This window comes from Zingiber officinale, chromosome 5B (genome assembly GCF_018446385.1).
Source record: "Zingiber officinale cultivar Zhangliang chromosome 5B, Zo_v1.1, whole genome shotgun sequence".
Lineage (NCBI taxonomy): Eukaryota > Viridiplantae > Streptophyta > Magnoliopsida > Zingiberales > Zingiberaceae > Zingiber > Zingiber officinale.
The window spans coordinates 78,450,096-78,522,184 of record NC_055995.1 but is presented as its reverse complement, the minus strand read 5'-3'; the positions used below and the strand labels follow the sequence as shown (position 1 = coordinate 78,522,184).

The 72,089-nt window shown below is 35.3% G+C and overlaps 2 protein-coding genes across 2 annotated transcripts; both read right to left on the bottom strand.

Annotated features, from left to right (window-relative positions):
- Positions 1 to 14,534: 14,534 nt before the first annotated feature.
- LOC121986760 (zinc transporter 9-like) lies at positions 14,535 to 30,141 on the bottom strand. Its single transcript, XM_042540701.1, has 5 exons — positions 29,931 to 30,141; positions 29,030 to 29,286; positions 15,709 to 15,789; positions 15,473 to 15,622; positions 14,535 to 14,840 (listed from the first exon to the last, which is right to left on the bottom strand). The coding sequence occupies exons 1-5, from the start codon at positions 30,139 to 30,141 to the stop codon at positions 14,535 to 14,537; spliced, it is 1,005 nt and encodes a 334-aa protein (XP_042396635.1).
- Positions 30,142 to 33,950: 3,809 nt separating this feature from the next.
- LOC121986759 (zinc transporter 8-like) lies at positions 33,951 to 38,816 on the bottom strand. The gene is made up of 4 exons (XM_042540699.1): positions 38,766 to 38,816; positions 35,111 to 35,187; positions 34,878 to 35,031; positions 33,951 to 34,256 (listed from the first exon to the last, which is right to left on the bottom strand). Exons 1-4 carry the CDS (start codon positions 38,814 to 38,816, stop codon positions 33,951 to 33,953), a joined length of 588 nt encoding a protein of 195 aa, XP_042396633.1.
- Between the last annotated feature and the right edge of the window lie 33,273 nt (positions 38,817 to 72,089).

The window sequence follows — 72,089 nt, the reverse complement described above, 5'->3', positions numbered from 1 at the left end:
CACTGAACTACCTGCCTCATGCTGGGGCTCAGCCGCTGATGCTTTCTTAGCTGGACGTCCTCGTACCATTTTCTAAATAGCAGAGAACACATATATATAACTAGGCTATCATGTTATAGTTAACTACTGGTAACATGTTAAATACTATCACTGTAAACATGAATTAATTAACTACCAACATGAGAGCAAACATGAAAGCACATATAACTGATATGAAAGCTGAAAACAAAACTAGGTGAGAGATGTTCTTACTTAGAAGCTGTAGGCACAATGCTGATGTGTGTGTAGGAAGTATGGAACACTGCTCTGATACCACTCTGTAACGACCCAACTCCTAGGTACTAAGCTGTGAGACGGATCACTACATTAACTACTGATGCTACTGTGCGGAAACTGGGTAAAATAAAATTTCACTAGTTGACTCTATTAAACTGACAACTGGTACACCCATGCTGTTATAAGGAAGGGTTCAAGACCTTTCCGGTTGGGGTATATGTACTAAGGAGGATACTTGACCTCCCATCTAAGCTAGAACTCGAATCTAACTTCCCAGCTAGCTGCTGTTCGATCCACGGATCGATCAAACTTGCCCTGCTTCTGTGCCCTGCTGGATCGGTCTGCGGACCGATCCAGCAGAGGCTGGATCAGTCGGCCAGACCGATCCAGGTGTGTCTGGATCGGTCTGCAGACTGATCCAGGCACCTGGAGACGCTGGGATACCTTCTATTCGATGCTGGATCGGTCGGCTGACCAATCCAGGGAGATACAGTAGGCTACTGTATCCATCTGGATCGGTCGGCTGACCGATCCAGGAGAAGGAATGACACTGGATCGGTCTGCTGACCGATCCAGGTTCTGATAGTCTGAAACGAAATCAGAATTTATGATTTCCAGCACTGATTCGTGCCAAAACCTCACACTACCACTATCTAATGCATAATAAACATTCTAGCAACATCTAGTAACAATTCTAAACTTAAGCTAAAGCAAGGTTTACTAGTTCATGGCATTTTAACAACTTAAAGTGCATGAAGGTATGAATTTCTAAAAGTTCTAATTGCTTAAAACATGAAACTAAACTAATAAACTGAAAAGTGCTAAAGTAAATGCTAAATCCCCATAGGGTCTTTTATTCCAGTTCCTTCCACACACATCCTCATCTGCATTGACCTCCAGCCTCCACTGCTAATCCATTTTCCTTTTTCCTGTATCTGCAGTATAAGGAAAATAGTATCTGTAAGCTTTAAGCTTAGTAAGAAACCATCTACCTCACAAAAACATGCAACGATGCATTTCATGACTTTTAAAACATGCTATTTGAAAACCGAGCTGAGCATGACAACATGGCATGGCATATAAAAGCATAAACTGGAACTGAAACATGGCATAGCATATAAATTAAACATGCTTTAAACTGAACATGGCATACTTATAAACTGAGCATGAAACTGAACTAGTCATGCATATATCTAAATCTGTACATGAACTCAAATCATGTAAACTGAACCTGAACTGAACTGAAAGCTAAATTAGTGTTCTCATCACTGGTTTCAAATTTGAAAACTATACATATAATAGATGAAAATACTAAACATGCTGTTGGGGCCCTGGCAACTGTACTTACTGTGCGCGCATCCCTACGAGACCCGGGATTGCAAGTTCCGAATCCAGCAGGGTTACTAGGTTATCTGAACCTAGGGACGACTGTGGGAGTCCAGCCCATGGATATCTGATCCAAATACATTGCCAACTGAATAAAAGTAAAATACTGAATACTGTTTTATTTTACTTCGCTGTTCTAGGTTATCTGAACCTAGAGGCTACTGTGGGAGCCCACCCAATGGATATCTGATCCATATAGCTGTAATAACTGATAATAAACTGAATAAAATGTTTCTAATACATTTTACATGCTGTTAGGACGCCTACTGGTGCATCCTTCTGAACTGGGCATTCTACCGAATGCTTGGTGTGCACTGAGAGCACACCTTATAACTGAAAACTGTAAAACTACTGAACTAATGCCGAAACTAACAAGCGAGAGCAATTATACTGCAAGTGAGGGGTTTCTTACCTCAATCGCAAGGTTTTCTTACGATTCTATCCGCTAGGTTTTCCGGAAAACTGCTCCGTTCGACGAATCGCTTACGTCCTCGCGTTCCTCTCGCGGAGAAGAACCTTTTTCGTGTTGGAGTCGTCGCTGGAAGATGTTCCCTTGACCCTTGCCTTGGTGTGCCGTGCGTGAGGAAGAGGAGAAGAAGAGAGGTGCGGCGGTTTTAGGTTTCGGGTGAGGAAAAACTACGGTGAGAAATAATCTAAAACTTCTCACTTAAATCCTTATTTATATTTACTAATTAATTCATCCAAAAATCAATTATAAATATAATTGATTCCCTCTTCTTTCAGCACGGCCCTGCTGGGTTCAACTGGTTACTAGCATTATCCCTTACACCATAGGTCTCGGGTTCGATTCCCGCCTAAGCTATTTTGCGGTTCTAATTATTTTTGCTACTTCCGCTACTCGGAAAAATTCCGGAAAAATATCTAAAAATTTCAAAAAAATCATAGAATAATTCTAATGCAAGTTTGAGAATTTTCGGGTGTTACATTTACTTATCTTGGATTAACAACCTCCCCAGTTGTAACCAAGTAACTCTTTTGACCTCATTTTTTTGTTGTTCATTTATTATGTTTTTTTACTAATTTGAGTTAAAAATTAAGGAAGGTTTTTCTTAGCAGCTAGTTCACCTCCCCTCCCTCCGACCTACCTTGGACCAACAAGTGGTATCAAAGCCAAGTTCACTTCAAGAGGACTAATCGTCGAACAAAACACATGAGATGGTCGGATCAAGCATCTATCCATTGAAGTTCAAGAGGGGTTTCCCCAACTAGAAGAAGAAGATGGAGGTATTTTTCAAAATTGATTTCGATTTGCTTTTAATAATGGAATTTGGTTTTGTAGCACCTGAAGGCAAAGAAAAGTACCACTGGACCAAAAAGGAGCAGGTTAATTTCATGGCAAACGAAAAAGCAGAGTTCCATTTGCTAAGCGTCTTGCCACCACAAGAAGTCAACCGAATCGGGGCCTACGAGTGTACAAAAGAGCTCTGGGCGAAATTCCTGGAATTACACGAAGGAACCTCAAAGGCGAAACTCGCGATCTCAGAAACTAGATTAGCAACATCAAACTAGAAGAAGATGAAACCATTGCACACCTTCACTCAAGGATCAAGGAGCTCATCATTGGACTCACGAATCTCGGAGAAAAGATAACTAACCGAGATTCACTAAGGTACGCTCTTAACGCATTCCCTAGAAATACTGAATGAGCATCATTAATAGATGCTTATTATATATCTAAGGATCTAGATTCATCTACTTTAGAAGAATTATTTTCAACTTTTGAGATCCATGAAACGAGATGTGCAAGTCCGAAGAAGGAGCATAACATTGCCTTAACAGTTAGAATTAAATATGTTTTTAATTAATTAAACTGGAAGAAGATGAAACCATTGCACACATTTTCAACTTTTTTTTATTCTTAGACTTTTAAAAGTATCCCATTTTTAATATGATCTAAAGGGGGAGCAATAAGATATTAAGTCTAGGGGAGAGTAGTACAATAAATTTTAAATTTTAAATTTTGTACTTGAAAAAATTTTATAACTATTTTTTTATTTATGGTTTACCCTAACTTAACTTGGGTTTCATCACATCAAAAAGGGGGAGATTGTTGGTACCTCGTGGTAGTTTTGATGTGATTAACCAAATCAGGTTAGGTTCGATTATTGTTTAACCCTTGTGTCTAAGTGTACAGGAGCTTAGAAAAATAAGAAGTCAAGTGGAAGATGCAGCTAGCGAGAAGGATGGCACGGGAAGGGAGCCGACGGGCTCGGTGCATCCGAGGGACGAGGTGCTGCGGAAGAGTACACCGATTGACGAGAAGGACGTGTGCGATATTCAAGGGATGGGAAGCTAGAGCGGAAGCTTGCTCGAGGAGAAGGCCAGAAATTAGGTTCAGGTAAGCCCGATTTCGATTGGCCGAAATCATCCAGGCGATCAGAGCAGCGGAAGAGATAAAATGGAGCTATGGAGTTGCTGGAGGCGCCTTCAACAGGAGTTGAAGGTGCCTCCGTGACCTTCAGGCAGAAGGCGCCTTCAGCTGGGTTGAAGGCACCTTCAACCAGCCATGGAAGGTGTCTTCCATCCCATGGAAGGTGCCTTCGACCAGGCAGATTTTGTCGTTGGCAGTGGATAAACTTGTATCCACTGAGGCTCACTGGAGGCGCCTTCCAGCTCTATAGAAGGCGCCTTCCAGCCACAAATAAGATTTTCCATGGGCTATAAAAAGACCCCTGGACCTAGGAAACAACTGTTGTATTCATTTCCTAGATACTTTCTGAGCTTCCAACGAGTGTAAGAGGCTTCTCCGCCTTCAAAGAAGGAGATCTTTAGTGCATTTACTTACCTTAGATTAACAACCTCCCCGATTATAACCATGTAACTCTTTTAGCCTTATTTTTTTTGTTGTTCATTTATTCCATTTTTTTTACTAATCTGAGTTAAAAGTAGAGGAAGGTTTTTCTTAGCAGCTAGTTCACCTCCCTTCCCTCCAGCCTACCTTGGATAAACACTTCGCACCACTCCCTGAGCCTCTGAATTGCCTCCCGTTATCTGAGACGAGCTGATGGGGGATGTCAAACAGATACAAGATATTTTTTTCAAATGAATTTGATGACCATTTGCTCACTTATCCTTGTTAGCGGCTCAACCTCCACCCACTTTGAGAAGTAGTCCACCACGACGAGCAGGAACCTCCACTGATCGATCGCTATGGGAAACGGTCCCACGATGTCCATACCCCATTGGTCGAATGGGCCAGACATCGTGGATGTCTTCATGTTCTCAGTTGGTCGATGCGGGATGTTGTGATATCTTTAGCAGGACGGGAAGATGGCTACTATCCGAGCGGCATCCTCTTGTAGAGTTGGCCAAAAATATCTGGCTAGGAGAATCTTTCGAGCTAACGGCCGCTCGGATGGCTTCCGCAAGAGCCTTGGTGCACTTCCTACAGGATGTATTTTGCGTCCTCTGGTCGAACACACTTGAGTAGGAGTCTGGAGAAGGCTCTCTTATATAGCTAATCTCCGACCAAGGTGAACCATCCGACCCTCTTCTTTAATAGTCGCGCTGCCTCTCGGTCGGCTGGTGTGCTACCCAATCGGAGGAATTCAATCAGTGGGGTTCTCCGTTCGCTCGAGAAGACCACTCCCTCCATTCGGTCGATGTGCGCCACCAACATAACCTGTTCTATTAGCTGGCTGATCACGACTGGTGATAATGAACTAACTAACTTGGCCAGCTCATCTGTTGCTTGATTGTCCAATTGGGAGATCTTCTGTATAGTGACCTCTTGAAAATTTATCTTTAGCTTCTCGAAGGCTTCTGCATATAACTTGAGTCAGGAGCTGATAATCTCGAACGTGCCTGATAGCTGCTGGGCGGCCAACTGAGAATCTGAGTGAATGAGGACTTTTGTCTATAAGGCTTCATACTCAGCTTCATTGTTGGTGGCCTGATAATCCAGCCGAACAGAAAGTTGCATCCGGTCTTCTTGTGGTGAAATGAGTGGAATGCCGACCCCGTTGCCTTGTTGAGTGGATGAACCATCAATATATATTCTCCAAATTACTGTCAGCTCAGCATTCTGGACTTCTATAATAAAATCAGCCAAGGTTTGAGCTTTGATTGTCGTTCGGGGTTGATATGGGATATCAAACTTGCTTAGTTCGGTTGTCCATTTGATTAGCTGCTCGGATGCATCTAGGTTGAGGAGGACTCTTCCCAGAGTATTATTGGTCATGACGATGATTGGATGAGCAAGGAAGTACAGGCAGAGTCTCCGAGTGGCAAGCACCAAAGCGTAAGCTATTTTTTCCAGACCAATGTAGCGGGATTCGGCGTCTTTCAATGAATGACTTAAAAAGTACACGAGTTGTTGTTCATGACCATTATGCTTGACTAATGCCGAGCCAACAGTATAGTCGATGGATGACAAATAGATCCAAAGCGGCTCCCCGACGCTAGGCATAGCCAACACAAGTAAGGAGTTAAGATACTCCTTGAGTTCTTCCAATGCCCGGTCGCACTCTGCGTCCTATTGGAATCTTGTCGCTCGGTGTAACACCTTGAAGAATGGTAGTCTCCGATTGGATGACCTGGATATGAATCTGAACAATGCTGTGATCCATCTAATCAGTTGTTGGGCCTCCTTCAAGCTACGGGGTGGGGCCATATTTTGCAATGTCTTTACCTTGCTCAGATTTACCTCGATACCTTGTTCGGTGACGACATATCTGAGGAAGTGTCCACTCTTAGTGCAAAACAGACATTTGCTTGGGTTCAGCTTCATCCCATATGTCCTCAAGTTTCGGCATGTTTCTTCGATATCTACACATAGATCAACGACTCGGACTGGCTTTATTAATATGTCACCGACGTAGACCTCCAAGTTGCGACCGATCTATTTCCGAAATACCTTATTTATGAGCCTCTGGTAAGTGGCGCCGACGTTATTCAGTCCGAACGGCATGACATTGTGCAGAATGTTCCATCAGTAGTTATAAACCTAACCTTTTTCTAATCTTCTTTGGCGAGCGACATTTAGTGGTAACCTTGATACGCGTTGAGCATGCAGATCAGCTCACAGCCCACCATAGAGTCCACCATCTGGTATATCCGGGGTAGCAGATAGAAATCCTTTGGGCATGCCTTATTTAACTCACGGAAGTCAATACATACTCATCATTTATTGCCCGGCTTCGAGACTACTACGACATTAGCGAGCTAGCTCGGGAATTGGACTTCCCGGATGTGGGCCGCCTCCAGTAATTTTTCTATTTCTGCCAGGATGATCAGGTTCTACTCCGCACTGAAGTCTCTTTTCTGCTGCTTCATGAGTCGGACATCTGGCCAGATATGAAGCTCATACTAGACAACACTCAAAGAGATTCCAGGGAGCTCCTAGGTTGACCAAGCGAACACGTCGTGATTCTACCTGAGGCAGGCAAACAACTCTACCTTTTTCTTACTCTTTAGATCGGCAGCAATGAAGGTGGTCGCATCCGATCGGTTCGGGTGAATCTGGACTTCTTCCTTTTCTTCATAAACCATCGTTGGGGGTTTCTCAATGATGGCGTTAACCTCCAAGCACGGGTTTTTCCAAGCGATTCTTGCTTTTGATCTGACCATCTCGATGTAGCATCGCCGAGCAGACAATTGGCAACCGTTGACTTCTCCCACCTTGTCTTTCACCAGAAACTTAATCTTCTGACAGTAGGTGGACACCCCCACTCGGAATTCATTTAGGGTCGGTTGGCCTAATATAACATTGTATGCTAATGGTGCGTTTACCATAATGAAGTTCATGGTCCTTGTCCTCTTCAGGGACTCCTCGCCAAGTGAAATGGCTAGCTTGGTCTGGTCGATCGACAACACTTCATTGCCCATGAAACTGTAGAGTGGGTTGTCATCAGTAGTAGCTCGCTCCAATAGAATTGCAACTGATCGAATGCCTTTTTGTATATGATGTTCACCGAGCTCCCTGTATCAACAAAAGTTCGATGGATTGTATAATTGACAATTACCGCTCAGATGATCAGTGCATCATCATGAGAGATCTCTATTCCCTCCAAGTCTTTAGGGTCGAAGCTGATTTTAGATCCTTTAGCTTTCTCCTTGTTGCAACCAACAACGTGGATCTCGAGCCACCGAGCATGCGACTTCCTTGCTCGGTTAGAATCTCCAACGGTCGGACCGCCTGCGATCATACCTATCTTCCCCCGAGCGGTATTACTCCGGTTCTCTTCCTCCCATGCATATTGGTTGCTACTCAAAATATCGTACCGGTTCCCCTGTACAAAAATTTTATACAATTCCTGAACCTTTCCTAACAACCTATTGTGTTCTTTAGAAATTAAATTTGGAATCGCAAACAGAACTTACCATTATTGATTCCAAATTCAACTTATCTGTTCTTAGAGGTTTAGACTTGGATGGCAAATGATACTTAACATTATTGATCTAAATTCACCCATGTTACAAATTTGATTAAATATTTATTTCAGATATTGGCTTCTAGGTTAAACATGGCGAGGCACTAGGCTTTCTTGGGTATGGGATCATCCACCACTTCCTAGATAAAGCCTTTCAATGAAATTTAATATTTAATCTCCTTATAGTACCCTAGGTTTAACCAATAAGAACAATCGAATCACAAGATCAAAAAATAAAAGAAACACAAAATCGAAACATAAATTCTATAGCCTAGAATCATTAGCCTCTTGTGTTTGGTATTTCAAGATCTAAATAAAAAGATGAACTAGTTACTATTGATCCAAGTCAGACCCATGTTACAAAGTTGATTAAATATTTATTTCTAAAATCGGCTTCCAAGACTGCATAGCGAGGCACTAGGCCTTCTTGGTTATGAGATCATCCACCACCGCCTAGACAAAGTCTTTTAAAGAAATTCAATATTTAATCTCCTTATAGTAACCCTAGGTTTAACCACTAAGAACAATCGAATCACAAGATCAAAAAAGAAAAGAAACACAAATCAAAACATAAATTCGAAACCTAGAATCACTTGCCTCTTGTGTTTGGTATTTCAAAAACTATACAAAGAAAAACTAGTATGATGCGGAATTGAATTACTAGTTATGCCTTTTTTTGTAAGCAACAACCTCTTGATCTTCTATCGTATTCCTCTTCTTATCTCAGACGTTGTGTGGGCAACGATCTACCGAGATGAGAACCACCAAGCCTCCTTCCTTGCAAGTTTCGGCCACCAACCTTCAAGCTCCAAGGGATACTAGAACAAAGCCTCCTTTCTCTCCTTCTCCAAGCTAGAACTGGGCACCAAAATCTCTTCTAGTGTTGATGCCGCCGACCACCAAAGAAGAAGAGAAAAAGAGAAGAGCAAGGGACAAGGGCCGGCCACCACCAAGGAAGAGAGGAGAGGAAAATAGAAGAGAGTTGTGTCTCATGAATGCACTCCTACCCTCTCTTTTATATCCTTGGTCATGGCAAATAAAGAAATTTAATTATAATTAAAATTTTCTTATCTTCCTTGCCATTGGTTAATAAGGAAAATTTAATTAAAAATTTCTTTTAACCCATGCTATGGCCGGCCACCTATAAGAGCTCCAAATAAGGAAAATTTTGAACACAAAATTAAAACTTCCTTATTTGCTTCCGAAAATTTTTAAAATAAAATTTTCTCTTTTTTAATTCCCTTCATGGTTGGTTATAAAAGGAAATTTTATAAATTAAAATCTCTCTTTTAAAACATGTGGATGATTACAAAAAAGGAAAGTTTTCTCCAAAATTAAAATCTTCCTTTTAACTACAAATAAGGAAAGATATCTAATCTTTCTCTTAATCTTTTGTAAAAAACTATAAAAGGAAATATTTAAATTTTAAACTCTCTTTTAAAATCATGATTTCCACATAAGGAAAGATTTTAAATAAAATCCCTTTTATTTTTATATGGCCGGCCACACCAAGCTTAGGCTCCAAGCTAGGCCCGACCACCTTTCCTTGGCTCAACCTTTGGCTTGGCTGACCCAAGCTTGGGCTCCAAGCTTGCTTGGCCGGCCACCTAAGGTTGGGTAAGAAGGTGGGTATAGGTGGGTATAACACTTTTATAAATAAGAGGCTACGATAGGGACCGAGAGGAGGAATTGGTTTTGGTCTCCCGATGAAATTAAGCTTCTCGTGTTCGCCCCGAACACTCAACTTAATTTCATCAATAATAATTCATTCTACTAAAAATTATTATTGAACTACCGCACAAATCCCAAATTACATTTTGGGCTCCTTCTTATCATGAGTGTGTTAGTCTCCCTGTATTTAAGATATCGAATATCTATTAATAAAATGAGTTACTGACAACTCACTTAATTAATATCTTGCTCCAAGAGTAGTACCACTCAACCTTATCATCATGTCGGACTAAGTCCACCTGCAAGGTTTACATGACAATCCTTATGAGCTCCTCTTGGGGACATTATCAACCTAGATCACTAGGACACAGTTTCCTTCTATAATCAACAACACACACTATATATAATATTATTTTCCAACTTATCGGGCCTTTTGATTTATCAAACTAAATCTCACCCATTGATAAGTCAAAGAAATATATACTAAATATATGTGCTTGTTATTATATTAGGATTAAGAGCACACACTTCCATAATAACCGAGGTCTTGTTCTTTTATTCAGTCAGTATAAAAACAACTACCTCATAATGGTCCTACTCAATATACTCAAAGTGTACTAGTGTAATTATATAGTTAAGATGAACTAATACCTAATTACACTACGACCATTCCGATGGTTTGTTCTCATCCATCTTAGTCGTGAGCCACTGTTTATAATTTATAAAGAACTGATAACATGATCTTCTGTGTGTGACACCACACACCATGTTATCTACAATATAAATTAATTGAACAACTACACTTAGCATATAAATGTAGACATTTTTGACCAATATGATTCTTTATTTCAAAATGTTTACAAAAAGCTAGGCTTTTAGTATACACTCTAACAAGTCCCCGGTTCGGATTGCTTGGGGTAGTAATAATAATGAAAGACCCGAGGGATGAGAGGGATGTCATGCAGCCGGAGCAAGACAACGACGCCGCACAACAAACAAAAAGAGTTTGGCACAAGTTGGTGAAGGAAAATGCAGAAGTATTTACAGACGGCAAGAATGAAGGGGTGAATGGAGAACCGCAGACCAGCGGTGAAATGGTCCCTGAACAGACAGATGCATCTGGTCGACGGGGTATTTGGCCAATCGGACGAGGAAGGCAGAATGATCTCATGGCCGGGCGGAATTTCAAAAGCGTTCCTAAGGCCCTTAGCGTCGCCCTCATCAAACCTGGACTCCATGGTGGTGTACCAGAGCCTAGGGATGGAGGTCGACGGCTGTGAGGAGCTGGCCATTACAAAAACAAGCAGAAAAGGGACTAGAAGGAAGAAAGGTGAATCGAACAAGGAAATGCGACCACCAGAAGGTCACTGGAACAGAGGAAAGTAGAAAGCTCGAAAGCAAAAGTGACGGGAAAGAGAGCTTACTGGAAAAAGATCGATGGGAAAGAAACGCGAGGAACCGCCGGAGCAAATCACACAGAAGCACAGAAGGGTCGCTGGAAACACTAAGCAACGGAAGCGCAGAGAAGGCAGCGACGCAGCGGGTTCATATACCCCTGACTCGGCCGACCAGAGCCGTCAAACTAGGTCGCTGAAACCTAGGTCAAGATCCGACCGTCAAATTTAAACCGTCAAACGTCACAATCAATATTTGTCACTTTAGGTGTGCAATTTCGGGGGGGGGGGGTGCGACACATGGCACATTCCCATGGGTAGGCATTTAATGACAATATGGAAGGGCATTCAGCCTTAATCTGCAACGATTTGCATGATTTCCAAGAGATCTGGGTGACGTCAGCCAGCCTAGCCCGCCTTAGACAACCCAAGGAAAATTCTACAAGTGCAAACCTTCGTTTGTCCGGTCAGATCGAGGGAGCACACTTATGCTCGAATGACAAGCTTCAGCAGGCCGATCGACGAGAAGTGCCACATCCCGTTCGGAGTCCATACAACGACGAAGGTTGATCGAGAGGAAATATGTTCACACAATGGTTCAGTCAGTCGGACTACAGCCTCCTTCGACTAGACTTGAAGGAAAGGCTTGTGATGCGGTGATTAGGCAGGGCCACATCCTGCTGTCATGGTGGAGGTCAAAGTTAAGATAGTCAACAGGTGGGTGTTGTTGGCCGGTCGGGCGAGTTATGCGTCGATCGGGGGTTGAGTACCGGCCCATCGTCTTGGGCACAGTGAGTAATCAAACCGACACTCAAGAGACGTGCAAAAGCCGAGCTGAGCGGCTCCCCGCTCAGCCTAACTGCAGACTCGACATCAGCTGGGCACGCAGACAGTGAGCTACTCGGCGAGCATGTGGACAGTGGGCTTCAGGCCGAGAGGCTATTCCGCTCGACCCGACAGCAGGCAACACTGGGACAGTAGACTTTCAGCCGAGCGGCTCTCCCGCTCGGCGCGACAGTGGACTTTCAGCCGAGCGGCTATCCCGCTCGGTGTGATAATAGACACCGCAGGGATAGCAGAATTCTGACCTAGCGGTCATTCCGCTCGGCCAAGCAACAGACACAGCGGGATATCCTTCGACAACCTTTTGGGAGCTAGTGTCGCTGACAAGCGACATGGTCAGACAGAAGATCGTATGACGAAATCTTCCACTGTCACTTCAGAGATATGCTCGGCCCGTTAAGGTACTGTGTCAGGGACACTTTACTGACACGTCCTTTCAGGGAAATCTTTGAGATGCGTGCTCGCCTTGGAAAGTGTGCACTCGCGCTCCGAGGCTCTATATAAAGGGGGTCCAGGCATCGGCAGAGGTATGCTTTTCTCGCGATTTCTACTATTGCGCTACAGTTATCTTTGCTTCTTCTTGCTTCGCCGGAGACTGATTTAAGCGTCGGAGGACCATCATTCAGGACCTCTTGTGTTGCAGGCAACACAAGCAGCATTAGTATCGAGCCAGGGAAGGAGTCCCCGGTGATGACCCTCCGATGCTCAAGTTAGTCTCCGGCGAAGCAAGAAGAAGCAAAGAGAACTGTAGCGCAATAGTCTCTTTTATCCTAATAAACTTAACGGCAGATCTTTGACGTTGAGTTTACTTATTAACTTGTTAAAACGTTGTCTGGAAAATGATTTAGTAAAAATATCAGCAATTTGATGTTCAGTAAAATATAAAAATGGATAACTGTTGAGTTGTTATACATTCATGAAAAAAATATAAATCAATTTTCATATATCTTGTATGAGTATGAAAGACAGGATTAGCTGTAAGATATATTGCTACAACAATAATGAAAATAAGGATATTTGAATATGATAAATACTATAAAGTATCATTTTTATATAAAAAAATAATCTTTTGACTACTATAATTAAAAACCAGAGATGGCAATAGGACGGAACGGGGGGCGGGAACAAGTTTACCATCCTCACCCTTGAATTTTATCCTTGTTTCCATCTCCGTCTCCATTTTATTTTTTTGGTTCAGAGAACAGTTGGATAATTAGAATTTAAGTAAAAATAGATAGATAAATAATAATAAAAATAATATAATAGAGAACAGTTGGGTAATTAGAATTATACATGAATTATTAATGAGGTTTAGTGCTCTTTTAATAAAAACTCAAAGTGATATGTACTGATTTCAAAAAAACATATAGGAGTATAGTGAAAGAACCGGGAGAGTTTACCTTAATAACAATAACATTAGCGAAATAAATTATTTTAGGGGAAGAGCATACAAAGGGCTTAATTTGGGGTTAACGACCAAGTAAATAACATGATGTTAGGGTTAAGACCAACTCGTTATCTAAAAAATAATTAATTAATTAACATTGAATCTGAGATGAATTTTATTTATAAAAATTTTTCACATAATATATAAATAAATAAATAAAAATATACAAAAAAATAATCATGACTGTCAGAATTATCAATAAACCAACTCGTTATCTAGAATTAACTGCAGTGACACATAAAGTGAAAACAATGTCGACATATTGATGCTATTCCTCTTTTATTAATATTTGACCCGTTCCCTAACTTTTATCAATTACCAAACAGGTATATTACTAAATGTAAAACCCTAAACTTTTTTTATAGAACCAGTCATATATAGATTTTGGTTTTTTTATAAATTAATTAGTTAAAATAATATATTAATCTTGTTCTATTAGGATAAAAAACAAAATTACACTTTTAATTTAAAAAGTATTCAAAAATATGCTCAAATTGAGGATCTTAACTCATCACAATGTTCACTTTATTCCAGCTTTATATAATAATTGTTTAAAAAAATATAAATCCAGTTAATTAGTCATAGATGACTAATTCATCAATTCTATAGAATTTTTTTGATGAAATATTCACAATAAACGATTAAAAAGTTCAACAGCTATTGATTATGCATCCTTTAAAAAAAAAATTGAGAGTCGCTTGTCCAAAGTATCCCTTAATTGGTATGATGGTCGACTAGTTATATCACAGAAGTAAAAATGGATCCTAATCACCCAACGTCACCATACTAGTTCAAACTTTGAAGGAAAAAATAATAATTTAATCGGTGAAATTTTTAATGGGTGCAATCAAGCTACGAGGATTTTCGCTATCACTGATCTCCATCGACGTTGGCAGTGATGCTTTTACCAATTCATGAATCAATTAATCGATAAAGGCAATTGAACTTAATAACAAATTAAAAGAGATAATGGATCGTAAAACTCTTTGTTAAAGGGCAAAGTATGCAACGCCATACATAATTCACGTCACAACATGTCCACTAACCAAACTGCTAAAATTAGGAAGAGTCTGATACTTTATAACCTAAATTGGCTTTATATGATTAAGTTTAACATATCTATTTCTAAGCCCACTTGGCAAGAAGTAACATCAATCCTGCTCCCAGTAGCAAGGCAAAATTGATCATGACCTGAAGTTTTACGTTACTCTGCACTTTAGGGTTCATAAAATCAGCAGCGAGGAGATCGACAAGCGCCATGTAGATCAAAATTCCAGCGGCTACAGAATCTAGTATTCCTTGAGTGATCAAGGACGAGGGACTATTCTCATTGTAAACGGACGATATTCCAATGCCTATCACAACCCCAACCGGCGTCGTGAGAGAAAAGAAGAGTCCCATTGTTAGCATTGATCTCACCTTGAACCTTGCCTGTGTATATATATGATGAAATACAGTGTGGATTAATGTTGTCACCTTAAAATTATAATAGAAAAAAATGAAACACAACAAAAGTAGTATACTTATTGCATGATTCAATCAAACATTGATACTTGTAAATAATTGCTCTCTTATAACATTTGATCGAACCAGCCAATTTACCACTTTATAACTCAAAAATTATAATGGGTTGAACTAGTTTGAGCCAATATAATCCCTTCTCGGTTCGAAAACATTAGAACTCAAAGCCAACAACTAGATGATAAATCATAATGGTAAGTAGGCATGCTATTATTAATTCATTACTATTTTTATACACTGTGAATTTTAATAGTAAACTTGCAAACAAACATAATGCATGAACAATTATTGCATCTACCAATCATAGAAATGAATAAAAGCATTCACTATGAGTTTAATTCTTTTCAACAAAAGTCAAGAACTAGATGTCAGGCCAGAATGTGCAAGGTAGGCTCATTATGTTTTTCATGGTACGATTGATTGGTCATCACATTTAAGCTATGGATTTTAATGGTAAATTCAACTTTTAAATGAATTATAAGGAAAATAAATAAATTGATTACACAGGTAACTAAACATTCATAGCTGAGAACAATGTGTACCTGAGAAATGCATCCTCCGAGTCCCATGCCCTCGAGGAACTGGTGAAAAATTAGGGCAACCAAGAGAGGTTTTAGGGTTGATGGAGAGTTAGATACACCCAATGAAATCCCTATGATCACGGAATGTACTAGAATTCCCAACTCCAGAACCTGTTCATTAGTTTTAAAAAAAAATAATCAAATTATTAAGAAAGATATGGAAATAATATAATTTTGAAAAATGAATGTAATTGCACCTGAGCGATAATTCGATGGGGAATTAGTTGAGTCTTTGATGATGAGTCATCATCCCGCCTCTCTTCGCCGTAGTCGCATCCCTACATATGTGAAGCATAGGTAATTAAAGAACAGTTAGGTAATTAAACTTAGTTGAAACTCTAGTACCGATGGAAAAATAAAGGGTAGAGAAAATCTTTTTAGGGCCGGCGGCAATGAATATCGGTGGAGAAATAAAAAGTGGAGGAAATCTTTTAAGGGCCGACGGCAATGAATATCGGTGGAGAAATAAAGGGTGGGAGAAATCTTTTTAGGACGGTGGCAATGAATATCGGTGGAGAAATAAAGGGTGGGGGAAATCTTTTTAGGGCCGGCGGCAATGAATATCCCACATTGAGTTTTTATATAAAGTGGAGGCATTAATTTTATCTAAATTCTATCAACTATGTCATATAAATCTTATTATATTTATATCAAGCCGTCAATTTGATATTGGATAAAATTTCTTATATATATCCATATCTATATCATATATATATATATATATATATATATATATATATATATATATATATATATATATATATATATATATATATATATATATATATATAATATTTAATTCACATATTAAAATTTATTATACATATGTTTTTTATATAATTTATATTACATACTACATATACATATTTATAAAATATATTTATGGTACTATAGTTTACACGTTTCCAACTATATGATTCCTATTATGTATTTTATATCATATAAAATATGGAGAGGCATGTAAGTTGGTGGAGAGGCATGTAAGTTGGTATATAAATTCATATATTTTTATTTACTTACTAATTACATTTTCTAAATGATAAGTCCTATATATAAGAATTTATTCTTATAGATCTTGATATAAACCTATATCATGGTTATATAATTCTATTTAATAAATCTATATATATATTAGCTATACATGGTAATATTTTTAATTCATATTTGAGTTTATTAATACTAAGTCATTAATTTAATATTGAATCAAATTATATGTTTCTATATCATGTATACATAATAATTAACATATTATAATTTTCTAAAAAATACACGTTCATTACATTTACTTTTTATATATAATATATTATTTATATTAGTTATTAATTTAATATTGAATCAAATCTCTTATACCTGTCCATATATATCATATACATAATATATATATATATATAAATTATATTCTCATATTAAATGTTTTAGTTATTATCTACACATTTCTTATATACATATTATATTACATACAATATTAAACATTTATAATTCCTATATACATATATTATAATTTCTTATATACACGTTTTATATCATATATTTTATATTATACATAATATATTATTTATATTTTATTTTTACTACACGTTACATACATTTTATATATATATATATATTCCTTATTCCCTATTATATATAATTGATTAATCCATAATTATATGTTAACTTAATTAATTTAAATCTAACTATATTAATAAATTATTAATTCAATTGAACGAACCCTCTTAATTAACCATTGGTTTGTGGATATTATAGTATGTATTTGAATATGGATTGTTTTGTTTGTAACTCATGATGACATCACATTGCTCAAGTTGATTAATTTGTGCAGAAATAGCTCCTAAAGGACATGAGTCTTGAATATGTGTTTGAATTTTCTGGATCTTTTCTGAATTATCCATTCTTTGAGTTAACACCTTTAATTCTTGCTTCATTTCGTTTTGACTTAAAATGAGCTCTTCAATCATTTACTCCAATCTAGAAATTTGATTGTTCTGAGAAGGTTGTTGTTGAAAATTTTGTTGCCCAGGCTGGAAACTTGGTCTAACCCCCATAGATGTCCTTGTTCTTGATTATTTCTATAAGAGAATTTTGGATGATTCTTCCACCCAGGATTGTATGTGTAACGTCCCTAGTTTTTTTTTTCTTTTTTTTATAATACATAAACTGTTGACGCCACATACTTATACTTTCATAGCGGTTCTTGGTTCAAATAATATTACATAAATGACTTGAAGAAAAATAAACATAACTAAATATGGAATTAATCTAGAAGACCTTCGGGTTGTACTACCCTTGTTCCGAGCTGACTCACTGGTCAATGCCTCCTATCTCATTTGTCTCATTGTCTGAAAAAAAAAAATATAAACTGTGCGTCGAGAGACTCAGCATGTTCAAAATAATGTTATGCATTAGTTAGCGTCTATAATCTAGTGTACTAAGGGAAAGCACATCAAAGGTAACTTAAGACCTCTCTACTTACATACTATGAACATAGGCATAGGCAATGACATAAGCATGACAACATAAAGGTAAGCATGGTAAATGAACTAAGCATAATGATAAACTAGATCATGAGCATGTCCATAGGCACATGCATAACATGAACATAATAATAAACATTATCATAAACGTAGACCAAAACATAAACATAAACATAACATAAACATAAACGTAAACATAAGCATACACATAAACATAAATATGACTTGAACATACTTGCATGCGTACTTATAAACATATTGTTGTGGTGGCCTAGTTGCACTTAGCAGTACTATGACATAAGTTGTTGATCAGACAACTACTCTAGCACTAGGTCGGTAGGGGTCCGAACTTAGGACCGGAGTCCATCTTTATTTTGGCGCCCTCACCGGGTTTAGGTCCCCGGATCATACCACTATCTTAGAACATATCTTGTTTGATTCTGGCGCGCTCACCGTGCTTAGGTCCCTGGATCATACCACCATCCCAGAACATATCTTGTTTGATTCTGGCGCGCTCACCGGGCTTAGGTCCCCGGATCATATCACCATCCCAGAATATAATTTAGCAAGCTCCCCTGTCTTTGGTCCCTGGTTCATGACTTAACCCATAACAAGATTTGGTACGATTTCCCGAGCTTATGTCCCCGAGTACAACTAACCACATTTATCTCATAAGCATAGACATAAGTGTAATTATAAACATAAGGATGATCACTCTATAGGCATGAATATAAACATGTGCATGCGCATAAACGTAAGAAGGTTCATTTCAAGAGCAATTAAAGTTATCATGATGAGAAGAGGAAACATTAGCCTAACTATACTAAATACAACCCTTTTTCTAAACTAGAATCCGAAAGTCACATGTAACATATAAAATTGATGACAAACAAGAAGAAACATAAGCTTTCCTATATTAGAAATCCAAAAATACATGTAATGTAAAATTATCATAATATCAAGTAAGAAGAAAACATAAGCTTTCCTAATTTAGTATTTCCAAAAATACATGTAGCATGAAAAATTACCATGATATCAAATAAGAAGAAAATATAAGCTTTCCTTTAGAATTTCTAAAAATACATGTAGCATGTAAAATTACCATGATATCAAGTAAGAAGAAAACATAAGTTTCCCTAATTTAGAATTTCCAAAAATACATGTAGCATGAAAAAATATTATAAGTGAGTTTATTCATCAACATTCAAGGTTATCATAATAAGAAACAAGAAGCAACATGAACTTACCTAATCTAGAGGTTGGAAACCTAACTCAAAAATGTAAAATGAGTAGGAATAAAAAAATAAATCTAGATACTGGACAAAATAATTGTGTAAATCCAAGCTGGGGAAAATATTACATGAAAGTAATTATTCCATTTAACAAAGCAAATCACAAGCGGGTTACTCACTTATTACTTTATTCAATTTGTTTTAAAGACATGCATGAAAACAAACCTGATTTACAAATTTTAAACTAATCTTTTCTTTATGGTGAGTGACACATCTCCTTGTTGGCTAAGCATTAAAATTTAATTTAAGACAAGGTTGATTTATAACAAATCATAATTACGAAAGTTATGATATATATTTTGAATTATAATTCTAAATATGAAATTGTGCACATTTATCTCTCGGTAATAGAGGTAAAGAAGAAACATTAAGATTTTTTTTAAAAAAATTACTTGTACATACTCTGCACTTTGACATCGTATTTACCTATTATAACCCCTCTTCAAAACCTTAAAGCCAACCCATACAAGCATATCTATTCTTTTATAGAGCACTATTAACACACTTAAGCATAAACACACATATGCATATAATTTCATAAAATATCATAAACAGCATAAAATCTAGAAGCCAAAACCATACATGCACTTACTCACCCTTAACATATTAAAGTATAGCAACAAATATGTATATTATCATTAAAACATGATTGAACCTATCCCTATAGTCCATGATTAAATTATACTATAATAGCTTAATCAAACATTTATCATATATATAAGAAAAATCCATAACATGCATGGTCATGAGACATTATTGTCCGTATGTATCATCAAGTAATTTTCCACACCTACTACAAGTCTATAAACGACGTACAAACCCTTAAAAAGAAACTCAAGAAGAGAACTTAAACTAGGACATCAAATATCAATCCTTAGTATCTAAAATTCATAAATCATAGAATTTAACTAGAGCATTGCAAGTTAAAGAACATGTCTTAAGTACTTAGCTATTACTTCTTGTCTTATCTTGAAACTCTAGTACAGGTGGAGAAACAAAGGGTGGGGAAAATTTTTTAGGGCCGGCCCAAAGATACTTTTATTCCAGCCAAATAATGTTAGTACGATATTAAAATAATAGCCTACGGATGTAGTCAAGTCGGTACTCAGGCAGGATTTATCAGCATGAGGCATAGTTCAATCCTGACATATCTAAATATCATTTTAGATTATCTTATATTTAGAAAAATCACTTGGCTAAAGTTGAAAGCCCTTATAATTTATCCCTATAAGATCATAAGAAATCGTTAAGATAATGATTTCACTTTTATACCACCAGTTATAATGTATAATAGTTAATTAATGATTCATATTTTGATTAAATTCAAATAATTTTAATTAAGTTGATAAAAAAAATTTTTATATAACAGTATTTTTTATATAATTTTTTAAACCAAATTAAATTAATTTATTTTTATACGTTAGAGTAGCTATTTAATAATTATTAGCTGATATATTAGATTGGATATCCTTTAATTTTGTTTTTTTATTGACTATTATGATAATTAGGTAAATTTTGCAAACTTATAATATGACAACTAAATTTAATATTAGGAAAAGAGAGGTGAAAAAAAAAATCATCTATTCTATTTTTCTCCCTCTTTTCCTTGGTGTGGTGGTCGGCCCTTCCCTTTCTCTTCTCTCCTCTTGTTGTGGCCGAAATCTATCATCTCTTGGAGCTTGGAGGATGTGGCCGGATCAAGGAAGGAGAAGAAGGAGAGAAAGCATGCATCCCTTGGAGCTTGGTTGGTGGAAAATTCTTCATCCTTTGGAAGTTCTTGTACTTGGCCGAAACTTGATGGAAGAAGGAAGAAGGTGCCTAGGTGGTTCTCATCTTGGAAGATCGTTGCCCACACAACGTCCGAGGTTAGAAGAGGAATACGGTAGAAGATCAAGAGGTCTTTCTAAAAGGTATAACTAGTAATTTTTCTTTCCGCATCATACTAGTTATTTTTGGAAATAATACTAAATACAAGAGGCATACGATTCTAGTGTTTCGAATTTGTTTTCGATATAGTGTTCTTTTGTTTTTCTTTTCCTTGTGATTTGATTGTTCTTTTCGATTGACCTAAAGTTATTTTAGGAAATTAAATATTAGCTTTCCTTAAAAGGTTTTGTCTAGTCGGTGGTGGTTGCTCTCATATCTAAGAAGGCTATGTGCCTCGCCACGTCAGTACTGGGAACCAATTTTGGAAATTAATATTTAATGGAATTAATAACTTAGGTGATTTGGATCAAACGTGTTAAGTTCCGCAGGAGATCCAAGTCAAAACCTAAAAGAATAAATAGATTAAGTTTTGGATCAAACGTGTTAAGTTCCGCAGGCGATCCAAAATTTAATTTAAAAGAACACATGGTAGCTATGAAAAGGTTCAGACCTTTGTACAAAATTTTTGTACAGTGGAACCTCTAGGTTTTCCGAGTAGCAACCAACAATTGGTATCAGAGCTAGGGTTTTGCCTCTGTGTATTTGGTATTAGTTTAATTATGCACATGTCATACATAATTTAGGCAGAATAATAGTAGGATGTGCTAACTTTGTGGATGCAGGATCCAACTATTATGACTTATAGTTATTATGTGTGTGATTGGACCCTTGGACATGTCAAGGGCATTTATTGTGTGTGCATGATTGTATTATAAAATACAGCAGGAGCTGTATTTAGTTTTATTAGGATTTTATTTTGATCTAGTTACATGTACATTCCTTTTATGGAATAAAGGATCGATGGATGTAAATTTTATTTTATGTTCGATCTAGTTTACATGTACATTCCTTCGAGGAATATAGGATCGAAAAATGTAAAATTCTATTTATGTCGCAGATCGAATCTTGCAAGGCGTGGAACCTTTTTGAGGACCAGAGGCGCAGCGGAACAAGGAGCAAGATGGATGCGACAACTAGACCCGGTGGCGGTGGCGAAAGATGGCAGCAGCTAGGGTTGGCGATACACGAAGGACAGCAATAGATAAAAAGCCATAATAGTTGAAAATTAGTTTTTCTATTTATTGCTTTTTATGTTGTGTTGTGTGTGCTTGTTAGTATGCATGCTAAGTAGGCTAGCATAGTCAAAATTCCTCACTTTAAATAACTAAGTGGGAGAGGGATTTATTTTTAAATAAATTCCACGGTCTCCATTACTAGTTTATAAGTGATGCAACAAGCTTGCGCGTTGGCTCTGAGTGCCTTCCTCCATATCGGATGAGCTTGTTTGCGGATCACTAGCTTAAACTTCCATTTTGGATGACTATAGGAAGTTAATTAAGAGCGTGTGATCTTCCCCATCGGAAGGGGCACAATCTTATTAATGGACTTAGTGTCAAGTAATGGTAAACACTTAGGCACGTCTAATAGTATCCTCCCCATCGGAGTCACTGCTATTATTTGTGTGACCGAAGAAAACCAACTATTAATTTGTCAAATAAATAGGTTGACAATATAATAAAATTAAAAACTCCTCTTACAAATATTTGATTTTGTATACGTTCACACTATCGTGGCATACAAAATTCACGGTGTTTGAGGTAATTTTATTTGTCATAAAGATTTATTGACAAGATAATTAATGGGTAAACCCCTCCTCTTACAAATGTTTAATTTTGTATACGTCCACACTATCGTGGCATGCAAAATTCACGGTGTTGGTGAATTTAAATAATATTGTTTGAGGAATCAATGTTATTTTAATTTCAAAAAGTTTTGACCAAATATTTGATCAAAGACAGATCAACTATTAATTTTATTCATCATAAAGAAAAGTTGATGAGATAATAAAATTAATGAATAAAATCTCCTCTTTGGTTTTGTATACGTCCACATTATCGTGGCATACAAAATTCATGGGATTTTTAAGGAGTTGATCTTGACCAAATATTTTTTGTGACTCTTAGGATTTAAAATGTTTGTCAATTCCCTAGTTGTTATACTATAGAAAAGACTTAGTAGTCCCAATTGTAATGATTGGAAATAGGACTTGGACATTAAGGTAGACTGTCTTCTTAGAACTAAGAACAATATAGGTGTATTTAATTCATTAGTTGAAACATGTCTAGTGGTGTTATCTACCAGAACCTGGAGTGTAGATACAGATGTCATTAATCATGTTTGCAATTCATTGTAGGGTTTCAGGAAACCCAACAACTAAATGAAAATTAAAACACCGTCTACATGGGCACTACTGCAAAAGTAGCAGCTGTTGCAGTGGGAGAAGTTTATTCTCTAATAGGAATAAAATTTGGATTATTAGATATTGTCTTTACATACTAAGTTTAGAAAGAACCTGATTTCAATTTCTAAACTATTATAGAATAGATATTGTGTCTATTTTGATAACAAAGTTGTTATCAAGAAAAATAGGGAAGTTATCTATTCTGGTATGTTGGTAGACAATTTATAATCCAATAACTCCCATGATACAACAAATGGAAATTAGTAACACATCTTCTAACTTTAAGAGAAAGCAACCTTTAGAAATGAACCAGTTATATCTTTGGCATCTAAGGCTAGATTATATTAACTTGAGTAGGATTCATTGGTAGCTGATGAACTTATGGGTTCATTGGTAGTGGAAATCTTTCCAACCTGTGAGTCTTACTTGGAAGAAAAAATAACCAAGAAGCTTTTAAGTCTAAGGGGTTTGGAGCCAAAGATATATAGGAATAGGTTCATTCTGATTTGTGAAGACTTTTGACTATCCAGGCAAGAGGTTGTTTCAAATATTTTGTCTATAGACAACTATTTGAGATATGGATACATTTACTTGATGTGCCGCAAGTCTAAGTGCTTTGATTAGTTCAAAGAGTACTAGGCTGATGTGGAGAAACGACAAAGTAAAAGTATCAAGACACTATGGTGAGATCGTAGTGGCAAGTACCTCTTGGGAGAATTTAGGAGTCACTTATCAGAAGTAGGGATTCAATCCCAACTAACTGCACCTGGTACACCCCTACAGAATGGTGTAGTAGAAAGAAGGTATAAAACTCTTATAGAAAAAAGTAGATTGATGATGAATTACCAAATTCGTTTTAAGGATATACACTAGAAACAGAAGTGTACATAATACCTTCCAAAGTCAGAACTCTCTACTCATATAGAATTGCTGAATAGACGTAAGCCTATTTTGAAGCATATTCAGATTCGGGTAGTCCAGCACATATGCTGAAGAGAGACAATGATAAGTTGGATAGGAATTCACTTGTTTGTGGGTTATCCTAGAGAAATGAAAGTAGGTTTATAGTTTTTAAAATCAGAAGGTCATTGTTAGCATCAATGATCGATTTTTAGAAAAGGACTATGTAATAAACCTCGTGCCCATAAGAAAATTTGTTCTTAAGGAAATAATAAAAGACATGTCTAATCTAGTACCAACTGTACAAGATGAGATACCACAAGGAAACTGCAACATGTATCACAAATGATACACAATTGCAGAAAGTGCCTCGTAGTAGTGGGAGGGTTGTTATGCAACCTAAAAGGATTCATGTTTTGGGAGAGTTTTTGGACTCGATCCCTGGAGGACATGAACCTGATCTCCGGACATATGACGAATCACTCCAAGATAATGATGCAGCATCTTAGCAAAGAGTAATGAATAAAAAGAATTAGAATATATGTATTCTAATAAAATCTGGAAGCTTGTAGAATCACCAAATGGTGTAAAAGCCTTTGGATGTAAAAAGGTCTATAATAGGAAAAGAGGGATAGACAGGAAGGTATAAACTTTCAAAGCAAGGCTTGATGAAAAAGGAAACTTTTTCACTGGCAGCCATGCTTAAGTCTATCAGGATTCTTTTATCTATTTGGCAAGTGGATGTCAAGACAGCATTCCTTAAAGGAAGTCTTAAAGAAAGCATCCATATAAAGCAACCAGAAGGGTTCATTACAAAGGGCTAAGAGCATCTTGTGTGTAAGCTCAATCAGTCTATGGACTGAGGCAAAGCTTCAAGGTCTTGGAACATCCGGTTTGTCAAAGTAATCCAGACCTATGGATTTATTTAGTAACCGGATAAGTCTTGTGTATACAAAAGATGTGATGGAAACGTGGTGGTATTTCTTGTACTATACGTAGATTACATTTTTGATAGTTGGAAACAATATCAAGGTGTTATCGGAAGTAAGGGTATGGTTGTCCAAGCAATTCGTTATAAAGGACTTAGGAAAATAAGCACATATTCTTGGGAACAAGGTTCGCAAGAAAAGAATGTTGTGCTTATCTCAAGCTTTATATAACAAGCTCGTTTTAGCATGCAAAACTCCAAGAAAGGTTTTCTACCTTTTAAGCATGGAGTGTCTTTATCTAAAGAGATGTCTCTGATGACATCAAAGGAGATTGAGGACATGTAGGCAGTTCTTTATGCTTCGAAAGTTAGACAGCCTAATGTATGCTATACACGAGATCAGAAATCTGTTTTGCCAAGGGCATAGTTAACAGATATCAAAGTAACCCTAGACAAGGGCATTGGACTGTAGTAAAGCATATATTAAAGTACCTTAGAGGCACTAGAGATTATATGCTAGCTTACAAGACAGTTAATTTGGTCCCTGTGGGTTACACGAATTTTGACTTCCAATCAGATAGGGACAATAATAAGTCAATCTCGGGGTTTTTGTGTTTACATTAGGAGGAAAAGTCATAACTATGGAAGAGTGATAAGCATAGGTGTTTTTCTGGACTCCACCATAGAAGCTGAGTATATGGCAAGCCTCTGAGGTAGCCATAAAAGCTAAATGACTCAATAACCTCAAGATGGACTTAGATATGATTTCTGGTTTGTCCAAAGATTATTACAATTCATTGTAATAATAGTGGTGCAGTAGCAAACTCGAAGAAACCATAAGTCTATAAGGCAAGTAAACGCAATAGAGCGCAAGTACCACCCAATACGAGAAATCGTATAAACGAGAAGAAGTTGTTGCTGCCTAGATTGCATCAAGTGATAACCTAGAAGATTCTTTCACTAAAGCCCTTAAGGCAAGAGCTTTTGATGGGAATGTTGAAGGTTTGGGAATCAGATGTATGGCAGCAGATATAGCAGCTTAGTCTTTTAGTATAAGTGGGAGATTGTTAGGATGTATACTAAAAGCCTAGCTTTTGGTATAAACATTTATCTAGAAATAAGAATCACATTGGTCAAATGACTACATTTATGATAAATGTAGTTGTTCAATTAATTTATATTGTAGATAACATGGTGTGTGGTGTCACACACAGAAGATCATGTTATCAGTACCTTATAAATTATAAATAGTAGCTCACGACCAAGATGGAAAGGAACAGACCATTAGAAGGTCGTAGTGTAATTAGGTATTAGTTTATCTTAACTATATAATTACACTAGTACACTTAGAGTGTATTGAGTAGGACCATTAGAGGTCGTTTCTTTTATACTGACTTTATAAAGGAACAAAGACCTCAGTTATTATGGAAGTGTGTGCTCTTAATCCTAATATAATAACAAGCATATATATTTGATATTTATTTCTTTAATTTATCAATGGGTGAGATTTAGTTCGATAAATCAATAAGCCCGATAAGTTGGGAAATGATATCACTTATAGTGTGTGTTGTTGATTATAGAAGGAAACTGTGTCCTAGTAATCTAGGTTGAGAATGTCCTCAAGAGGAGCTCATAAGGATTGTCATGTTAAACCCTGCAGGTGGACTTAGTCCGACATGACGATGAAGTTGAGTGGTACTACTCTTGGAGTTAGATATTAATTAAGTGAGTTGTCAGTAACTTACTTAATTAGTGGACATTTGTTATCTTAAACACAGGGAGACTGACACACTCATAATAAGAAGGAGCCCAAAATGTAATTTGGGATTGGTGCGGTAGTTCAATAATAGTTCTTTAGTGGAATGAATTATTATTGATGAAATTAAGTTGTGTGTTCGGGGCGAACACGGGATGCTTAATTTCATCGGGAGACCAAAACCAATTCCTCCTCTCGGTCCCTATCGTAGCCTCTAGTATATAGAGATTTATACTCACTGCATACCCACCTTCTTACCCATCCAATGGGGCCGGCCAAGCTAGCTTGGAACCCAAGCTAGGGTCGGCCAAGACCAAGTCGATGAGCCATGTAGGTGGCCGGCCAAAGCTTGGGTCCCAAGCTTAGGTGGTCGGCCACTAGAATATTAAAGAGGATTTTTATTAAAATTATTTCTTATGTGGATATCATAATTTTAAAAATTAAAAATTTCCTTTTATAGCTTTCTACAAAAGATTAAGAAAAGAGATTAATCTCTTTCCTTATTTGTAGTTTAAAAAGGATGGTTTTAATTTTTGGTAAAAACTTTCCTTATTTGTAAATCATCTACATGTTAAAAAAAGAGTTTAAAATTTGAAATCTTTCCTTATTTGTTGATTAAAGGAGGATTTTAAATTTTAAGAAAACTTTCCTTTTTAACCATGTTCATGATTTAAAAGAGAGTTTAAAATTAAATATTCTCTTTTATAAGTTTCTACAAAAGATTAAGAAAAGATTTGATATCTTTCCTTATTTGTAGATTAAAAGAAATTTTAATTTATAGAGATAACTTTCTTTTTATCCACATGTTTAAAAGAAAGATTTTAATTTATTAAATTTCCTTTTTATAAACCAATCATGAAGGGATAAAATTATTGGAGAAATTTTTATAAATTTCCGGAAGCAAATAAGTAATTTTTAATTGGTGTTTAAAATTTTATTTGCTTGGAGATTAATTTGGTCGGCCATTATTATGATGAAAAGAAAATTATTTTAATTAAATAAATTTTCCTTTTCAATGGCAAAAGAATTAAGGAAGTTTTTATTAAATTTTCCTTATTTGCCAAGACCAAGGATTATAAAAGAGGGGTAAAGGAGGCTTCAATAGATTGACTCTATTCTATTTTTCTCCCTCTTTTCCTTGGTGTGGTGGCCGGCCCTTCCCTTTCTCTTCTCGCCTCTTGTTGTGGCCGAAATCTATCATCTCTTGGAGCTTGGAGGATGTGGCCGGATCAAGGAAGGAGAAGAAGGAGAGAAAGCATGCATCCCTTGGAGCTTGGTTGGTGGAAAATTCTTCATCCTTTGGAAGTTCTTGTGCTTGGTCGAAACTTGAAGGAAGAAGGAAGAAGGTGCCTAGGTGGTTCTCATCTTGGAAGATCGTTGCCCACACAACGTCCGAGGTTAGAAGAGGAATACGGTAGAAGATCAAGAGGTCTTTCTAAAAGGTATAACTAGTAATTTTTCTTTCCGCATCATACTAGTTATTTTTGGAAATAATACTAAATACAAGAGGCATACGATTCTAGTGTTACGAATTTGTTTTCGATATAGTGTTCTTTTGTTTTTCTTTTCCTTGTGATTTGATTGTTCTTTTCGGTTGACCTAAAGTTATTTTAGGAAATTAAATATTAGCTTTCCTTAAAAGGTTTTGTCTAGTTGGTGGTGGTTGCTCCCATATCCAAGAAGGCTATATGCCTCGCCACGTCAGTACTGGGAACCAATTTTGGAAATTAATATTTAATGGAATTAATAACTTAGGTGATTTGGATCAAACGTGTTAAGTTCCGCAGGAGATCCAAGTCAAAACCTAAAAGAACAAATAGATTAAGTTTTGGATCAAACGTGTTAAGTTCCGCAGGCGATCCAAAATTTAATTTAAAAGAACACATGGTAGCTAGGAAAAGGTTCAGACCTTTGTACAAAATTTTTGTACAGTGGAACCTCTAGGTTTTCCGAGTAGCAACCAACACCGGTAACTTGATATTTTGGCAAAAAGTGGATACCACCGCTCGAAAATCATTCAGCGCTGGTCGGTCCAGAATGACGTTGTAGGCTGAAGGCACATCCACCACAATGAAATTGGTCATCCGTGTCATCTTCAGCGGTTCTTCCCTGAGCGAGACGGTCAAGCGCAGTTGGCTGATCGGCAATACTTCATTGTCGATGAACTCGTAGAGTGGAGTCGTCATGGGCAGTAAGTCGTTCCGGTCAATTTGCAGCTGGTCAAATGCTTTCTTAAAGATGATGCCCACTGAGATTCCTGTGTCAACAAAGGTATGGTGAATAACTTAATTAACTATTACTACTCGGATAATCAGGGCGTCGTCATGGGGGATCTCTACCCCCTCCAAATCTTTTGAACTGAAGCTGATCTCAAGTCCCTCGATCTTCTCCTTACTGCAGCCTACTGCATGAATTTGAAGTCGCCGAGCATGCAACTTTCTCGCCCTATTGAAATCACCGTCGGTCGGCCCTCCGGCGATCATTTCTATCTCTCTCTGAGTTGCGTTGCTCCTATTTTCTTCCTCCCGAGCCGAGGGTTGTCTTCGTTCGGCTTGCTCCCGAACTTGACTTTGATTGCTTCGTTGTTAAGCTGGATTGCGACATAGTTCGACCTCTGTCCTTTCACCTTCCCTCCGCCCAACTGATCAGCGCCTATATCTCCGATCGGGTGACGGTGTTTGATGATACCGCCTTCTCGGGCCAGTCTATTAGCTAGGTAACAGTCCCGAGTATTATGAGTCATCGACTGATGAAAGGAGCAAAACATTGGTGTCCATATTTTGCCCCTGGAGGTGCTTGGGCGTCCGAATCCAACATGTTGCACGACATGCGTCCTCCACTCATGTTGTTGAGTTCCTCCTGATCAGGGCCCTTTAGGAGGTTGATGGATGCTCGATTGACGCCGCTTGGACACCGTCGTTGGTTCAGCGTGTACCTCTTTATTCTTGATAGCCTGGACTTCTTCTACATTGATGTATTCATTGGCCCTTTTCTGTAGATGGTCAAAGTCCTTCGACGGCTTCCGGATGAGTGACCGGAAGAATTCTCCATCAGCAAGCCCCTGAGTGAAAGTGCTTACCAATACATCCAAGGAGATCATCGGAATGTCCATTGCCACCTGATTGAAGCACTGGATATATATCCTCAAGGCCTCTCGCGACCCTTGCTTCAGTGAGAATAAGTTCACGCTTGTCTTCTAGTGGCGGCAACTGCTAGCAAAATGATGTAAGAAGGCCGCTCAGAAGTCTTTGAAGCTATGTATCGAGCCGCTCGGCAAACGCTTGAACCAGTGTTGCACTGATCCGGACAACGTGGTAAGGAAAACCCGACATTTTACCCCATCCGTGCATTGGTGTAGCGTTGCCACGTTATCAAACTTGGTCAAGTGGTCATCGGGATCGGTCGTCCCATTATATTCTCCAATCGTCAATGGGGTATAGTGCTTTGGCAGAAGGTCATTTAGAATCTCCTCTGAAAACTGTCGGTTGACTTGTTCGGGCGAGTCATCCTCCCTAGGTTTCCTTTGCTTGTGTTTCGAATGGGTGCCTCATCAGAGGATGATCCCCGATCTCTATCATCCTGGCCTCTCCCTTCTGCCTGGGTCCAAAACGTACTCGTCGTAGGGGGACTAGCACATGAGGTTCTTCCCCATAGGTGTCGATCGGCCTCTTTCCATTTTGGTCCCGATTGGAAATATGTCCCATTCGATTTTCTTGTTCAGCCTGGTGACCTTCCGCGGAAGCTGCAGGCTCTTGTACTCTTCGTTTGATCGACGCATATTGCTGCTATACCAATATCTTCACCACTTGAGTCTGTATTAATGAGTCAAGATCCTCTCGCATCAACGTCATTGTGGTGAGTCGTCCAGCGTCTTCCATCTTCTTACTCGGATATAGGCTATGTTCCCACATACGACGCCAAAATGATCCTATCCGAAGGCACGAAGCTAGAAAGCCGGGGAGGTGGGATTTCCGCTGACAGGATGAAGACCTCACTATCTGTAAAACAAAACCAAGACCAGGGAAGGGGTCTCTACGTTGGCCCTCCAACGCTCAAGTCAGAAATAGGAGAGGAAAAAGTGAGTAGTAAGGATCAAGAATTTTTCTCATGCCTTTCATCATACCTGACATCCCCTTTTTATACCTTTTCAGGCGACTTTCTATATTCTCCTATTTAATATTATTGATTATCGACAAAAGATATCTTTGTCTTGTATTCATTCCATTTAATGATAAATAGAGTGTTTTATTTGGTTTTCTCCTCCCATTAATTATTCGTTATTTCCTCTCCTATCATTTTATCGATTCATTATATATAATGTCAACGCCTTTCTTCAGAGCTGGACAGGTGCCCCGCTCGTCTCGGGCTCCCGACCCACTTATCTTATTTTCCTGCCGACCGGTTAACTGTACTCGCTTACTTAGATGGCCGATCAGACAAGGGAACTTCTGATTGGCCGATGAACCACTTCCCCGATGCAGCTGAGCTTCGCTCAAGCCCTGGTATTGACCGCCTTAACTCTGACCTACACCGTGATGATTAACTCATGCCAGGTAGGCTCTTATCACCGTATCATAAGGGCTTAATTTAGGGTTAAGGACCAAGTAAATAACATGATATTAGGGTTAAGACCAACTCTTTATCTAAAAAATAATTAATTAATTAACATTGAATCTGAGATGAATATGATTCTATAAAAAAAAAATTCATAGACAATATAAATAAATAAAAAAAAATATACATAAAAACATCATGACTGTCAAAATTATAAATAAGCCAACTCGTTATCTAGAATTAACGGCACAGAAACACATAAAGTCAAAACAATGTCGACATATTAATGCTATTCCTCTTTTATTAATATTTTACCCGTCAACTAACTTTTATCAATTACCAAAAACAGGTATATCACTGAGGATAAATTTGATTCAAGTTTTAGTACATTTGATTCAAGTTATCATGTATAATTTTGATTATGTGATTATTAAATAATCACATAATTAAGATTATGGAAAATAAAATATAATCAAATATTGTTTGGTTCAACATAAGTTATGCAACAAAAACTTATTTGTTTGAAAATTTTAATGAATAACCTAGTTTAATATTTTACTATATTATCCTTAGTTACAAAACCAACTATATATATATTATTATTTTTATTTTTATTTTTATTTATTATTATTATTATTTAAACTTTATTTTTTTATTTTTTTCATGCTTTTCTTTATTTTTATGTTTTTTTTATTTTTTTATTTCTTTTCGTTTTTTTATTTTTTTTAAAAAAATATTTTTTACTTTTTTTTTAAATTTTTTTTTATTTTTATGTTTTTTTATTTTTTTTTATTTTTATATATATATTTTTTTACATTTTTTATTATTTTTTTAAAAAAATTACATTTTTTTCTATTTTTTATGTTTTTTCTCATTTTTTACGTTTTTTTCCTAATGCAACAAAAACTTATTTGTTTGAATATTTTAATGAATAACCTAGTTTAATATTTTACTATATTATCCTTAATTACAAAACCAACTATATATATATATATTATTATTTTTATTTTTCTTTATTTTTATTATTATTATTATTATTATTATTTAAACTTTATGTTTTTTGTTTTTTGTTTTTTATGTTTTTCTTTATTTTTATGTTTTTTTTTATTTTTATATTTTTTTTATTTCTTTTAGTTTTTTTATTTTTTTTTATTTTTTCCCTATTTTTTTATGTTTTTTATTTTTCCCTATTTTTTAATATTTTTTACATTTTTTATTATTTTTAAAAAAAATTACATTTTTTCTATTTTTTATGTTTTTTTCTCATTTTTTAACTTTTTTTCCTATTTAATTTTTTTTATTATTTTATTTTTTTTAAGTTTTTAATTTTATTTTTTATATTTTTCCTTTTTCCTTTACATTTTTATTTTTTATCACATTTTTCTCTTATTCGAGGGTATTTTGCGTACAAAAATTTCGTTAACCCCGGAATTTAGAAAAACCTCAGTTTTCTGAGGTTTTCTGATTCCGGGTTACATGCCCCTTTTGCTGAGAATGATCGATTACATAGTAGGGTTTTGTTGATAACCTTGGATAGATAATCAAGGTTATCAAGGATAACCCTAAACTAAACGTACGCTAAAAATAAAGCCCTAAACTTTTTTTTATAGCACCAGCCATATATAGATTTTCTTGGTTTTTTTTATAAATTAATATATTAATATTGTTCTATTAGGATAAAAAACAAAATTACACTTTTAATTTAAAAAAAAATATATTCAAAAATATGCTCTAATTGAGGATCTTAACTCATCACAATGTTCACTTTATTCCATCTTTATATAATAACTGTTTAAAAAAAATATAAATCCAGTTAATCATAGGTGATTACGATTCTATATAATTTTTTCATCAATAATCAGAATAAATCAAGAAGTACTCACAGTGGACAATAGACGAAGTCTATTTAAGAAGTTCAACATCTATTAATTATGCACCCTTTTAAAGAAAAAATTGAGAGTAGCTTGTTTATAGAGAAAAAATTGAGAGTAGCTTGTTTATAATATCCCTTAATTGGTGTAGTGGTCGACTAATTATATCCCAGAAGTAAAAAAGGATCCTAATCACCCAACGTCACCACACTAGTTCAAACTTTGAAGAAAAAAATAATAATTTAATCGGTGAAATTGCTAATGGGTGCAATCAAGCTACGAAGATTTTCGCTATCACTGATCTCCATCGACGTTGGCAGTGATGCTTTTACCAATTCATGAATCAATTAATCGATGAAGGCAATTGAACTTAATAACAAATTAAAAGAGATAATGGATCGTAAAACTCTTTGTTAAAGGGCAAAGTATGCAACGCCATATATAATTCACGTCACAACATGTGCACTAACCAAACTGTTAAAATTAGGAAGAGTCTCTAAGCCCACTTGGCAAGAAGTGACATCAATCCTGCTCCCAGTAGCAAGGCAAAATTGATCATGACCTGAAGTTTTACATTACTCTGTACTTTAGGGTTCATAAAATCAGCAGTAAGGAGATCGACAAGCGCCATGTAGATCAAAATTCCAGCAGCTACAGAATCTAGTATTCCTTGAGTGATCAAGGACGAGGGACTATTCTCATTGTAAACGGACGATATTCCAATGCCTATCACGACCCCGGCCGACGTCGTGAGAGAAAAGAAGAGTCCCATTGTTAGCATTGATCTCACCTTGAACCTTGCCTGTGTATATATATGATGAAATACAGTGTGGATTAATGTTGTCACCTTAACATTATAATAGAAAAAAATGAAACACAAACAAAAGTAGTATACTTATTGCATGATTCAATCAAACATTGATACTTGTAAATAATTGCTCTCTTATAACATTTGATTGAACCAACCAATTTACCACTTTATAACTCAAAAATTATAATGGGTTGAACTAGTTCGAGCCAATATAATCCCTTCTGGGTTCGAAAACATTGGAACTCAAAGCCAAGAACTAGATGATAAATCATAATGGTAAGTAGGCATGCTATTATTAATTCATTACTATTTTTATACACTATGAATTTTAATAGTAAACTTGCAAACAAACATAATGGATGAACAATTATTGCATCTACCAATCATAGAAATGAAAAAAATGCATTCACTACGAGTTTAATTCTTTTCAACAAAAGTAAAGAACTAGATGTGCAAGGCAGGCTCACTATTTTTTTCATGGTACGATTGATTGGTCATCACATTTAAGCTATGGAGTTTAATGGTAAATTCAACTTTTAAATGAATTATAAGGAAAATAAATAAATTGATTACACAGGTAACTAAACATTCATAGCTGAGAACAATGTGTACCTGAGAAATGCATCCTCCGAGTCCCATGCCCTCGAGGAACTGGTGAAAAATTAGGGCAACCAAGAGAGGTTTTAGGGTTGATGGAGAGTTAGATACACCCAATGAAATCCCTATGATCACGGAATGTACTAGAATTCCCAACTCCAGAACCTGTCCATTAGTTTTAAAAAAAATAATCAAATTATTAAGAAAGATATGGAAATAATATAATTTTGAAATGAATGTAATTGCAAGCGATAATTCGATGGCGAATTAGTTGAGTCTTTGATAATGAGTCATCCGTCCGCTTCTCTTCGCCGTAGTCGCATCCCTACATATGTGAAGCATAGGTAATTAAAGAATAGTTAGGTAATTAAACTTACTTGAAACTCTATTACCGATGGAAAAATAAAGAGTGGAGAAAATATTTTTTAGGGCTGACGGCAATGAATATCGGTGGAGAAATAAAAAGTGGAGGAAATCTTTTAAGGGCCGACGGCAATGAATATCGGTGGAGAAATAAAGGGTGGGGGAAATCTTTTTAGGACCGGCGGCAATGAATATAATGAATATCTCACATTGTATTCTAGGTGAGCATTTTTATATAAAGTGGAGGCATTAATTTTATCTAAATTCTATCACTATGTCATATAAATCTTATTATATTTATATTCATATTGGATAAAATTTCCTATATATATCCATATCTATATCATATATATACATAGTAATATTTAATTCACATATTAAAATTTATTATACATATGTTTTTTATATAATTTATATTACATATTACATATACATATTTATAAAATATATTTATGATACTATAGTTATCATATAAAATATGGATATCCATATTTTATTTCCACATATTATAATTTATTAGACATACCTTTATATTACATATTAGTTATATATTTTATTTCTATTTTCATCTTTAAAATTTCTATATATTAAATTTTATTCCTAAATGCTAAGTTCTTTAATTTCTATATATAATTTTATATAAAACCTCATACTAAATTTTTATCTCTATCTTTTATCCACGTCATAATTATATAATTTTCCATATATGCATATATAATATATAATTTGTATGTGATGAAATCTTGAAATTCATTGATTATGTGTTTACACGTGAGGCATGTAAGTTGGCATATAAATTCATTGATGGAGAGGCATGTAAGTTGGTATATAAATTCATATATTTTTATTTACTTACTAATTACATAATTCTATTTAATAAATAAATAAATAAATATATATATATATATATATATATATATATATATATATATATATATATATATTTTAGCTATACATGATAATATTTTTAATTCATATTAGAGTTTATTAATACTAAGTCATTAATTTAATATTGAATCAAATTATATATTTCCATATCATGTATACATAATAATTAACATATTATAATTTTCTAAAAAATCTCTTATATATGAACATTTACTTTATATATATAATATATTATTTATATTAGTTATTAATTTAATATTGAATCAAATCTCTTATATCTGTCCATATGTATCATATACATAATTTATATATATATATATATATATATGTGAGGATTGATATGCTGCGCGCCTATACAGTGCGCGACTGTGCGCGCGCAGCATATCAATCGACGTTTTTTTATTTTTTTATTAATTTTTAAATTGAAAAATAATTAAAAAATTTCATATTTCCTTATATAAATTTCTAATACCTTAATATATCCCCTTAACATATTACAATACTCAATAAATGCTTAAATTAATTTTATTTTATTTTTTTTTTTAAATCAAACACTATAACCTAATTGGGAAGCCTAAACCCCAGAGGTAAAATCTAAAAAAAAAATAGCTTTAACACTATAACCAAAGCCTGAACCCTAGAAATGAACTCTTAAAAAAATATTTTTTTTTTAATTTATAAATTAAAAAAATAAAAAATAAAAACAGTTGTTATCCTTGCGCGACGTGCACAGTCACGCACTGTAACGTCGTGTAGGATAACAAATCCTTTTATATATATATATATATATATATATATATATATATATATATATATATATATATATATATATATATATATATATATATATATATATATATATATATACTGTAACGTCGTGTAGGATAACAAATCCTTTTATATATATATATATATATATATATATTCTTATTTCTATTATTTATGCTATATACTTTATATTTCCTATATTATTTATATGGATCAAATTTTCATATATATATATATATATATATATATATATATATATATATATATATATATATATATATATATATATATATAATATATTTTCATATTAAATGTTTTAGTTATTATCTACACATTTCTTATATACATATTATATTACATACAATATTAAACATTTATAATTCCTATATACATATATTATAATTTCTTATATACACGTTTTATATCATATATTTTATATTATACATAATATATTATTATATATAATTGATTAATCCATAATTATATGTTAACTTAATTAATTTAAATCTATCTATATTAATAAATTATTAATTCAATTGAACAAACCCTCTTAATTAACCATTGGTTTATAGATGCGGATATTATAGTATGTATTTGAATATGGATTGTTTTGTCTCTGATTGTAACTCATGATGACATCACATTGCTCAAGTTGATTAATTTGTACAGAAATAACTCCTAAAGGACATAAGTCTTGAATATGTGTTTGAATTTTCTGGATCTTTTCTGAATTATTCATTCTTTGAGTTAACATCTTTAATTCTTGCTTCATTTCGTTTTGACTTAAAATGAGCTCTTCAATCATTTACTCCAATATAGAAATTTGATTGTTCTGAGAAGGTTGTTGTTAAAAATTTTGTTGTCCAGGCTGGAAACTTGGTCTAGCCCCCATAGATGTCCTTATTCTTGATTATTTCTATAAGAGAATTTTGGATGATTCTTCCACCCAGGATTGTATGGGTAACGTCCCTAGTTTTTTTTTTCTTTTTTTTTTATAATACATAAACTGTTGACGCCACATACTTATACTTCCATAGCGATTCTTGGTTCAAATAATATTACATAAATGACTTGAAGAAAAATAAACATAACTAAATATGGAATTAATCTAGAAGACCTTCGGGTTGTACTACCCTTATTCCGAGCTGGCTCACTGGTCAATGTCTCCTATCTCATTCGTCTCATTGTCTGGAAAAAAAAAAAGATATAAACTGTGAGTCGAGAGACTCAGCATGTTCAAAATAATGTTATGCATTAGTTAGCGTCTATAATCTAGTGTACTAAGGGAAAGCACATCAAAGGTAACTTAAGACCTCTCTACTTACATACTATGAACACAAGCATAGGCAATGACATAAGCATGACAACATAAAGGTAAGCATGGTAGATGAACTAAGCATAATGATAAACTAGATCATGAGCATGTCCATAGGCACAGACATAACATGAACATAATAATAAACATTATCATAAACGTAGACCAAAACATAAACATAAACATAAACGTAAACATAACATAAACATAAACGTAAACATAAGCATACGCATAAACATAAATATGACTTGAACATACTTGCATGCGTACTTATAAACATACTGTTGTGGTGGCCTAGTTGCACTTAGCAGTACTATGACATAAGTTGTTGATCAGACAACTACCCTAGCGCTAGGTCGGTAGGGGTCCGAACTTAGGACCGGAGTCCCTCTTTATTTTGGCGCCCTCACCGGGTTTAGGTCCCCGGATCATACCACTATCTTAGAACATATCTTGTTTGATTCTGGCGCGCTCACCGTGCTTAGGTCCCTGGATCATACCACCATCCCAGAACATATCTTGTTTGATTCTAGCGCGCTCACCGGGCTTAGGTCCCCGGATCATATCACCATCCCAGAATATGATTTGGCAAGCTCCCCTGGCTTAGATCCCCGGTTCATGACTTAACACATAACAAGATTTGGTATGCTTTCCCGAGCTTAGGTCCTCGAGTACAACTAACCACATGTATCTCATAAGCATAGACATAAGTGTAATTATAAACATAAGGATGATCACTATACAGCCATGAATATAAACATGTACATGCGCATAATAAGTAAGAAGGTTCATTTCAGGAGCAATTAAAGTTATCATGATGAGAAGAGGAAACATTAGCCTAACTATACTAAATACAACCCTTTTTCTAAACTAGAATCCGAACGTCACAGGTAGCATATAAAATTGATGACAAGTAAGAATAAACATAAACTTTCCTATATTAGAAATCTAAAAATACATGTAACATGTAAAATTATCATAATATCAAGTAAGAAGAAAACATAAGCTTTCCTAATTTAGTATTTCCAAAAATACATGTAGTATGAAAAATTATCATGATATCAAATAAGAAGAAAATATAAACTTTCTTTTAGAATTTCTAAAAATATATGTAGCATGTAAAATTATCATGATATCAAGCAAGAAGAAAACATAAGTTTTCCTAATTTAAAATTCCAAAAATACATGTAGCATGAAAAATTATCATAAGTGGGTTCATTCATCAGTATTCAAGGTTATCATAATAAGAAACAAGAAGCAACATGAACTTACCTAATCTAGAGGTTCGAAACCTAACTCAAAAACGTAAAATGAGTAGGAATAAAAAAATAAATCTAGATACTGGACAAAACAATTGTGTAAATCCAAGCTGGGGAAAATATTACATGAAAGTAATTATTCCATTTAACAAAGCAAATCACAAGCGGGTTACTCACTTATTACTTTATTCAATTTGTTTTAAAGACATGCATGAAAACAAACCTGATTTACAAATTTTAAACTAATCTTTTCTTTATGGTGAGTGACACATCTCCTTGTTGGCTAAGCATTAAAATTTAATTTAAGACAAGGTTGATTTATAACAAATCATAATTACGAAAGTTATGATATATATTTTGAATTATAATTCTAAATATGAAATTGTGCACATTTATCTCTCGGTAATAGAGGTAAAGAAGAAACATTAAGATTTTTTTAAAAAAAATTACTTGTACATACTCTGCACTTTGACATCGTATTTACCTATTATAACCCCTCTTCAAAACCTTAAAGCCAACCCATACAAGCATATCTATTCTTTTATAGAGCACTATTAACACACTTAAGCATAAAACACATATGCATATAATTTCATAAAATATCATAAACAGCATAAAATCTAGAAGCCAAAACCATACATGCACTTACTCACCCTTAACATATTAAAGTATAGCAACAAATATGTATATTATCATTAAAACATGATTGAACCTATCCCTATAGTCCATGATTAAATTATACTATAATAGCTTAATCAAACATTTATCATATATATAAGAAAAATCCATAACATGCATGGTCATGAGACATTATTGTCCGTATGTATCATCAAGTAATTTTCCACACCTACTACAACTCTATAAACGACGTACAAACCCTTAAAAAGAAACTCAAGAAGAGAACTTAAACTAGAACATTAAATATCAATCCTTAGTATCCAAAATTTATAAATCATAGAAACTAACTAGAGCATTACAAGTTAGAGATTATGCCTTAAGTACTTAGTTATTACTCCTTGTCTTACCTTGAAACTCTAGTACAGGTGGAGAAACAAAGGGTGGGGAAAATCTTTTTAGGGTCGTCGGCAATGAATATCCAAGTTGGATTTTAGGTGTGTATTTTTATATAAAGTGGAGGCGCTAATTTTATCTAAATTCTATCAACTATGTCATATAAATCTTATTATATATATATCAAGCCGTCAATTTGATATTGGATAAAATTTCTTATATATATCCATATCTATATCATATATATACATAGTAATATTTAATTTACATATTAAAATTTATTATACATACATTTCTTATATAATTTATATTACATATTACATATACATATTTATAAAATATATTTTTCATATTATAATTTACACGTTTCCAACTATATGGCTCCTATTATGTATTTTATATCATATAAAATATTTTATTTCCATATTAATTGGATATCCATATCATAATAGTTAATTCACATATTATAATTTATTAGACATACCTTTATATTACATATTAAACGTTATATATTTAATTTCTATATTCATCTTTAAAATTTAGATGAATTTCTATATATTAAGTTTTATTCCTAAATGCTAAGTTCTTTAATTCCTATATATATTTTTATATAAAACCTCATACTAAATTTTTGTCTCTATCCTTTATCCATATCATAATTATATAATTTTCCATATATACATATATAATTTGTATGTGATGAAATGTTGAAATTCATTGGTTAGGTGTTTAATTAACGTGAGGCATGTATGTTGGCATTTAAATTCATATATTTTTATTTACTTACTAGTTAGATTTCTAAATGATAAGTCCTATATATTATTCTTATAGATCTTGATATAAACCTATATCATGGTTATATAATTCTATTTAATAAATCCATATATATATTAGCTATACATGATAATATTTTTAATTCATATTAGAATTTATTAATACTAAATCATTAATTTAATATTGAATCAAATTATATATTTTCATATCATGTATACATAATAATTAACATATTATAATTTTCTAAAATATACACATTCATTACATTTACTTTATATAAATAATATATCATTTACAAGGAGTGATCTCCTGCGCGCTCGCACAGTACGCGACTATGCGCGCGCACAGGAGATCACTCAGTTTTTTTTTTTTGATTTTTTTTAATATTTTAAATTTAAAAAATCAATTAAAAAAATTAATATTTCCTTATATAAATTTCTAATATATTAATATATCTCCTCAACATATTACAATACTCAATAAATACTTAAATTTATTTTATTTTAAATTTTTTTTAAATCAAACACTATAACATAATTAGGAAGCCTGAACCCTTAAGGTAAAATCTAAAAAAATAACTTAAAAATTATAATCTAAAGACTGAACCCTAGAAATAAATTTTTTTTAAAAAAATATTTTAATTATTTTTTTTAATTCAAAAATTAAAAAAATTAAAACAGTGATATCCTCTACGTGCGCACAGTCGTGCACTGTGCGCAAAGGGAGTGTAGGATATCAAAATTTTATCATTTATATTAGTCATTAATTTAATATTAAATCAGATCTCTTATATCTGTCCATATATAACATATACATAATTTTACATTGAAAATATATCTATATCTCCAATTAAAATCTTTTATATATATATATATATATATATATATATAAAAGAGGTAGGGTGATAACTATAATAGGCCTATGTGGATGAGAAGGAAGCAGCGATATTAAACTTTGAGAGAAATCAACTTTGCCTCCTATTTGTTTTTAAATTTTATTTCAATTTCATATGTTTGTAAAATTGGAACGTTACCTCTCAAATCTATTCCATTTCGTAGCCAAAATGTTTTTGCAAATATTATAATAGGAGAAATGAAATTTCCAAAAACTTAGAGGGTCGGAGAGTGAGATTTCTGATTTCCACATAAACTTAAAAAGTATGTGATGTAATTAATACGTTTTAGCATAATTTCAAATTTGTATATAGAACCATGCAAGTTTACTTTTTGAGGCTTAATATTTCTTTAAAATTTTATAAGGGGCTAATTAAGAAAATTCAGTTTCGCAAAAGTTAAAAGGGCATCTATAATTATAAAAAAATTAAAAAATAATAATACCTTACTATATTTTTCATACAAGATATCCCTATTCTAGTACTATTACAGCAACTAACAACAATGAAATAGTTGTTATAATAAATTAAAAATAAAAATTTCATTAAAAAAACTATACATAGGGTATTTTTTATATCAATTTTCTACTAAATTGGTTAAAATTAGTCAAATTTATTAAAATCATTTAAACACGGTCAAAGTTATCATAAAATTGTTGTAATAATTAATTAGCCATTATAACATTGTAATAATATTGTTAAAGGATTTTGATAAGTTTGAGTAATTGTAATTATGTTGGAAAAAAAATTTTGATATAAAAGTCACTATGTTTAAAATTTTTAACCAAGTTGAATTATTATTTTTATATATTATAATAGTGGTACCAAAGTGAATATAACACCTATTAATACGAGACGAATAATAGGGAGAGAAAAAGAAATAATATGAGAGCGATAATAAAATTTATTGTTCATTAATATTTATCTTAAGGACAGTATCATATATAATATTATGAAGTATTTTGTCAATTAATTAATTAATAAATAATAGAATTATTCTAAGAATTATTATAATAATTATAAAGAATTATTTTATTAATTATAATATTAATTTGATTTGATGATTTGATTCGGATAATGACTTAGTAAAGATATCAGTAATTTAATATTCAATAAAAATATAAAAGATGAATAACTGTTAAATTGTTACACATTCATAAATAAAATAAAATTTAATTTTTATATATTTAATATGAGTATGAAAGATAAGATTAGCTGTAAGATATATTACTACAACACTAATGAAAATAAAGGTATTTGAATATGAAAAATATGATAAAGTGTCATTTTATAAAAAATAATAATAATCTTTTTTACTATTATAATTAAAGACATCCTTTTGATTTTGGCCATGATTTTTTTATACTTTTATTATTATTATTATTATTTGGCTTGTTTTAAAAAAATATATATTTATTCAACATTATAAAAAAATTAAGATTAAAAAATGAAAAGGATTTTTTTTATTAAAAAAATCCTTCAAAATAATACTCCATACCAAAGATACTTTTATTCCAGCCAAATAATGTTAGTACGATATTAAAATAATAGCCTACGGATGTAGTCAAGTCGGTACTCAGGCAGGATTTATCAGCATGAGGCATAGTTCAATCCTGACATATCTAAATATCATTTTAGATTATCTTATATTTAGAAAAATCACTTGGCTAAAGTTGAAAGCCCTTATAATTTATCCCTATAAGATCATAAGAAATCGTTAAGATAATAATTTCACTTTTATACCACCAGTTATAATGTATAATAGTTAATTAATGATTCTTATTTTGATTAAATTCAAATAATTTTAATTAAGTTGATAAAATATTTTTTTATATAACAGTATGTTTTATATAATTTTTTAAGCCAAATTAAATTAATTTATTTTTATACGTTAGAGTAGCTATTTAATAATTATTAGCTGATATATTAGATTGGATATCCTTTAATTTTGTTTTTTTTTAATTGACGATTATGATAATTAGGTAAATTTTGCAAACTTATAATATGGCAACTAAATTTAATATTAGGAAAAGAGAGGTGAAAAAAAAATCATCTATTTTTTTCTTCCAAATCATATAGCTCTCTACTTTGATTTTTTATTATTAATTTTTTTTAATGAAAGGGTCCTATCTTTTAACCAACACATATATAATTATTCAACTATCTTACATATTATTCTTATTATTATATCTTATATATATATTTACCATCTAAATCTTGCACTAGTGGAGGGGTGTAGCCCCTACGATTTTATAATTATTATAATGTAAATGATAGATAAATAAAATTGTTTCAGCATTATAGTAACTATAAAATTATAATTTATATATATATATATAACCTACCCTATTTAGAATTAAGTAAAATAAAGAGAAATAATAATAAAAATAATATAATAAAGAACAGTTAGGTAATTAAACTTATACATGAATTATTAATGAGGTGTAGCGCTCTTTTAATAAAAACTTAAAGTGATATGTTCTGATTTTAAAAAAAAAACATATAGGAGTATAGTGAAATTAAAGACCCGGGAGAGTTTACCTTAATATCAATAACATTAGCGGAATAAATTATTTTAGGGGAAGAGCATACTAAGGTGATCTCGTTTGAGGCACGAAGTTGGAAAGTCAGAGAGGTGACAATTCTACTAACAGGATGAAGATCTTACTATCTACAAAACAAAACTAAGACGAGGGAAGGGGTTCGTGGTATTGACCCTCCAACGCTTAAGTAAGAAACAGGAGAGGAAAAAGTGAGTACTAAGGATCAAGAATTTTTCTCATGTCTTTCATCATATCTGGCATCCCTTTTTTATACCTTTTCGGGCGACCTTCCATATTCTCCTGTTTAATGTTATTGATTACCGACAGAGGATGTCTTTGTCTTGTCTTCTTCTCATTTAGTGATAGATAGAGTGTTTTATTTGATTTTCTCCTCCCATTAATTATCCATTGTTTCCTCTCCTATCATTTTATTGATTCATTGTATATAATGCCAACGCCCTTCTTTTGAGCCGGACGGGTGCCCCTCTCAGCTCGGGCTCCCAGCTCGCTTATCTTATTTTCCTACCGACCGGATTAACTGTACTCACTTACTCAGATGGCCGATCGGACAAGGGAACCTCTGATCGGCCAATGAACCGCTTCCCCGATGCAGTTGAGCCTCGCTTAAGCGCTGGTGTTGACCGCCTTGACTCTGACCTACACCATGGCGATTGACACTACTAGAAAACTGGGCTTTTAAGACAAAAAATTTAAGACAGTGTCAAAATTCATCTCAAATACTAAGTAATTAAGACAGTAATAATAGATGTCTCAAAATTTTATATGGAGACATTAAATTTAAGACAGTATTTAAGATTTTGTCTCAAATTCAACTAAATAAGATACCTAATAAAGACGGTTAAAAATATAATTATATAAGACATTCAAATAAGATGGTAAAAAAGTATTTATCTCAAATTATCTTGAATATGGTTCGTCGGAACGGTCACGATAATCGTTACAGACTCTACCGTTCTAGTTCTAATATCTTTTCACGGAATGGTCACGACACGAATCGAATATATATATACTATCTTAATAAAAAAAATTTAATTTATAATTTGTGTTTAGATTATTGATAATTTAAAAATTATGAAAAAAAGCATATTAAATATTTAATAATATACTATCTTTTGATAGGCTAGGATATATACTGAAATAAATAATAAGTTTATTATATATCTACGTTAATATAATTAAAGGTTTTAGGTTTTTATTTTAACAATTAAATTATTTACCTTTGTTATTATCTTTAAAGAGGTTAGGTTTCTTTTGTTTCTTTCGTGCGACAAAAGAGAACACGACGATAGTGAAGAGGGTGATGGAGGCAACGACGATCTCCAAAACAAATCTCAAGTACTTCTTTAATTCTTCTCTTTTCTCCGTCCAACCTATTGAGATTGCCTCTCTTATTGCATCCGCCGGCATCGCGCGGTTGCTGCCGCTCGTGCAACCAACTCGCACCCCTGCTCCTGCGGCCTACTCCTGCCCTGTCGCTATGCCGCACGATGCTTTGGTCGTGGCTCCTGCTGCGCACATGGCCATAGGAGACTCCTACTTTTCCAAGATCGCAGCGCGACCACTACTACGGCCAAAGCATCACACGACAGGAGTTGGCAGTAGTGACTCCTATTCAGCTTCCTGCTTCTAGTAGCTTGAATAATTTCCTTATATTTGATTTTTAAAATACATTGATGCCATTTCTATCAATTTTATTTGATTTTTCAAAATTTTGTCTTCGATGGATATCTTCGTTGGCATATCTTGTCTATTTGATTGATAGTTGTGCAAAATTCTGGTTGCGATTGACTTGGGGTTTCAATGGAGAAATAAGTTTCTACTATCTTTGTGGTACAGAGCTATACTTTAAGAGTGCTTAACGGTTTTATTTGTTCATTCAACTAGAATTATGCTGATGGCTCTCTATTTTATGTCATGTCATTTGTTAGTTTACATCCCCGTATCTCAGTTTATATCTTGACATTGAAAATAATAACATATAACATCACAAGGATTTTGATTTAAAAAATCCACATATTCAATAAGAGGAATTTTTTCTAATGTCGCAGCCCCTTTTTCTCACCAGGGAAGTGCAGGGGAGATAGAGAAAGAAGTTAATAAGAAGAGGATTTGAAATCCTTTCTTTATGTTTCATCAAAGGGAAGAAAATCAAGAGAGAAATCTTTTCCATTCTCTCATTTGAGAGAAATAAAGAGGGAAACTCTTTTTTTTGTTTCTGAATTTCTTTGAGGATAAAAAATATAAATAATATACAGAGAGACTTGAGTCAATGAACAAATGCTGCCCTTGAATAAGAAATTTTTAATAGAAAAAAGAACACAGGTACATTTCTCACTCCTAACTTTATAGATGCAAACTAATTTTTCAAGCTCCCATATCTGAGTCTCAAAATTCAATGTCCTAGATGATCAGTGTTGTGATAGACGCCAACTCAGGAACAAGCTTTAAGCTGCAGTTTCTTTTAGTTCACAAAGAATTTCACACTGATGGGTTTCACTTATCACTACCATGCATGAAACATGGGTTGATCGTCTTATCTTCTATATATTCTTTTGGAAATAATTAAGTTTTTGTATCTTGCTCCTTGTTATCCATAACTTGAAGACTGTATTATGCATCTAGCTTTTAGAATTATGAACAATCATATATTGTATCCTAGTTATGTCTTTTCATGGTATATCTCTCATTACACATCTCAATTTCGAGTTGTATTGTACTTGTTTATGCAGGAGCAATACTATTCTTTGCTATTCTTGGGTTGTCTGGTTGCTTCATAACGTGTTGTGATCAAGGAGTACAGGATGATTTAGGTCAGCCATGTCGGAATATGTGTCTCTGCTGTTGCCAACCAAGGTTAGCTCCTTTTCAAGATATATTTTTTCTTTTTATCTTACTATTATGCATGCCTCTATGCAAATCTTTCAAGATATACATGTTCTTGTTATAAGGAAACACTCAAATCAACTAAAGAAGAGTCATGGCTTTGCAGATAATATTATTTCGCAAGAACAAGAATTGGATAATCAACAGGTACATTGGTAGTTGTTTTCATAAAAATTTTTTTAGTTTTATTCATAATTTTGGTGATGTAGTAGTGTACATATTTTTAAGCTGTAGATAAATTTATTTTACAGGTGTAACAACTTGAAAGGCACAAAGATATTGACAAACACATAAACCATCATTTCTTATTACGAGATGAAGAGGTTTGTTTAACTTGGGGTTGTTTATGTTGTATATATATATATATATAATTGCAAAAAAGAGGATTATGTGTTAGATGATGAGATTTCTTATTGAAATGTTCTATTTATTGATTTTTTTGAACAATATATATTATAAATCATCTTTACCTCTAATAAGAGTTTTTTTATTTACGTTCAGGATTCTGGTGAAGAAGGATTATAGAAGTTATCTCTAGATCACGAGGAGTTGTTCTTTAGACTTTCTTTTGTGTAACTTTCATGGGAATAGTTGTTTTTTTATTATCAAATTAATAATAGATATGTAGATATTTCTGTTATTGGATGAATGTTGGATGTACTACAATTAATGATTATAGAATTTTATATTTAGTGCATATCATTTTTAATTTATAAAAAGAGAGTTTTTCCTTTTTTTGAAATGACAATTTAATAAATTTAATCTAGATTAATTTGTATAATAAATGTTCTTTTAAGATTATTAATTTTTATCATAATTGTTGCATCTAACAAGTTAAAATATTAGAGACAGTAATTTATTGTCTTCACTTCTATTTGAGACAGCACATTACCATCTCAATTTAGTGTCTTTAGTTTTTTCAAAGGATAAGACATAACATTTGAGACAAAACAATAATTGTCTTAAATACTTTTAAGACAATTGAATAACTGTCTCATCATTGTCTTAAATAGCATTTGAGACGGTACAACTGTCTCAATATTTTTTTGAGACGCTTGTATTAGGGACTACTACATTACCGTCTCATCACCGTCTTAAAAACATTTTGAGACACTAAATTTATAATTTAAGACATATTTTGTTGTGTCTCAAAAACCTAGTTTTCTAGTAGTGTGACTCGTGCCATGTAGGCTCTTATCGTCGTATCACAAGTCTCCCCTTCAAGTCTAGTCGAAGGAGGTTGCAAGTTTGACTGACTGGACAAGATGTGTCTTAGGCGACTCTAAATCCCGTGTGGCCCAAATGCTATAGTATCCGAACAGACTATGCTAGATCTATGATTACTAACGTCATCCAAATTTCTTGAAGATCATACAAATCCCTACTAATTATGAACAAGCACGCGGTCATACATGTTGGAGCACTTCCAATGGTTCGTGGGACCATGTGTTTTGGTGTTTGGGCAAAGAGTTTAAGTTAGATTCACTCTTGTTATTTGATATGTGTACTTGAGTTGTGCAGGACTGCAGGATACACATGTGACTCAGGTTGATGACTTCGGGTCCGGTGAAGGATGGAGCATCCGAGGGACAGTGGACAAGGCAGCGAGGACAAGGGCCAAGGGAAGCGACTTTGAGGTATACGCGAAGGATGACATTGGGGACGAGCCGCGAGCTTGAATGCATCCGAGGGACGAGAGCCAAAGGAAGTAGGCTTAAAGGCAAGAGGTCAAGGCTGCAAAGAAGCATCAAGTGAGTCATAAGGGTGAGGGTACGAGTGCACGAGAGATTGTACTCAGAGTAAAATCCTAGTTTTAGGGTTTTACTGTAGCACTACTGTAGCAGTCGACTGATGCAGTTGACCCCGCAGTCGACTAGATGCGAATAGAATGGTTCTGTTCGTTCGGTCAGTGTGGATCAATCGACCGCATGTTTTGGCAGTCGACTGCACTAGTCGACTGCAAGTTTTAGCAGTCGACTGGTATCGAGCCGTTGGGATGTAATCGTCGAATTTCCAAAGAGGGCAGTCAACTGCATGTTTTGGCAGTCGACTGGTAGGTGGGGTTTTCAACCCGTGACCTATTAACCAAAACATGGGAGCTTGGTTATAGTTGACGAAATAGAGGTGGTTAATCTCTATTAGTAGTCTACCTTTGCGCTAGCTTGTAAAGAGTCCTTGGTGAGAGTTGTGGTGAGGTTTCTCCACCCACAAGGAGCTACGTGAGCTAGCTGGAGGTCTTCCGAGAAGTAATCCACCGATGGATAGGGATCGTCCACCTCAAGGACACGCCGTGGAGTAGGAGCTTTATCTCCGAACCACGTAAATGATCATGTAGCTTGGTTTGCATTCTTTCTTGTCTTTAGTTTAAATTTCTTTTAGCTTGTTTGTTTTAGTATTATTCCGCTGCGTAAGCTAACATCGTAGGAGAAGCGATCAATTTGGGGGCGTCGTCTATCCAACCTCCTTCAAGTCGGCTGACCGATTCCCTACAAGTGGTATCAGAGCGAGGCCGCTCTCTGTCTGACTAACCGCCGAGGAAGCAAAGATGACCGGCTTGATAGAACCGCCAAAGTTTGAAGGCGGAGGCTTATGGGACTTCACATATTGGATGATGAAGATGGAGGTCTTTTTCAACACGGATTGGGACACCATGATGGTGGTCAAAGAGTCGTTCGAAGTTCCGAAGGACAAGAAGGGAAAGAGACTCCGACCGCGTCATTGGACGGAGGAGCAAACCTCACGGTCAAAGGCAAATTCAAAGGTAATATCGATTTTAATTGATATTTTACCTAATGACATGATGAGTCATGTAGGTGAATATGAGAACGCCCATGATTTATGGAGCAAGATAAAGAAGTTTCCATGGGAAGAACCTTTGTCTACACAAGAGGAAAAATCCGAAGAAACGGATGAAGAAGCTCAAGTAGAGAAGGATCAATCGGATGTGGAGACCAATTCAACATCAAAAGAAGAAGAGGAAGTGAATTTGGTCACATTTGAGGAAAAGGATAAAGAAATGTCATCCATAAGTGTGGATGAGAAAGATATAGCATCTACATCCTCAAAGGTTGAAGAAGAATCCAAGACAAGTGAAGAAGAAGAAATCTTGGAAGAAGTCAACCTAGTGAGCACCTCCACCGAAGCAAAGTCAAAAGATCACATTGTGTGCTTCGGATGCAATGAAAGGGGGCATTACAAAAGTAGATGTCCAATGGGTAAGAAGGTAACTCCTAAACCCACTCAAATTATTTTAGATACTAATTTGGGTTGTAGGAATGATGGTGCCAAGAAGAAGAAGAAGAAGAAGAAACACATCATATGCTTCACATGTGGAGAGAAGGGTCACTACCACACCAAATGCCCCAAAAAGGGGGAAATCAAGAAGCTTGCACAATTGAAGAAATCGGAGAAAGAGAAGAAGAAGAAATGCTTAAGTCAAGGAGGAGCTTCAAGGGTAAGAGAGGTATACCCTAATTTGAATTGTAATTCAAATTTTTATTCTTCCAAGCATGCTAGGAAAAATAATGATTATCATTATATAGCAATGAAAAATTTTGGGTTCAAATATCATGATAGAAGTAGGGTTAATGTAGATCCAAACCCTAAGTCACCTACTCATGATAAAATTAGAAATGGTAGACCTAAGGAGATCCAAGGCATTAATCCTAAGAAAGGGAGACATATGCCTAGAAAGGGTAGGTCTAGGAATGTCCATAGTGTTGACTCTAGGTTTAGGAACCTAGAAAGGGAAAATCAAATTTTGAAGGCAAAACTTGATAAGTTGGAGAAAACTCTAGAAAGATTCAATGTTGGATCTAAGGGTTTAGGTATGGTGTTGGGTAGCCAAAGACCCAACAATGATAGATCGGGTTTGGGATACCGATCTAGTGTCTCCAATGCTAAAGGAAAGTCATATGCTAGGGTTGTATATGACTATAGCAAGGAGAAGCCAATAAATGGCAAGGGAAAGTCATTTAATGGCAAGGTTAAATTAACCAAGGACAATGTGTCCAAGGTTAAGAAGGTTAGTTTTGTAGGCCAAGTGTCACCGGAGGTGCACCGATGTGGCCTAGTTATTGTGGATGAGCCACCTAGAGAGGTGGCTAAGGTTAAGAGCTCTAGGGGGAGCTCCAAGAATCGATTTGGGACCCATGGCCAATGGATCTCAAGTGGGGTTTACTTGGGAGTTTAGGTTGGGTCATGGATTGTGCCAAGTGATTTGGAGACGGACTTGAGTCTAAAACCTAGGGATTTGGCACAATTGGGTTGTATTTCATACAAAGAAATATGGCATTGGGGTCATATAGCATGATAATTGATTTTGGATATATAGATGTCATACAAACCAATGCTAAGGATGCATTGTGGGTTAGTATGGGCAAATACATCTAGAGGAAGCCAAAACTAGGACTTTATGTCAATGTTCTATTGAACCATTTAAGCTAGTTTTCGATTTTGTGTCAATCTTGGGATTAGTGATAGATACATTTTTGAATGTATTTTTCTCAAGTAGACATGGGTAAAACAGACCCCTCCACAAAATTTGGAGATTTTTGGAGGTCTGTGGAATTATTGGTGTATTTCTGAAATTGGGTCAGAAATATTGAAAAAGGCTGAAAGAGTGTGCCAGTCGACTGCTAGTTTTAGCAGTCGACTGCATGTTTTAGCAATCGACTGGCATCGAACAGAAGCATTCTATTCGCTCAGCTAATAGCGACCAGTCAACTGATATCAGTCTGAAATTGTTTTCAGCATTGGATTTTGACCGAGTCAACTCGTACAGGTGTATAAAATCCATGGGCGATTAATACATGAATTTATGATCAATTTGGATGATAAGTTTTCAACAATTGGGATATTGTTGGAGAACTTTTTGGATGTTAGGCAAAGGGGGAGAAGTAAGGTTAAGTTGGGAAAACCTTAGTGCCTTTGCTTAGGGTGAGCCTTATAGGTTCTTAAAAAGTCCTGTGGTAAAATCCTAGCTCAATTGGGAGCTTAGGTGAAGGGGGAGCCTTAAGATAGGTCCTTAAAAATCCTGTGGTAAAATCCTAACTCAATGGGGAGCATAGGTGTAGGGGGAGCCTTGGGATAGGTTCCAATGCATGATGCATTGTTTCGGCGGTGTAAGTCTAAGTATGTAGCCTTGGCAACATAAGTCCATTCGGCGATATAAGTCCAAGTGTGTAGCCTTAGCAACGTAAGTCCATTTGTTTTAGCATGTTTATTTGCTATTATGTTTTCCCCAACTTAAACGTATTGTCAAACATCAAAAAGGGGGAGATTGTTAGAGCACTCCCAATGGTCCGTGGGACCATGCGTTTTGGTGTTTGGGAAAAGGGTTTAAGTTATGTTCACTCTTGTTATTTAATATGTGTACTTGAGTTTCGCAGGACTGCAGGATACACATGTGACTCAAGTTGACGGCTTCGGGTCCGGTGAAGGATGGAGCATCCGAGGGACCGTGGACAAGGCAGCGAAGACAAGGGCCGAGGGAAGCGACTTTGAGGCATACACGAAGGATGACATTAGGGACGAGCCGCGGGCTTGAATGCATCCGAGGGACGAGAGCCAAAGGAAGTAGGCTTGAAGGCAAGAGGTCAAGGCTGCAAAGAAGCATCAAGTGAGTCATAAGGGTAAGGGTACGAGTGCACGAGAGATTGTACTCGGAGTAAAATCCTAGTTTTAGGGTTTTACTGTAGCATTACTGTAGCAGTACTATAGCAATAATGTAGCGCAACTGTAGCAGTCGACTGCATGTTTTAGCAGTCGACTGATGCAGTCGACCGCGCAGTCGACTAGGTGCGAACAGAATGGTTCTGTTCGTTCTGTCAATCTGGATCAGTCGACAACATGTTTTGGCAGTCGATTGCACCAGTCGACTGCAAGTTTTAGCAGTCAACTAGTATCGAGCCGTTGGGATGTAATGGTCGAATTTCCACAGAGGGCAGTCGACTGCATGTTTTGGCAGTCGACTAGTAGGCGGGGTTTTCAATCCGTAACCTATATAACCAAAGCTTGGGAGCTTGGTTATAGTTGACGAAATAGAGGTGGTTAATCTCTATTAGTAGTCTACCTGTGCCCTAACTTGTAAAGAGTCCTTGGTGAGAGTTGTGGTGAGGTTTCTCCACCCACAAGGAGCAATGTGAGCTAGCCGGAGGTCTTCCGGGGAGTAATCCACCGACGGATAGGGATCGTTCACCTCAAGAACACGCCGTGGAGTAGGAGTTTTATCTCTAAACCACGTAAATGATCGTGTATCATGGTTTGCATTCTTTCTTGTCTTTAGTTTAAATTTCCTTTAGCTTGTTTGTTTTAGTATTATTCCGCTGCGTAAGCTAACATCGTAGGAGAAGCGATCAATTTGGGGGCGCCGTCTATCCAACCCCTTCAAGCCGGTCGATCGATCCCCTACAATACCCTTTTAATTAATTGCATTAAATGTTATCCGGTGACCGCAAGACACGTGTCCCTTGCTGCCGCCGCATGCTCAATGTGACAGGCAGACATTCGCTTGTAACGAGACGTGTGACTTTGTAACCTTGGATTAGACGGCTGAGGTCGATCGGCTACGAGGTTTATAAACCTCGCGTGCTTCATCCTCTTCCTCACTTTTGCGTCTTCGTCTTCGTCTATGAGCATCTTGGTGACACCGCGCTCTTCGATCCTTCTCCAACAATCTTCACATTCTCTCTATTAAGCCATCATCTCCTTACAATCGAAGCTATTCATCGCTCTTAGTGTTCTCTTTTCCAGTCGAGTTTCTTTGTGTCCTCTGTGATTTCTAATGGTAAGCTCTTCTCAATCTCCAGTCTCCGTCCCCGGGCTCTGGTATAAGTCCATTAAGTCCCGGTTCGACGGAGACGATGCTGAGAATTTGAGAGCTACCTTTGAGATCCCATTCGAGTATCAAATTGGTCTTCCTTCGGATTTTGACAGCCTGAACGAGCCGCCTCCGGATTTTGTATGTTTTTTAGGGACCAATTTACTGTCGATCTGTAATTCTCGATCCACCCTTCTTTTTTCCATTTGTAAATATTTTCGCATTTTTCATCAACTAGTGCCGAACTCCTTTCGATTGTCGTGCGGAGTCGTTGTTTTGTTCCGCCTGCATGACATTCCTCTTACTCTTCGACTCTTCCACTATTTCTATTATCCCAAATTGTTCGAGCCGGGGACTTTTCTTTTTCAGGTCCGAGTAGACTTAGTCTTTTTTAATAAGATGTCGTCCTCCAACAAACATTGGAAGGACTACTATTTTTTCGTTCGATTTCCCTAACAGTCGGACTTCTTGACCATGTGACAATTAGAGGTGTTGAACCCTCCAGAGCTCAAGAGATACAAGAATCACTCGGACTATCTCCATGTAGCTTCCTGCTTGGTCGGTCAAAAATATAATATACACAAGTTAATGTTGGAGGGTGTCTTTTACGTATTTGGCCTGAGCTCGATTCGCACAAGGCTTCCGTCTAGCCTAAGTACACTCTTTCTTGGTCTAACTTTTGAATCTAACTGATTTTTCCTTTTCTTTTGCAGCCCAAGTCATGTTGTGTGCTCGTCTGGCTGGCAAAGCCAAGCTTGCGACGCTGAGATCAATGCGGCGGTCGTGGTCAAATTGTAAAGTCGAGGTTTGCATCCGGTCGGTCCTCAGGAAGATCCACTTAGAGAGAGCGCAGGAGGCCCAGCTCAAGGGAGCGAAGGGGTAGCCAGTCGTACGATCGGTGATGTAGTGGTTATTGCAGCAAATCCCCCACCCGAGCAATGTTAAGCAATTCCAGTTGTCGATGTCTCAAAATCGGCTTCTTCAGGGGAGCCTTTGATAAGCCACAAAAGGCACCGCGCAGAGATAACTGCTCGGGCAACAACCTCTGATACACAAACTCCAACCAGGACAAGCCCACGTTTGTCATCCGAGCGGGGTGAAACCTCCACACCTGTGCCTGAGCAAGTGACGGTCATCCCCCATGCTTCTCTTTTATCCGATCGGACGTCATCCTTATCCGGTCTACCACAAGGAACCATCTGTATGCCATCAGTCGCTTACCTACCACCATCGAAGACCCAGAAGTCTCACATCTGCCCAACATTAACGTCTCAGTCGGGTGGCAGAGCAACCTCGGCCTTGTCTACTCCGAGTGGCCAGCGCCACATAACGGCGATCATCCTTCTGCCGACGGATGAGTGGCACGATTCGGACAGCGCTGGAGCCTAGGCCCCAGAGCACCAGATAATCATCTAGGGTCAGATCGAACAGATATAGGTCGATGCATAGGACCGTGCAGTGGTCATGCCTCCAGAGGAGCTTGCCGATAGTCATACCTAAATGTCAACTGGGGTAAGTATTTTATATGTTATTATTCACCGCTCGACCCTAAGAACTTTTTGCTTCCTCGCAGTATTGGGTAGAGAGTCTAGCCATGTGTCAAAGGCTGATATTTTTGGAGCAAGAAGTTAAGTAACTACGGGCCCCGAGTGGCCAATCATCTGCTTCCCAAGCGCAGTTGGAGTAGATGAGTGCTAAGAAGGCTCAACTAAGAGCTAATCTGAGTGTGAGCGCCAAGCAACTGGAGGCGGAGAAGAGCAAAGGAGCCGAGCGGGCTGACCAATTGGCTCAGCTTAATAAGCAGGTCAACTCCTTTGAGCCCAAGCTTAATTTGGTGAACACCAGAAAGCTCCGAGCCATTGAGAACTTGGAGATCAAAAATAAAGAATTTCGGGTGTTAGCCCAAAACCTAAAGGATACTGAGGTCATTTTGAAGACCGAGCGGGATGGGAGATCGGCAGACTAGACGGTGACGAAGACCTAGCTCGCCGAAAAAGATGAAGAGCTGGCCCAATTGAAGGAAGAGCTAAAGGCTTCTCGCATGGCCTTAGAGACTTAGCAGGGAGCCGAGTCGAATATTCATGTTTATGCAAACTTAGAAAATATTTTTTAAATTTTTGCTTCAACACTTATGAAAATTTTTATTTTTCTATTGAAAATTTTGAAATACATCTCAAACCTTGATAAGTATTTTTTTTCTTATTTCGTTGTACTAAATTCTTAAAATATGTTTTTTTACTTACAATTTTTTTTGAAATTACCTTAGACTTGTTAAAAGCACCCCATTTTTTATGTGATCAAAGGGGGAGAAGAATGTTAAGTCTAGGGGGAGGTGTATTTAAATTTTCATTGAAAAAAAATCTTAATTACACTTATTTTTCAACATTATTTGTTCTTACATTATGTTTATTTTACCCTACCTTAACTTGGGTTGTTCACATCAAAAAAGGGAAGATTGTTGGAACCTCAAGGTGTTTTGATGTGATCAAACAAGTTAAGTTAGGTCTTGTTTTGTTTAACCCTTGTGTCTAAGTGTGCAGGAGCTTAAGAACACAAGAAGTCGAGCGGAAGACGCGGCTAGCGAGAAGGACGGCACGGGGAGAGAGCCGACGGGCTCGGTGTATCCAAGGGGCAAGGTGGCCGCGGAAGAGTACACCGGTGGACAAGAAGAACGTACGCGACGTTCGAGGGATGATAAACCGGGGAGGAAGGCTGCTCGAGGAGAAGGCCAGAAGTTGGGTTCGGGTGAGCCCTATTTCCGATGGCTGAGATCACCCAAACTAGCGGAACCGGAGCGGAAGACTCGGATTGAAGCGAGCAGCACCAGAGCAGAAGGCCCAGACCAGAAAGTTAACTGGGTTGACTTAGTGGTCCGGACGCTTGGAACCATTCCAAGCGCCCAGAGTCGGCTTTTTGACCAGATCGCGTCAAGTGCGATCCGTTGCATTGGGGATAAAGTTTTATCCCCCCAGAGCACCTGGAACCTCTTCGGGGCACCCCGACCAAGGCTATAAATATAACCTTGGTCTAGAAGTTTTTAATCAATCACAAGTAATTATATTCTAGCACTTGTACACTCCATTTTAGAGTTAAGCTTCTATTTCTTGTGCGTCAACGTTGTAAGAGGTTTCTCCGCTCAGAGGAGACTTTTTAGTACGCTTTTCATCTGCCTTGGATTAACAACCTCCCCGGTTGTAATCAAGTAAATTGTGAGCCTCGTTTTCTTTGTTCTATTTTGTTTACTTTGTTTATGCAAGTGTTTTAGTTGAAAATCCGAGAAAGGTCGAATTTATTTTTCAGGGCAATTCACCCCTCCCCTCTTGCCGGTCTCCAAAGGGACCACACATACATGCCCACCCACCTAGAAGGCCGGACGAATACATACACACATTGTTATTTATGATTAACATGTTGTGAAATGAGTCAATCATTCCGACTACAATGTAAGACCGGTCAGCCTTAAACTTGACCTCTCCAGGATCTAGTTACCCTTAAGTCATTATACTCCTTGGTCCACTAGGCTTAACAACCAGCTATCCTCCCCTGGCCAGATTAAAATTTGATCTGGTTAACCCAAGGATTTAACACTAGGGAACTAATCCAAGTTGAACAAGGGGATATCACCCCTTTCGGAGTAAGACCGCCACATCGTCTTGACCTTAACCGCTACGTCACTTTCTGGATCCATCCGTCACATCACTTCCTGGGTCCATTCGTCAGAACCTGTATCAACTGCAATGTTATTCTTATAATAAGTGATATGTACTCTTTGTCAGAATTTTTTTTGAGATTTCATGGCGTGTGAATCTGAACCATCAATAAACTCTTTATTTTAAAATATTGTTTGACCTATGTTTAGCTATATATTTAATATCATACTTTGTTTTTTTTTGTTAAAATGGATCCTTTTGATTGAACCAATTATTATTAACACAATTTCTATAAGATATATGAATCTTTTATCATTTATTTTATTCTTTCAGGAAATTTCACTACTCTCATTTACAATGTCAATGTGCAACTAATTGTTTTACTGACACAATTTTGTTACTTGAATCTTTCTATTAATGCTGATTATGATAGTCAACCTCAACCCATGTGAAATAGGTGTTATTTATTTTAAATGTTAGTAGACACATGATACATTTAGAGCTAAATATAATCAGCAATCACTATCATTTCATATGAAAATGGGTACAACAACTTCAAACTATAGTACAATTATCATGTCCTTTTTATTATTTTGCAAAAACAGTTTATGCAAGAACTATTATGTTCACCTTTTCATGCTGAGAGAAAAAAATAGACTTGCATATCTGAAAGTAAAGAAGATATATAACTCATTTATAAGAAAGATCAACCCTAACTATATAACCAATAGAATAGAATAGTTATGTCCTTGTTATCATTTTATATGAAGATCAAATTTTGATGTTGCTTTCTCACAGATTTTCTTTTGTTTTTAGAAAGAAATATAATAATATCCATCTAAATATCAATCACAACTAATACTGCTGATGACGCAATTAGTATTATGTTTAGCAAGGAAGCTCGGGGTAGAATGCGCGGAATGAGCTTTGGAGTTACACCATCAAAAATTGGAGCTTATGTGCAATAAAATAGAACTGTTCAACAACTTCAAACTATAGTATAGAAACTTCAACAATAAATGTAAGAAATGAGGCAACAAAATTAGCTAGAAATTCAAGAAATGAGGTCCATATTTTTACAAAGTATGAGTCAACAAAATTATCAAGAACATATTAGTAAGTAAACAACATATATAAAATAAGTTTGGTATGCACACTTAAATGCTTTTGAATTATCATGATGACATTTCTTGACATGATTTGATTGTAAAATTAAATCGCTAATAGTGGCATTTGTAGCAGTATTGAGAATAAATTTGGTAGCAATAGTGATATCAATATTTGTTTCAAAAAAGTGATAATTTTGATCATGTTTCTTAGGTAATTATCTTAAAATTATGTATTTATAAACTACAAAATTGTTACAATAATAGACATGGTTGAGTTAATAACTTATATGATTTATTTATAGTTAAATTTGAAGACTGTGAGTCATGGAGATATCTGTATGTTGTAGATGCAATATGACCTTCTGTAACAACTAATTCATCAGTAGACAAACATCAACAGCGTACGGATATCTCCACGACTCACATTCTTTAAATTTGGCTGTAAATAAATAATACAAAGTTATTAATTCAACCATGTCTATTATTATAATAATTTTGTGGTTTAGAAATATATAATTTTAAGATAATTACCAGAGAAACATGACCAAAATTACCACTTTTTTGGAACAAATATTGATATCACTATTACTACCAAATTCATTCCCAATACCGCTATAAATGCTATTAATAGCAATCTAATTTTACAACCAAATCATGTCAAGCAATATCATCATGATAATTCTGTTGGTTGATACTCGGAATATCGTACTGGTTCCCCTGTACAAAAATTTTGTACAAGTCCTGAACCATTCCTAACAACCTATTGTGTTATTTAGAAATTAAATTAGGAATCGTAAGCGGAACTTAACATTATTGATTCCAAATTTAACTTATCTATTTTTAGAGGTTTAGACTTGGATCGCAAACGATATTTAACATTATTAATCCAAGTCTACCCATGTTACAAAGTTGATTAAATATTTATTTCTATAATTGGCTTCCAGGTTAAACATGAAGAGACACTAGGCCTTCTTGGTTATGGTATATTCCACCACTTCCTTGATAAAGCCTTTTAAAGAAATTCAATATTCAATCTCCTTATAGTAACCCTAGGTTTAACCAATAAGAATAATCGAATCACAAGATCGAAAAAGAAAAGAAAAGAACACAAACTTGAATCACAAATTCGAAACCTAGACTTATATGTCTCTTGTGTTTGGAATTCATACAAAGAAAACTAGTATGATGCGGAAAATAATTACTAGTTATATCTTTCTTTATAAGCAACAACCTCTTGATCTTCTATCGTATTCCTCTTCTTATCTCGGACATTGTGTGGGCAACGATCTACCGAGATGAGAATCCACCAACTCTCCTTCTTCCTTCTTCCAAGTTTTGGCCAAGCAACCTTCTCCAAGAGATAGCAAGTCTCGGCCACCAACTAAGCTCCAAGGAAAACTAGGAAACAAAGCCTTCTTTCTCTCCTTCTTCACCAAGCAAATCCGGCCACCAAAACAAGCTCCAAGAGGATGATAGGTTCGGCCACTAGAAGAAGAGAGGAAGAGATGATAGGGCCGACCACACCAAGGAAGAAAAGAGAGAGGAATAATAGAAGATATGTTGTGAGATGAGACACCTCTACCCCCTCTTTTATATTCCTTGGTCTTGGCATATAAGGAAATTTAATTATAATTAAAATTCTCTTATTCTCCTTGTCATTGGTTAATAAGGAAAATTTAATTAAAAATTCATTTTAACCCTTTACATGGCCGGCCACCTCATGTGCTCCAAATAAGACAAGTTTTAAATACAAAATTAAAACTTTCTTATTTGTTTCCGGAAATCTTTAAAATAAAAAATTTTCTAATAATTTTTCCCTTCATGGTTGGTCATAAAAGAAAATTTTATAAATTAAAATCTCTCTATTAAAACATGTGAATGATTTCCAAAAAGGAAAATTTTCTTTAAAATTAAAATCTTCCTTTTAATCTACAAATAAGGAAAGATATCAAATCTTTTCTTAATCTTTTGTAGAAACTATAATAGGAAAGATTTAATTTTAAAACTCTCTTTTAAATCATGAATATCAAAAACTAAAATCTTCCTTTTAACTACAAATAAGGAAAGATATCAAACCTTTCACTTAATCTTTTGTAGAAAGCTATAAAAAGAAAGATTTAAATTTTTAACTCTCTTTTAAAACCATGGTATCCACATAAGAAAATATTTTAAAAATAAAATCCTTTTATTTTATATATGGCCGGCCACACCAAGCTTGGGCTCCAAGCTAGGGTCAACCACCTTTACTTAGCTCAACCTTTGGCTTGGCCGGCCCAAGCTTGGACTCCAAGCTTGCTTGGCTGACCACCTAAGGTTGGGTAGAAGGTGGGTATATGTGGGTATAACACTTTATAAATAAGAGGCTACGATAGAGACCGAGAGGAGGAATTAGTTTTGGTCTCCCGATGAAATTAAGCTTCCCGTATTCGCCCCGAACACCCAACTTAACTTCATCAATAATAATTCATACCACTAAAGAATTATTATTGAACTACTACACCAATCCCAAATTATATTTTGGGCTCCTTCTTATCATGAGTGTGTTAATCTCCCTGTGTTTAAGATATAGAATGTCCACTAATTAAATGAGTTACTGACAACTCACTTAATTAATATCTAGCTCCAAGAGTAGTATCATTCAACCTTATCGTCATGTCGGACTAAGTCCACCTGCAGGGTTTACATGACAATCCTTATGAGCTCCTCTTGGGGACATCATCAACTTAGATTACTAGGACACAGTTTCCTTCTATAATCAACAACACACACTATAAATAATATCATTTCCCAACTTATCAAGCCTATTGATTTATCGAACTAAATTGCACTCTTTGATAAGTCAAAGAAATAAATACTAGATATATGTGATTGTTATTATATCAGGATTAAGAGCACACACTTTCATAATAACAAAGGTCTTGCTCTTTTATTCAGTCAGTATAAAAAGAACTTTCCTTAAATGGTTCTGCTCAATACACTCAGAGTGTACTAGTGTAATTTTATAGTTAAGATAAACTAATACCAAATTATACTACGACTATTTCAATGATTTGTTCCTTTTCATCTTAGTCGTGAGCTACTGTTTATAATTTATAAGGAATTGACAACATGATCTTCTGTGTGTGACACCACACACCATATTATCTACAATATAAATTAATTGAACAACTACATTTAGCTTATAAATACAGATATTTGACCAATATAATTCTTATTTCTAATATAAATATTTACAGAAAGCTAGATTTTTAGTATACACTCTAACAAATTCAAAAGCATTTAAGTGTACATATCAAACTTATTTTATATATGTTGTTTACTTACTAACTGTTCTTGATAATTTTGTTGGCTCATACTTTGTAAAAACATGGACCTCATTTCTTACATTTCTAGTTAATTTTGTTGCCTCATTTCTTGCATTTGTTATTGAATGTTCTGTACTATAGTTTGAAGTTGTTGAACAGTTCTACTTTATTGCACAAAAGCTCCAATTTTTGAAGGTGTAACTCCAAAACCCATTCTGCACACTCTATCCCGAGCTTCCTTGCCAAACACAATGCTAATTGCATCATCAACAACATTAGTTGTGTTTTGATATTTAGATGGGCATTCTTATATTTCTTTCTAGAAAAAATAAAATTTATGAGAAAAAAACATCAATATTTAATCTTCATACAAAATAATAACAAGGACATAATAACTATTATGTTCTATCAGTTATATAATTAATTTTGATCTTCCTTATAAATGAGTTATATATCTTCTTTACTTTCAAATATGCAAATCTATTTTTTCCTCTCAGCATGAAAAGGTGAACATAATAACTCTTGCATAAATTGTTTTTGCAAAATAATAAAAAAGACATACTAACTAGTTTGAAGTTGTTGTACCCATTTTCATATGAAATGATAGTGATTGCTGATTATATTTAGCTCTAAATGTATCATGTGTCTACTAACATTTTAAAATAAATAACACCTATTTCACATGGGTTGAGGTTGACTATCATAATCAGCATTAATAGAAAGATTCAAGTAACAAAATTGTGTCAGTAAAACAATTAGTTGCACATTGACATTGTAAATGAGAGTAGTGAAATTTCCTGAAAGAATAAAATAAATGATAAAATATTCATATATCTTATAGAAATTGTGTTAATAATAATTGGTTCAATCAAAAGGATCCATTTGAACAAAAAAAACAAAGTATGATATTAAATATATAGCTAAACATAGGTCAAACAATATTTTAAAATAAATAGAGCTTATTGATGGTTCAGATTCACACGCCATGAAACCTCAGAAAAAAAAAACTAACAAAGAGTACATATCACTTATTATAAGAATAATATTGCAGTTGATATAGGTTGTGACGGATGGACCTCCTAGTGATGTGATGGATGGACCTAGGAGGTGATGTGACGATCAAAGTCAAGATGACATGACAGTCAAGGTCAAGATGACATTGGCGGTCTTACTCCTAAAGGGGTGATATCCCCTTAGCTTGTTCGGTTCAGATTAGTTCCCCAGTGTTAAATGCTTAGGTTAACCAGATCGAGTTTTAATCCGGTCAAGGGAGGATAGTCGGTTGTTAAGCCGAGTGGACCAGGGAGTATAATGACTTAAGGGTAACCAAATCCTGGGGAGGTCAAGTTTAAGGCTGACTAAGGCTGACCTGTCATACATTATGGTCGGAATGATTGACTCATTTCATAACATGTCAATCATAAATAACAGTGTGCGTGTGCATTCATCTAACCTTAAAGGTGGGCAAGCATGTAAGCTCTGATTGGTCGGATAATGTCCAGTTGAAATAAAGGCACCCAGCCTCATCAGTTTCGATATGTACAACTAGTCGGATAATGCCCGATTGAGATAAAGGCACTTAACTTCATCAGTTCCCATATGTGTGATTAGTCGGATAAAGACCGACTAAGATAAAGGCGCTTAGCCTCATCAGTTTCTATATGCATGACCGGTCAGATAAAGACCAACCAAGATAAAGACGCTTAGCCTCATCATTTCCCATATATGTGACCAGTCAGATAAAGACCAACCTAGATTAAGGTGCTTAGTTTCATCAATTCCCATACGTGTAATCGGTTGGATAACACCTGACCGAGATAAAGGCACTTAACCTCATCAGTTCACATATGTGTAACCGGTCGGATAATGCCCCACCGAGATAAAGGTGCTTAGCCTTATCAATTCCTATAAAGACCGGTTGAGTTGAAGGTACAGGAATTCGTTCCCAAATCTGGGACGAATCCAAGATTCATTCCCAAATTTGGGACGAATACAGGAATTCATCCCAAAATAATGGACGAATCCAGGAATTCGTCTCAAAATTTGGGACAAATCCAAGATTCACCCCAGAATCAAAAAAATAATTAAGAAACTAAAAATGAATCAGAGGTTCTAAATATAGACCTAGAGATCTCAGAATTTCATGAAACAAGTTTCTATACGTTCGTATTTTTCTCCTCATCATAAAAATATCATAATCCAGAATTTTAACCTAATATATTGAGTGTGGTGATTTTTTTTAACATGAATGTGATATAATTCATGTTAAAAATTACCACACTCAATATATTAGGTTAAAATTGTGGATTAGGATATTTTTATAATTAGGAGAAAATTAGAAACCCATAAAAACTTTTTTCATAAAATTTCAATATCTTTATTTCCATATTTAGTGAAACATAGATAGTTCACTATTAATTATGTTAACGTTCAACGCATGTTTAAATATGTGTCTAAAACTTAAAATATATACCTACCGATGTCAAAATTCATGAAATAAGAGTCTATGAGTTTCTGATTTTCTCCTGATCATAAATATATCCTCATCCTTAATTTTAAACTAATATATTGAGTTTCGTAATTTTTTTAACCCGAATTAGGTCAAATTTGGGTTAAAAAATCACCACACTAAATATATTAGGTTAAAATTATGGATGAGAATATATTTACGATCGGTACAAAATTAGGAATTCATAAAAACTTGTTTCATGAAATTCCAACATCTCTAGGTCCATATTTAGTGTCTCCGATTACTTTTTTTTTTTAAATCTGGGATGAATCTTGAATTCATCCCTAAATCTGGGACGAATCCAAGTTTCATCCCAAAATCTGGGACAAATCCAAGATTCATCCCAGATTTAGAAAAAAATTAAAAAAAAATCATTCGGAAGCCCTAAATATGGACTTAGAGATCTCAAAATTTTATGAAACAAGTTTCTATGTATTCGTATTTTTCTCCTAATCATAAAAATATCCTAATCTTGAATTTTAACCTAATCTATTGAGTGTGGTGATTTTTTTAACACAAATATGACCTAATTTGTGGTAAAAATTACCACACTCAATATATTATGTTAAAATTATGGATGAAGATATTTTTAAGATCATGAGAAATTTAAAAATCCATAAAAACTTGTTTCATAAAATTCCAACATCTTTAGGTCAATTTTTAGGGCCTCCAATTAATTTTTATTTTATTTTTTAAAATCTGGAACGAATCTTGGATTCGTCCCTAAATCTGGGACAAATCTAGGAATTCATCCTAAAATCTGGAACGAATCCAGAAATCATCCATAATTTAAAAAATAAATAAGAAAATATTATTTTTGAAATCTGGGATGAATATTGAATTCATCCCAGATTTGGGGATGAATCTTGGATTCATCCCAGAATCTGGGATGAATCCAAGATTCGCCCCCAAATTTGGGATAAATCTTGGATTCGTCGCAAAAATTAGGAACAAAAATGGTGACAAAAGTTTTTTGTTTCTAAAAGAAATCCTAAATTCCTCACTCCCACATCTAGATCACTTTTCTCAACCCAATCTTGTTCTCGACGGCGGCGGTAGCCTTCTCCAGCAACGGTGGAGGTAATCCCTGTTGGTGCAATCATGCCTTGGATATTTTCAATGTGTTGACAACTATTTAAGTTTAGGTTAATACGTTTGGATCTAACGTGTGCTACAAGTTTTGCAGGAAGAAGTCCAAGAAGGTCGAGTACCGGAGTCTTGGCAGGAAAAGTCCTTGCAGGTCAGAAGACCGGGTGTAAAGCAAGAGAAGTCCAATAAGGTCGAGGACCGAAATCTTAGCAAGAAAGTTCAGGGAAGTATTTATCTAGCATGAGGTACTAATGGAGATATTGGAAATCGATTGATAAATCGATTGAGACACTTAACTATGGAACAGAATACTGCTGAATCGATCAGCCGATCGATTGGGGAAATCAATCGATCAGTCGATTGATTGATAGCTTCTGCACGAGAGCACAGAGGGAAATTGAATTGATCATCCGATCGATTGGAGGAATCCAATCGATCGACAAATCAATTCACAAGTCTACTGTGCTCTCACACAATGTGATATTGGATTGATCAGCCGATCGATTCAATTCACCTCTATATCCATACAATATGCGGCTGAATCGATCCAGTTTTGGCTCAATCGATTGAGGTTGTAATATGACATGATGAAGCACAACGGCTATATCTGAATCGATCGGAGATGTGCCCAATCAATCGAAGGCGACAATTACGTGAGAAACAACTACTTTTGAAGCCGAATAAAAAGGGAAAAACAACTGTAGCAAAGACATCTCTTACAACAACTGATTGTGAAACAAAAAAAAAACGTGTGCTCTCTAAGCAATTTTAAAGTGAAGATTTATTGCACTCCTCCTAATTCAAAATCTGATCTTGTAAAGAGGAAGAGGCAATCTTGTAAAAGTTTTTCCACCTTCGTTTGTAGCTCGAGAAGGAGAAGTTCATAGTGGAGCTTGATCGTGTGGGTGTGTGCCTTGGATTAGTTACCTCAAGGAGATGGAGACCGAGTAAACCAAGGAGTTAACATTGTTTTCTTATTTTTCTTGTCTTTCCTTCCTTTCTATTTGCTTTCGCTAACAAGTTGTAGGTAACAAATCGAAGAAAGGCTATTCACCCCCCCTCTAGCCGAACGCAAAGGTCCCATCAATTGTTATCAGAGCTTGGTTCGCATCGGAAGAACTCATCGTCAACCGAAGCATCAAGATGGCGTTTCAAGAGGGATATAGCACCGCTCAACCACCTTTCTTTGATGGCAATGATTTCGCATATTGGAAAGGTAGGATGGAATATTATTTGATGAATGATATTGAAAATTGGTTTAGTGTTGTAGATGGATTTGAGAAACCAAAAGACGGATTGGGAGCACCTCTTCCAACCAAGGATTGGACAAAAGAGATGACAAAGAAGGCCCAAGCAAATGCAAAAGTCACAATAACATTACAATGTGGACTCTCAAAGGAGCAATTAAGCAAAGTAGGACCATTCAACTCCGCCAAAGAGCTTTGGGAAAAGCTCATTGAATTAAATGAGGGATCAAGTCAATCTAGGAGGGCCAAGAGAGATCTTTTGTTGGGGTAACTTCAAACCTTCACCATAAAAACCAATGAGACCGTGAGTCAAATGCATGGAAGATTCAAGGAGATAGTGAATGGACTCCATATGTAATAGGTGAGAAAATTGACAATAGGGATCTAGTGAGGTATGTTCTCCAATCTTTTCCTAGAACCACCTTATGGGCATCAATGGTTGATGCGTATAAGGTATCTAGGGATCTTTCTTTAGTTAAGCTTGATGAATTATTTTGTGAATTTGAACTTCATGAACAAGCTAATGTGGTTTCAAAAGAGAATGGTATGACTCTTATTGTAGAAAAGAAAGAAAAGAAAAAGAAGAAAGAAAAGAAGATGGAATCCTCATCATCCAAATCCGAGCAAGAATCATCGGATAGTGATGATGAAATGTCGGCAAGTGAAGTGACACATTATGTCAAGAAGATGATGGGAAGATCAAGGAAATTCACAAGAAAGGATGTGAAGAAAATGTTTCAACTTTCAAAAGGTAAAAGTAGTCAAAGTTCAAGTTTTAACACTAATGTCATTTGTTATGGATGTAACAAGAAAGAACACATCAAGCCAAATTGTTCGGAATTGAGGAAGAAAGAGGAAAAGGAGAAGAAGAAGGAGAAAAAGAAGAGGGAAGCCATGGTTACTTGATAACCATGATTTTGGCTATATTATTTTGAATCATAACGCATGTTTTTATTGGTTCATTCATAGTTTAATCTCACATTAGCATCATATCTCAATATTGCATTTGATTTTGGACCTAATTATAAATTAGCTAATTTTCATGGTATTTGGTGCTAATATTTGATTCTTATTTTGTAGGCATCAAAAGGGTCATGGGACCGATCAGATCAGGCTGCATTTGGGCTCAAATCAAGGGCTAATCAAGTCGATCAAGCCTCGGAGCATTATAGGTCGTTCATCCAAGATTGAGCATATCTGAGCCATCCGTTGAAGATCCGGCTTATCCAACCTAATGAGGGATAGATCTGAGCCATAGATGAGGATCCAGAGGTTTTGATCCAGATCTGAAGACATCACAGCCGTTGATCAAGCCGGAAACGACCTGGACCGTCAGATCAGATTGGGAGAGGTTTAAAAGCTTTGAGAAGCTACAGTGTCTTGCGGGCTCGGCTTCCTCGCGACATTCCACTATAGCTTCTTCTTCTCCACCGCGACGCCGAAGTCCCCGTTCCAAATTCCAGATCAGTGAGCAATTCTTCTTCATCGCCGGCGATTCCCGAGCTCCAGCGATCTTCGTCCGAGACCACAGAGCACGGTCGAGGGTGTTTCCCAGTCCGCAGTGTTGGTTCTGCTCCGCCGCAATCCAGCTCGAGGGTGTTTCCCAGATTTGGATCTTCATTAGTCACCGGAGGACGAGGGTGGTTCCCAGTAGCTCCGGATTTCCTTTCATCACCATTTCATTAGCTGCATTTGGCTGGATCTGATCAGCCAATCAAGTGTGCACAATTCCAGATCCAGCCTCTGTTTTCTCGTGCGTTGAGGATTCCAGCCGGTTGTGAGCCCGAAGGATGTTTTCCGGAGGCTATGAACATTCATCTGGATGAGTAGGAAGCTCTAGATTCAAAGGTGGTTGCCCGAAGGATGTTTTCCAGAGGCATCTCTGTCTTTTCGGCAGAATGAAGAAGGTTTTGCTACGGATTTGGATGTGGAATGCTTTAGGGTTTATTTTTCTTTATTTCTTAATCTTTGAATTGTTCATCACTTGCTCAGATCTGATTTCTTAACATTGTAATTTAGTTTTGAATTAGTTCTCTTTATGCAAATCTGTTCTTATTTGAAACCTCCTGATTTTGTGGCATTTATGCAATCAAAAACTTGTTCAACTTCGAGATTAGTTTGTAAATCTGATTTTGCTTTGAATTAGAAGTTCTGATTTACATTAGTTGTTTAACTTTGGTTATTTAGTTAGCTAACATTTTGTTAAGCATTGAATCTTTTGTTGTGACTGTGATGAAGATTGAATATGAATGTGCACTTGAGCTTAATTGATGGTACCCTCTATTCATGAAAAACAGTGATCTAGTAGGCAATCTGAATGCTTAAATGTTGAATGTTGAGTGTAGAATGATGAATTCTTATTTTGTTTGAGTTTTTGAGTTTAATTGTGATGATGAATTGTGGTTATCAATTAAAGGTTGATTGATTGTTTTCCTTGCTTCACTGAGGCATCTAAATTCTATTAGTTGTAGTTGAATTTAATTGTTGGTAAGTTGATGTTGAATTAACCTTGATGATTTAAGAGTATGATTGGAATCAATTCTAGAATTAACACACATTTATTAGTTACCCTTGGAAAAATACGACTTGGGACTCTTTACTACACGTGTTGTATTAATTTGAGTGAGTTTCAATTTTTATTAATTTGATGTGCCACGTGACATGTGAAAATGGCCAACACCAAATTTTAGCGCCGTTGCCGGGGAGCAACTAACTAGTAGTGTGTGTTTATTTTATATTGTGTATTGATTGATTTTATTTGTTAGCATGTTGATTGATTTGATTGCTTATTTCTCTTTTGTATTTTCATGTTGGTTAATTCTTGAATTTTTAAGTGCTTTTACTGTTCATATTTTCATGTGATTGAAACTTTTTGCTTTTGAGTCTTCTAACATTGATTTCTAGTGTTGTAGTGAAGAATAGGAGATTTCTTTAGCATGGATCCATATTTTCAGAATTTTGGAGGTGGAATGGAGAGTTATCATTTTCAACCTGAGTATCAAATTTACCCAAACATGGATCAACAAAATAGGTATGAGTCATTTTCAAATGGTTTTAATGCTAATTGGGTGGACAATTCATGTTTCAGGTATGAAAGTGCACAAGGACCATTTATTGAGCCATATCCAGCTGACCAGAGTTCATATGGATTTCAAGAAGTTTCAACATCTTTTATGCCACAACCTTTTCAGCAAAACGATTCTCAGATGGATGAATCAACATGGAAACTCAAGGAGATCATGCAACAAATGAGTGAGCATTAAGAGCAACAATTTTCAAGGATTCAGAACATACAAAGTCAGATAGATCAAATTGCATCAACCATCAATCAGCTGCAAGCACAAAACTCCAGTGGAGAGATGGAAAGTAGCGATTCTGTCAGGCCTGACCCTACTTCCATTACTTCACATGATTTCTCTAGTAATTTTTGTGATGATTATGTAATTATGCAGATTTCTGATCCTAATGATTTTGTTGTTGAAGATGTTGTTAGTGAATCAGGTTCTGAACATTATTTTGAAGATGATTTAAGTGTAGGGGAATGTTTATTGGAAGCATTACCTCAAGAACCACAAAGAATTGAAGATGCAAGTGTAGGGACTTGGGCTATGGAGCCAAGCACCCAAGAATCACTACATGAGGATGAACCATCACCAGAACCACAGTTTGAGCCATTATTTGATGAAATGGAGGTAACAATCACTACTCCAGGTACCTATCAACTTGACAAGGTGAGTATGTCTTGTGATTTTTCAGAAAATTTAATTGAGGTACCGACTGTTGACTTTATTAGTTGTGATGCATTCTTTGATATATTTTATACCCACACTAATACTCTCCTATTTTCTTTTTACCCCACATGCGTGTGGGAGTTTTTTTCTTTTCATGATGTTGTAGGAGAACACAAGCTTCCGGAGTGGATGCTTGAACTGAACCGCCTCAGACCTCCGGAAAAAGTTTTCAAGGGAAAAGGATGAATAAAAAGAATTTAAGTGGAACCATGAGTACTCCACTTCCGGGGTGGCTACTACTTTTGAATCTTCTTCGACCACCGGGAATTAAAGGGGAGTTAGTTCCAATTTTGCTTTCTCTTGCATTTTGAATCATGTTTTATGTTTAGTTTTTCTCTAATAAATTCGTTATACGTTTCTTTGATTTTATACTTTGCATTTGCATTTTATTTCCATACTTTGCATTTTTTTTAGCATACATAGCAATTTCAATTTGAATAAAGTCTCCATGAATTGTTTAGTGATACTTTTAAGATGGTAAATGCTTCTTAAATTTGATCATCAATTTTAGGTCATTTAATATGATTGGATGCTTTTCTTACATGAAATTGGTTAAAATGGTGGTGCATTTCAATTTGATCGATTGAGCTTGTTTGCATGAATAATACCTAGAGAGGACCACTTTAAGCCTAAACACTATTTTATCTTTGTGTGGCATGCACTCATAGCAATTGAAACTCTAGAACTTGCTTAGTTTCTTTTCAAAGTCACAATAGCATTTGTGTGCATGGAAATTGAGGATTTTGTCAATTTTGTTTTCCTTCATACTTTCCATTTCTTTCTCCACAATTTTCTTGAAACATCTCACTTGATGAGTTAGAATACCCAAAATTTTAAGTGAGGGGGAAAAAGTTGCATATGTGGGGAGATCTTGAAGTCTTGGGTGGTGCCATGGTGTTTTAGATCTCTGCTTTCTGAGCATATTTTGGGAGTTTGGTTCAAACTATGCCATTGTGGAAGATGATAGTAAAGAGCATTCCTTGAATGTAT

Bases quoted from the DNA above. Each gene is read 5' to 3' on its own strand.
- LOC121986760 (XM_042540701.1), bottom strand. From the start codon at position 30,141: ATGGACATTCCGATGATCTCCTTGGATGTATTGGTAAGCACTTTCACT. The intron at 29,287-29,930 runs GTCAATCGAGCA...TTGTTGACACAG, and splicing joins AACGACGGTGTCCAAGCGGC to GAATCTCAGTGGGCATCATC. The intron at 15,623-15,708 runs GTGCAATTACAT...ACTAATGAACAG, and splicing joins CCCATCGAATTATCGCTCAG to GTTCTGGAGTTGGGAATTCT.
- LOC121986759 (XM_042540699.1), bottom strand. From the start codon at position 38,816: ATGAACCGGGGATCTAAGCCAGGGGAGCTTGCCAAATCATATTCTGGG. The intron at 35,188-38,765 runs GTGATATGATCC...TCACATATGTAG, and splicing joins CCAAATCATATTCTGGGATG to GGATGCGACTACGGCGAAGA. The intron at 35,032-35,110 runs TTGCAATTACAT...TAAAACTAATGG, and splicing joins ATTCGCCATCGAATTATCGC to ACAGGTTCTGGAGTTGGGAA.